General features: G+C 35.2%; 6 protein-coding genes and 2 long non-coding RNA genes across 8 annotated transcripts in view; 5 read left to right on the top strand and 3 right to left on the bottom strand.

Annotated features, from left to right (window-relative positions):
* Positions 1–13,611: 13,611 nt before the first annotated feature.
* On the top strand, positions 13,612–14,306 carry LOC131611798 (cyclin-dependent protein kinase inhibitor SMR3-like). The gene has a single exon (XM_058883667.1). The coding sequence runs from the start codon at positions 13,699–13,701 to the stop codon at positions 14,125–14,127; it is 429 nt and encodes a 142-aa protein (XP_058739650.1). The 5' UTR covers positions 13,612–13,698; the 3' UTR covers positions 14,128–14,306.
* Positions 14,307–19,195: 4,889 nt separating this feature from the next.
* On the top strand, positions 19,196–23,012 carry LOC131609282 (zinc finger BED domain-containing protein RICESLEEPER 2-like). The gene is made up of 4 exons (XM_058880978.1): positions 19,196–19,462; positions 19,571–19,672; positions 19,899–21,886; positions 21,976–23,012. The coding sequence occupies exons 3-4, from the start codon at positions 19,912–19,914 to the stop codon at positions 22,017–22,019; spliced, it is 2,019 nt and encodes a 672-aa protein (XP_058736961.1). The 5' UTR covers positions 19,196–19,462; positions 19,571–19,672; positions 19,899–19,911; the 3' UTR covers positions 22,020–23,012.
* Positions 23,013–36,160: 13,148 nt separating this feature from the next.
* LOC131611799 (uncharacterized) lies at positions 36,161–38,870 on the top strand. Its single transcript, XM_058883668.1, has 5 exons — positions 36,161–36,856; positions 37,874–37,931; positions 38,013–38,130; positions 38,223–38,340; positions 38,581–38,870. Exons 1-5 carry the CDS (start codon positions 36,344–36,346, stop codon positions 38,632–38,634), a joined length of 861 nt encoding a protein of 286 aa, XP_058739651.1. The 5' UTR covers positions 36,161–36,343; the 3' UTR covers positions 38,635–38,870.
* A 1,067-nt stretch (positions 38,871–39,937) lies between these two features.
* Positions 39,938–40,345, bottom strand: LOC131614033 (uncharacterized). Its single transcript, XM_058885663.1, has one exon. It carries the CDS (start codon positions 40,343–40,345, stop codon positions 39,938–39,940), a length of 408 nt encoding a protein of 135 aa, XP_058741646.1.
* Positions 40,346–51,373: 11,028 nt separating this feature from the next.
* LOC131611800 (uncharacterized) lies at positions 51,374–52,374 on the bottom strand. The gene is made up of 3 exons (XR_009287146.1): positions 52,109–52,374; positions 51,854–51,980; positions 51,374–51,780 (listed from the first exon to the last, which is right to left on the bottom strand). It is a non-coding gene; the product is annotated as an uncharacterized LOC131611800 (long non-coding RNA).
* Positions 52,375–52,416: 42 nt separating this feature from the next.
* On the bottom strand, positions 52,417–53,437 carry LOC131611801 (uncharacterized). The gene is made up of 4 exons (XR_009287147.1): positions 53,168–53,437; positions 53,014–53,050; positions 52,843–52,930; positions 52,417–52,692 (listed from the first exon to the last, which is right to left on the bottom strand). It is a non-coding gene; the product is annotated as an uncharacterized LOC131611801 (long non-coding RNA).
* A 7,147-nt stretch (positions 53,438–60,584) lies between these two features.
* LOC131614034 (uncharacterized) lies at positions 60,585–63,437 on the top strand. Its single transcript, XM_058885664.1, has 3 exons — positions 60,585–61,919; positions 62,022–62,708; positions 62,970–63,437. The coding sequence occupies exons 1-3, from the start codon at positions 60,585–60,587 to the stop codon at positions 63,435–63,437; spliced, it is 2,490 nt and encodes an 829-aa protein (XP_058741647.1).
* An 8,518-nt stretch (positions 63,438–71,955) lies between these two features.
* Positions 71,956–72,089, top strand: part of LOC131614035 (uncharacterized) — a 1,629-nt gene continuing 1,495 nt past the window's right edge. Inside the window, exon 1 of the mRNA XM_058885665.1 lies at positions 71,956–72,089. This exon is cut by the window's right edge and continues 1,495 nt beyond it. Within this exon, the coding sequence (XP_058741648.1) occupies positions 71,956–72,089 (134 nt within the window).

Here is a 72,089-nt window from a genome sequence, read left to right on the forward strand (position 1 = left end):
TGTTTGTTTAAACACTCCAATTATGATAGACATTATTTGTTTTAATAATCATCATCAGTGCATTGCATATGTTTGTCTTGAATAAATTATTTCGCTATCACTCTTTTTTAAATTATGTCGTTACTCTGCATATGTTTTGTGATACTCAACTCCTGCTAAGCTGTAAGCCTTTTAAAGGAGGATGACGAAAACGATACCGCAACTTCATACAATATGCTTTTGAATGGACTATGTTGACGATGTACAGGCATTATTTCAATTCCTAAACAGTGGAGAAATAAGGATGTTAATCCCTCGTCAACCCCCTTGAGCCTAAGAAGTAGAAGTTTCTTTTTTTGAACTAAAACCCTTTATCATAACCTGGGGCAGGGTAGTTCTCAGTTAATTTGGCTGTGCATTCTATTTTAAGAGAATCATTCAGTACACCTTTCAACAAAGGTTTCAATCATAAACGTTCAACCGCACACATCAAAGAAGTGTTGGAGACACCAATCAAAAGACAATGACGGTTCATCAATCATCAAACAAGGCAGTCAATAGCTTTCAAAAAAAAAAATGAAAAAACACATATACAAAGAAAAGCCTACTAAGTCAAAAATCAAAAAAGAAGATTTAGGCAAAAATCAAGGCGTCCCGCTGACTGTAAGTTCAAAAATAGACAGTTCAGGCAAAAGTTAGGGATATCAAAAGATGAAAAAAGAGAAGTCAATAAATTCCTGAACAACACAATGTTGTGACAACCAAAAGAAAGAAGCGACTGCCATCTCAAAAGTTCTCTATTGCTTGTGAACCATCATCATTATCAAAGGTGCAAATCCAAAAGTCTCTTGGAACCTGAATGCATAAGTCGAATTAACTGAGCTTAGGACTGAAGATCATCACGAAGAGGGGTGGGTACAATCAAATTTTGAGCTTTTATCCTTTGTTCCTTAAACCGTGAACCAAGCCACATTACAACCCTTGAAAGTCCTAACTGAAGCATGGTTAGTTCAAAAGCATACTGTTACCAAAAGGGTATCCTGACTCCTTAAGGTCTACCACAAATGCCGAGTTGATATCACGTTTTTACAAACATCACATTGTTACAAATATCATGTTTTTACAAATATCACGCTTTTTACATCTCCTGTTTTAAAAATATTTTCAAAAACTCAAGACAGACGTATGCATTGCATCTCATGAATTCATTATTAAACAAATTCTGCTACATAATTTCAAACGTTAGCAACAGAAAGAACTTGCACATGGAACAACTAATGACTGAAAGTTATCCCGACAGACGATATTACTCCAAGAAACCATGTCTCTTACGTATACAAGGGGCATGACACGTTTTGCTCAATCAATCTGGGGCAATCCAGTCAAGTTTCCGAGAATCTCTCAAGGATGCCAAAATAATCAGGGGCACGCATCCAAGAAGATCTGAAGCTACTTCTCAACCAACATAGGACATCATATTGGGCATATGATTACTAGGGGCATGTCTCCTAAAGTGCACATCTTATAAAGTCCTCGCAAGGTGAATCTTTCCAAAGTTCCTGCTAACTGGGGCAAATCTATACAAGTCCCGTTTGACATTTTAAGTGACGTGTCCTAAATCAAGTAGTAGTTACTATAATACTGGGGGCAACTTTCACCCATGTCTCCCCACAAAGCCGGGTTCACAAGATCATATCCCCACAGAGTAATCATTAAGAAGATATCTTCAATCGCTCTCGACAAAGACATGGTTCCCCAACAGAGTTTACATCTTCAACACTGTCGCTTTCCTCCAACACGACTTATCAATATCTTTATCACCAATCAATCAGGGAACATCAAGTCACTGATCATCTCCAAGCAGAAATAATAAATTCCCAGCTGAGCATCTCCAAGACAAGATCAGACAGTACAATTACAAGGACATAAAGATCTACTTTCTTAATCAAAGACAACATAAATCATATTCACATATCATATGTCATAAACGTATTCATACATTGCATACATTACCTCATAATGAACTCATACATAACATGCAAAAGCTCTCATTTATTTTGAGGGATTCATTACATAACCCATGCATCATGACATTGCATAAAGATTAACTTTACCTTTTTCAGAATACAGGTACCGACAAATGAACGAAATCCCCAACTTTCCAAGATCTAATTCAGCTACTACGAACGGTACTGACACGATCAACGCTCGAAGATCTAATTCATTTACCACGAACGGTAATGACACGATCACTTTCAAAGTCTAATTCAGCTACTACGAACAGTACTGACACGACAAAAGATCTAATTCGGTTACTACGAACGGTACTGACACGGTCAACTCTCAGAGATCTAATTCTATCATCACGAACGGTGTAGACACGGTCACTGACCTTCTCAGTCTAATTCAGCTACTACGAACGGTACTGACACGACAGAAGATCTAATTCAGATACTACGAACGGTACTGACACGATCAAATTTCAGAGGTCTAAGTCTATCATCACGAACGGTGTGGACACGATCACTGGCCCTCCCAGTCTAATTCAGTCACTACGAACGGTGCTGACACGACAAGAGAATCTAATTCTATCATCACGAACGATGAAGACACGATTATCTCCTCAGATCTAATTCTATCATCACGAACGATGAAGACACGATCATCTTTCCAAGATCTAATTCAAGTATCACGAACGATACTGACACAATCAATTCCCAAGGATCTAATTCATCTACCACGAACGGTAATGACACGGTCAACGCGCAAACAACATCTTCTCAAAATTCAACTACCAGATGGCATCCACAAGCCCATCTCCGACAAAAGTCCTTACTTCAAATAGGGCAAATTTCTTGGTATTCTTATGTTCAATCATCTTCCACCTTCAGATACCGACTGGCGCGCAAACCACTCTACATCTTCAGGTTTAAGATAATTGAACAGGGGCAGCTGTCATACCCCAAAATTTGCCCATGCTATTTTTCATACACAAAACCAAATCAAAAGACAAAGCTCCAAAACACAGTCTCCCACACAGAAGTTCTAAACTAGGGTTTGAATAATTCAGAGGAAAATCATTGAATCAATGGCTCAAGGTGGTTCCATAGGGTCACTAACATCCCAAAGTATCTCCATATAAAGTTTCAAGTCAAACAGAGCAAATTTAGTCCCTCAAATCCTGATTAGGTCAACAGTCGACTCCCAAGGGCAAAACAGTCATTATACAGTCAAAACTCAAGATATTTGGTCAACAACATTCTCATAACCCTAAAATCATCATTTGATCAAGGGTTGATCATGATGATGCAAGGAAAGATCAGAGAAGTCAAAAGTCAAGAGTTACTATTTTGGGCATGAACTGAAAAAGTCAACCAAACTTTGAAAATTCACCAAATATTCATACTTCATCAGAAAAATTCCCACCAAAGCTCATTTTGAAGAGAATTCATTCCTCTATCCAATGATCCAAGAATCAAAGCTCACAGGTCAATGGTTTAAGAATTATGGCCTCATACATTACAGGTCCTTTTCAAAAGTCAACAAAAGGACATGTTTTTCAAAAGGTCATAAAATGAGAATGGAAAAGAATTTTGATATGGGACCAAAGACATTGGTTAGAAGACTCTCTAAGGTTTCTAAAAAGTCCTAGAACACCTCCATACCTCAAAAATTGAGGGAGATACACCTTGTCAAAGTCGGATTATTTTTGAAAAAAAATGTGAAGAGAAAAGGTTCAAAACTCCAAACATTTTCAAATGGGCCTATAATCTCTCTATCCAATCTCTACCACAAGCCCATGCACGCCCTAAGACTAGGTTTCTTTTTATTTCTAGGGTTTTATTATGTATTTTATGATTTTTATTATTTTAAATCATAAATTAAACATATAAAATCATAAAAATAGTTAGAGATTTTAGTTCGCTTCAATTCCAATCAAATATATCACATTAATGATACAAATTTCGTGATCCATAAAGTTTGATTAAAAAAATATTGGAATTGAACTAATTTAGAAAAAATTGAAAATATATTTCAATCAAATTTTCTCAAAACTCAATCTCAAGATTCAAGGAGATTTCTTTCAATTTTGTTGACCTAATCACCTCTCTATAAGTATCTGAGCAAGGCCAAAGCACAAGGGTTACCAAATTTCGCTCTGAAGAACCCTAAAATCCGAGTGCAAAAGTCAAGCAAATTGCAAGAGAGTTTTTTGAGTTTGAGGGAGATTCGAAGAGTCCTAACCACTGCTGCATGTTCCTGAGATTGTTTTGAAGCCATTCCAGTTCTCAAACACGAGTAACAAGCCCGGAATACGTCCCTAATAGTCACGGTTTGCCCATTCTTTCTTTTCTTCGATTACGACTCATCACGCATCATAAACTGATTTCAATTACATATTTGTGTTGTCTTTGATGTTTATGATCTTTTGGTGGAATTAATTTGATTTTGGATGCGTTTTAAGGGTTTTGCCATGTTAGGGTTCGTGACCTTCAAATTGGGGGTTTTTAGTTTAGTACAAATTAGGACTTAACACCTATACCAGTAGATTCGTCACGTCTGGACGATACTTTCTATGTGATCGCGACACATTTTTGCGTTGGTTTGGTAGGGATAACGTTTTCGCAGGTGTAGTATATAAAGAGTTTTTACAACTTACGCGCAATAAGCGGTGTAAAAGGGTTCTGCAGAATTTTGGTGAGGAAGACGACTACGTGTCGTCACCCGGGTGGCCAATTTCAAATAAAAAAAGGCGCGCAGCTTTTTTGGTGTGTTGCAGGATCCCGTGTGTTGCTTCCCCACGCGTACGATGCATTCCCATGCCATCAGCCGTCAGATGCTTTTTCCCTTTAATCCAACGCTGCCAGTCCTGAGGGCACATCATACACCTCATACGCGTGCCACATGCGATCAAGATAAGTACTTTTTGCAATTTTTTTTACTTTTTATTGCATAGCGCTTTTGTTGTTTTATGATATATATAATATTTGTTTTAAAATTCTTTTTTTCTATTATATAAAAAAACTAGTATCTATTTTTATTTTCAAAAAAAACTTTTTATATAATAAATGTTTATTTATTTATTTTATTTTATATACTCATCTAGTTTATAATATTTGTTTTCTTCATTTATATTTATTTATTAATACATAATATGTATATTTATTATATTATATTTATCTATTTATTCATATGATTAATATTTATATTAATATACTTATTTAAATTTTATTTTAAATTACATTTAATTACTTATATATTCAAAAATTCATATTTATTCTATTATAACCTTGAAAAATTCATAAAAATTATTCTTACATTTGATTTTATTTTCTTATCCTGATCTAATTAATTAGGTCACGAGACCAATAATTAATTAAATCGTATGCATTTTCTTATTTAAACCATGCCCTAATCAGGGTTTATAATGAACATTCCAATACACTGAAAATATTTTCTTTTCTTTTGTGCCTTGCCTTTTCAGGGTTATCGACATGGTTCACTCCGACAACGCGCCTGATCAAAAACCCAGAGCTAAGTATCTTATCTTTAAAGCCTATTTTGTTTTCTTTTAAAATCAGGGGTTTGTCTTGCCTTCACTATTTTTGCCTGTGCCTTTTTCAGGGTTACCCCGAGGCTTTCCGCCAACCATATCAGATCAAATTCGAAGCTAAGTTCCTTTTATTATTATTTTATTTATTAATTATTCTTTTTACTTTCATGGTTGATAAAGTTCGCCTTCGAACCGATAATGCGCTCACTCTCTGTTTTCTGTCTCTTCTTTTTCCTTTTCAGGGTTTGTCAAATGCCAAAGCTACGTCATTGGTAACCCTAAATCTTTTTTTTTCTTTTTTATTTTATTATTACTTATGCCAAACCCTATTAAGGGATCCGCTGGTTACAATTCCCCTCTCCTCCGCTGGTTTCATTTTCCCCCTTCCCTTTATTGCTTTATATACTGCGTGGTTAGTAATCTTAGGGAGTGCAAGCCTTAAACTGAATTAGAATAACTAATTAAAAGATAAATATCTGAATTGAATCACGTGATTGGTGCACACACACACGCTTTTTGGGTAACCCTCTCTGTTGCCTGTTGCCTGTTGCCTTGTTGCCTTGTTGCCTGTTGCTTTTGTGTTTTTTGCAGAATAAGCCACGCCCCTCGAATTCGAGGATACCTCAGCCATGTTGCCTCGATAAAAAGGTCACGACCCTAATGATGCTGCCTTCGATACACAAATGACCTCGACCCTCGGATGTTGCCTACGGAAAAAGGCTGAGGTATCTTCTGGCTGCCTACGAAAAGGCTTATTCTGATCCTTGCCTTAGACTACCTGCCCTTCTATGGCATGGGGCAGTCTTATGGCAAAGGATGCTTCGATGACCCTTCTACCTCCAAACGAAAGGCTTCCTGCCCTCTTATGGCAAGGATAGACCCTTTCATTCTGAAAGGCAAAAAGAGACCTATCATCTGAGTTTAAGGTAATTGCCCCTAATTGCCTTGCAATGCTCAAACCTTTTTATTATATTCTTTCTCATAATTTTTCAAAAGGGCAACGCTTATTCACAAGCTAAAGTCCCTATCTCTTTCATCTACATTTTCTAAACAAACGAGCAAGCAAAGCAATTAAGAGCCCATGGAAAACCATGGATGCAAAGGGTGCCTTACACCTTCCCTTTGCATAAATTACCCCCCGAACTCAGATTTCTTTAAAAGGTTTTTTTTCTGTTTCTTTTTGCCTTTCTGAATTTGTTTGGATAAAATAAAAGTCGGTGGCGACTCTTGCTTACCGCGACATTCCGATCGATTAAAAAGTCAGTTCACCGTATTACAATAGGCAACGTGGAACTTTAACGACTCACACTTGCACTCAACATTCTCCCTCACAAGTGTGAGTCCCCCACATCTTATAATAGGATCCAACACCAGATACATCTCCCGTTCTCCCACCAAACTGAACCACGACTCTAATACCAGTTGTTAGGAAAAATCAATTGTTCCTTAAGAATAATGTGATGACTTTCTCGAAGCTGATAGGGAGAATCGACAGTGAATATTAAGTGTTGCGGATTAAGGATTGTTCGTATTCCAATGTAGCTTGGCTACTCTTCTTATGGTGCTTGTCTCGTGATGGCATTATCTCATATTTATAACTCTTAATTGCCATGGTTCCCTTGTCGCCTGGGAAGTCATAAAGGGTATTGAACTCTATTTGATGAGGATGTCTCTTGCATTGAAAGGCGACTTAATAGAAGGAACAAACAGGGACGAATTGGTAGTAATGGGCGAGATGTTAGTTAATCCTGATTATATACGTCTCGAATGTACAATATCTTTTAAGGGTGGCTTGGCAAGAGGCGAGATGTATGGTTGAGGTGAGATGTATGATTAATCCAGGATGAATGTCCTAGATGTTCACAAACCTTCAAGGCCGGTTCGATTAGGAGACGGGATGTCTAGCTAATCCAGGATGTATGTCCCGGATGTACATAAGCCCTCCAAACGTGAGGCCTGAGAAAGGCGAAGCACCTTAAGTCTCTTGGTGGTTTGTGAATCTACTCCGGGATATACATCCTGGATGTACATAAGCCCCCAAGCATGAAACTTGAGAAGGGCGAAGCACTTTTACGTCGCCTAGTGGTTTGGGGCTCTACTTCGGGATATGCATCCCGAATTTAGCGAACTCTATTTGATGAGGATGTCTCCTGCATTGAAAGGCGACTTAATAGAAGGAACGGACATAGGTGGTTTGGTAATAATGGGCGAGATGTTAGTTGATTCGGGATATATATCCCGGATGTACACTATCCTTTAAGGACGGCTTGGTAGGAGGCGAGATGTATGACTGAGGTGAGATGTACGGTTAATTCAGGATGGACGTCCTAAATATTCACAAAACTTCAAGGTCAGTTCGGTTAGGAGGCGGGATGTCTAGCTAATATAGGATGTATGTCCCTGATGTACATAAGCCGCCCAAGCGTAAGGCCTACGCTTTAAGTCACCTGGTGGTTTGTGAATCCACTCCATAATATGCATCCAGGATATACATAAGCCCCACAAGCGTGAGGCCTGAGAATGGCGAAGCACTTTAAGTCTCCTGGTGGATTGCGAATCTACTCCTGGATATGCATGCTGGATGTACATTGGCAAAGAGAAAATAAAAGAACATAATCACAACACAAGGATATAACGTGGAAACTCTAAAACCGGAGAAAAAACCTTGATCGTTGTCGAATGAAAACCAGAGAATTATATCATGTGAAAGTTAATATAACATATAATATACCCTTAGTTATCCCAGACCTCCAGTACACACACTATAACATCCCGATTTTTATTAATATTTTTATTAATTATATTAGTAATTATATTATTTGGTGTTTTTAATAATTACTTATTTATTTAGTTATTATGTGATATAATAATTATTTAAGTATTTAATTATGTGAGTGTTTGTATTGTTTGACTTAATTGAGTTATTAGAGAGATATAACTAAATGAGCCTAAGTGATAGAAACATAATGGATGGATTGGTGGGTTAAGCTCAATTGACATAAGAGAGATAGTAAGAGTAGAAAGTTAGGGTTTTTGAGTTGGAGTCTCATAACTCATTTTGGGGGAGAAAGAAGAGAGAAGAGAAAGAAGGGAGGAGCACTTGAGAGAAAAAGAAAAATTATGGAGGAAGCCTCAATTTTCACAGCAAGTTTCAGCATAGAGTCACCTTGGCAAAATGGGCGTATCTCTCAATCCAACCGTTGGATCGTTACGGTACTTGGACACATTGTTTCTGACCCTTAGAGGTAAGTTCTGATCGGAACGATTTTGATTTTGAGGGTTTTAAGTTCGTCTGATAAGCTGATTCCCGAACTGGTTTTTAGGTGTGTCTCCAAATGATGTTAGAAAATATTTCTTTTGGAGAAAAGCTTAGAGCTATGGTGAAAGAGTCCATATTTACCAAGGTAAGGATGGGGTTCTTTCATAATAAAGGGGTGTATGATAGTGGGTTATGGTGGGTAGATTCTATACTTGATATCCATGTTCTTCTATGTTGCAATTTTGGGTATTTTGTGGTTTGTTAGAATGTGATGATATAAATGTGATAAGTTGTGTGCAATTGTTAATCTTTATGTATTAGATTGTTGTGTTTGTTGTGGGTAAACCATTGATAGTGAAATAATGGGTTTTATTGTAGAATTAGAAATGGAATAGCAATAGAAGTGAATTGAATTAATATAATATGATTATTAATTGGTTAATTTAATTAATAGTTGAATTAATTTAAATAAGTCTATTTGATTGGAAAATACTTAGAATTGGATAAATTATTCAGTTTATCGATAAACTACGGTATTTTGAGAAATTGACTGTAATAGTGTTTTGGTTCAATATTTACGTTGAGAATAATATATTGATATGCCAATGATGTTGTTTTGATAATTAACATGATATCTAAATTAGTTAAATGTTAGTTGGAAGTTGAATTGGTTTACTTGATATATTGGCATATTGTGATTATTTTGCGAATTGAACCAAAATTGTGGTTTTGGTTTGGATGCCTTTGTTGCGGATGATGTTGTGGTTGCCAATATGATTATGATTGTGCATTGTTATGTGGATAGCCTTATGGTGTGAATCCTAGCGAATCTTGATATTTTATATATATGTTGTTGTGTCATTGATTGAGTTGTGTCGTGAGCCTATGACTAAAGTTGAACGGTGTGATGTTGATATGTTACTGTTGTTGTTGTTGTTATTATGTTGTTGTTTCGTTGTCGATTCGTGGTCGTTGTTTGATGTCGCATAGCATAACATAAAGTTGAATGGTGTGATGTTGATATGTGACCGTGTTGTAAGTTGAAGGCTTTGCCTTATGCCTCGGAATTATGGGTAATTGATAGCGTTGGTAGTTTACTCCAATGGTACCACATGCATATGCACAGTTGAGTCGCATTTGAGTCGTTGTATGTTGTTGTTGGTTGGAGTTGTTGATTATGCATTGCGATCCTTATATGAAGATATAGATTCTTATACGTTGACTTATTGAAAATGCTTATATGTTGATAATGATGCTTAAATGTTGACTTGTTGAAGATAGTTATATGTTGACTTGTTGAAGATGCTTATATGATGATATTAATGATTATATGTTGACTTGTTGAAGATGCTTATATGTTGAGTTGTCTAAAGATGCGTATATGATGACTTGTTGAATATGTTTATATGTTGATATTATGACTATTCATTGATGATGTTATTGGTGTTGATTACGTTAATGTTGTGCAAAGCGGTGATTCATTTATATTCTTTACCAGATATATGATTTATCACAATCCTATTTATATAGTTTGAGTCGCATATTGAGTCGCATTTTGAATTGTTGTGTTTATGAAGTGAATGTTATGATGTGTGAATTCATAGTCTGCGAAGTTGATATCATTTGATATGAATTGTTGATGTGTGTAGATGTGATATATGTGAATGAAACATATATGATGAGAATGCGAATATATATGTATTAATGATATATGTATATATGTGGAATATATGAACCATGTTTTTGCCATTGTTGATAGTTGTATTAATTTTCGTTGTGATTATGAAGTGTATGTTATTATATGCTTGAATGACATACTTGTAAACTTGAATGCATTGTTATAGTCGATAATTAACATTATTGTTGTGATGCAAATTGCTTATATTGAGAAGTGGTGAATTGTGTGTGATCTTACCTTTGCTATATGTATTATCATACTTTCCTTTATAATGTTTGATATCTCACCCTTCTACTAATGTTTCCCCTATCATGGGAAATGGACAGGTACTCAAATATAGCTGTGGAAGTTTGTAGCTTCATCGTGTCCGGTTGGTGTGTCGCTCTGATACGTAGCACTCGGGGGAGTTGTCTATATTGTTGTTTCTATGTTGTTCATGTGTTAGTTGTTGAGTTCCAAATTGGATAATGAGAAGTAATATGATGTTTGAAGTTGTTTCTGATTAAATAAGATGGTTTGTTTATAAAGTCGCATGTTATGATTCCGCTGCATATTAAATAAAAGTTGGTTTGCTTCTTAGAGCTGATATAAGTCGTTTGTGATCCTCTGAGATTGGAGTGCTGCGTATCTGATTATGTGTTGTTTATATGAAGTAAATGTGATATCCCAAATGCTTGTTGATAGTTTTTAAAATACTCTGATTTCTGCATTATAATTTCAGGTAGAATTCGAGGTGTTACACACACACCCTCAAAAACTAATATTTAACTATATCTCACAACACTTTAGTACAAGAGTCTAAAAGAACAAAGAAAGTCAAATACAAACTTATAATGCTTTTGACTGGTGCATTTTGTAAAGAAGAACTTGAATCCTACATATAGCCTTAGACTCTCTCTTCCTTCGCCAAACTAAGCAATGTGAGACTTTGAAGAACTTGAATCCTACATATATAGCCATGGACTCTCTCTTCCTTCACAAAACTAAGCGATGTGTGAACTCTTCAACATGTATATTTTCAACCAACCCTAACAATCTCCACCTTGATTGAAAATAATACATTATCTTTCATTGTCTTTACTGATAATCATCTCCACCATAAAGAGTATAGTCACTTGAAATTACACCACTCCAAGAATTTTTATATTGTCTTCACAGACAATCATAGTTTCAAAAACTATCCTACTCCACCTAAAGAAGATTATACTTCACTTGAAGCTAAACCACTTCAAGAAATTTCCACATGTCAAAAACCATATTGAAACTTTATGGTGCAAATTCCATATTGGTAGGAAGCTCTTTAACCATCGACATAATCTCTTCAACCATCGATGTACACTTGATTGTATCAACATATCTTTAACTTGAACTTTCTACATGTCAAAAACAATTCTTCCATCAATTTTCTCTAGTCTAAACTGCACATTGGAAATTGTAACTTCAACTCAACAACTCTTTCACAATATTACCTTTCTTTTCTGATGTGGAAGAGAAGACAATGTAGCAACTACAGAGCATACTAAGAACACTTGTCCCCAGATCAAACCAAAAACTCTAATACCAGTTGTTAGGAAAAATCGGCAAAGAGAAAATAAAAGAACATAATCACAACACAAGGACATAACATGGAAACTCTAAACCAGAGAAAAAACCAATGTCGTTATCGAATGATAATCAGAGAATAGTACTATGTGAAAATTGATACATCACATAATATATCCTCAACAAGCTCAGACCCCCAGTACACTCACACCCTCTAAAACTAATATTTAACAACACCTCACAACGCTTTAATACAAGAGTATAAGAGAAAAAAAAGTCAAATAGAAGTTTAAAGTGCTTTTGACTGGTGCATCTTGTAACGAAGAACTTGAGTCCTATATATAGTCTCAGACTCTCTCTTCCTTCAACAAACTAAGCGATGTGAAACTTTGATGAACTTAAATTTTATATATATATATATATATATATATATATATATATATATATATATATATATATATATATATATATATATATATATATATAAACTTCCTCTTCTTTTACAAAACTAACCGATATGAAACTTCTTCAACGTGTAATTTTTCAACCAAATTCAACATTTGTTGTGCTGGACTTTTTAATTGTTAGGGTGGGGTTTGAACCAAATTTTTCAACCAAATTCAACATTTAGTAATTTTGATTTTAAAACAAAATTCTCCATAAATTTTGATCATTATTGTTAGAAAAATTTAACATAAGTTGATGTGGCACTTACACATATATATTATTTTAATAAAATAATTTATATTTTTAATTTTAATCATTATAAATATGTTCAATTTTATTTTTACTCCCTCAAATTTTAAATAAGTTTTGCTTCCTCAACAAATTTGCTATAGTCTTCAGTTGTTTTTATACCTTTTTCTTAAAAGAAATTAACACTATTGCGTGCACAGTTGAAATTAAATCTAAAACCTCTAATCAATTAAAAAAAAATATTTATCATCTGGATGTTCTTAGATCAATAGTCTTTATTGTTAATTAAGTCTAACGAAAAATTAAGTTAACACTATCACATGCATTATTTTAAGTTTTTAACAATTTTATATCTTAAATAATAAATGATATGTACTAAATATTAGCAAAATAATTATATTATTTGTGAAAATTCTAATATATTTTTGGATAAATTATTTTAAATTTCTTTTAAAAAATCACTTTTTCTCATTTAAATCTCTCATCCCAACACACTTTAAATAAAAATAACATAAACATTAAATTTTAATATAAAAATAGTATTTTAAATTTTTATACTCTAACTAAAAAAAATTAAAAATATAAAGTATAAAAACAAAAACTATTTTATGTATATGGAGTAACTTTTGGTTGCAACAGTGAAAATAAACACACTACATCATCATTACATGATATGACCCGAAATTATAGGATCCAGTGCATCTTATAATAAAACCCTTTCAACTTCCACTCTTTTGTGAGAATACACTGAAAACAAAGAGAAAGAATCCATCCCCAAAAAGTAAAGCCAAAGAGAAATCATTAAACATTAACAAAGAGTATAACAGATTTTCCTTATTATTATATTCCACTCTAAGATCTCTCTATAAACAAACAACTGTAACATACAATATACTTATAACTCTTTCTTTATCACCTATTCTTTCTTTTTCTATCTCTTTTTCATTGTTTTTAAACCTATATTTGTTCATTGTTTTCTTCTTTAGCTTCATGCATCATTTCTCAAACATGTCATCAAATCCAGAAGAATTCTTACTTATCAAAAATGATAAACAAGAAGAGATCAGTAGGGTAGAAATCGAAGAAACCTCAAAAACTCCGTCATCATTATCACCATCAGAAGAAGAAGAAGAAAAGCTTGAAGAGAAAGATGAAGATTTAGATGAAGATGGTTTCAGAACTCCAACAACATTGGACCACAAGATTACAGTGCTCACATGTCCACCTGCACCAAAGAAAATGAAACAGTCTCTGAAAAGAAGAGCAGAATACAATGATCAGTACTGCAACTGCAGACAGTTACCACTTGATCTGTCAAAAGAGGTTGAATTATTGTTCCAAACAAAGCATATTCCATTTTCTGGATCACACGGCGCCAAGAAAATTCGAAGAGATAATAATCAGGAAACTACCAAATGATGCTACTTTTGTAACTGTACGTATAATTCTTAAAGGGGTACAATTAACTTCTTCCAGATTTTTTGTGAGTATCATTTTTCATATCTTTTTGGTAATTATGCTTTAATGTAGTAAGTATACTTTTTTTTTTCATTAGTGAGATTTTAAATGTTGGTTGGTGAGTATATATTTGAAATAATAAAGAGATCATAGCTTCAACTTCTCTACTAACAACTAATATTTATACATATTAAGATCTAACTTCCATGATTTATATTTTATACATATCTAAGATATAGTAAAGATGTCACAAATTATTGTATCAAAAAAAAAAAGATGTCACAAATTATTTATTTTTTGTTCTCTGAAAAAGTATATACTAGCTGGACAATTGTTTATAAGTATAGTTTAATTGATAGTTATGATAAGAATTAAAGTATCTCAAATGATTTAATTATTATAATTAATTGATAGTGTAAAACATTTTAAATTAATAAAGTATATGAATTATATATATATATATATATATATATATATATATATATATATATATATATATATATATATATATATATATATATTTCAGAAAAATATGAATATTTGAAAAATGTTTCAGTTTTTTATATAAAAATTTGAGTTAAAAGGTAGTGCACAGAGGGTGTAAAATAATTTTACATTGTCATCCAATAGAGAGTCGTCAATCTACCATGTCATTAAAGTTTTTTAAAATAAAAAAAAATATTTTAATTGGATACAGTGGTGGTGATTGATTGAAAGTGTAAAAATATTTTAGTGCATGACCCCTTTTCTCTAAAAACATTCTATAAATTTTGATCATGAAAATATTACTTCCAATTTTATTTCACTATTTTATATATTTACTCAATTTTATTTTCATAATTTTTATCACAATTGTATCTCTTTGTTTATTTGACAATAACTTTCTAGATTAGTCTAAAAATATTATAAATTTTTTTTCATATTAATATTAATTGAAAATACTTACTATTTTAAGTAAAAGAATTAAATATAAACAAAATTGTGAGACTATCTTAAATTCTTAAAAGTACCATTATATGTGCTCAAAGATTAAAACTATGATGGGTAGGTAACGTAATTAATTGTTTGCAATATAAGCAATAACAAAGTAAAAATCACCCATCTCAATATTTTAAATTGTAATTGCAGCATAAATACTTTTTTTTTAATGATTTTAAATTGTATTTGCATTTACCTTACGACTTTTTATATTTGAGAAACCATGATCAAAATTGAGCCTTCAAATCTATGTTTTCTCATCCTCATAGCTGCCAAAAAATTTTAATTGTCAGCTTTATCTATCCATATATAATTTTTTATAATCTTAAAGAAACTGTTATCACACAATTTAAAATCTTATTAATATTTTAGGATCAATTTTTAACGTGTAAAGCTAAAAGTTTTCAACCAAGTAGATATAAACGGTTATATTAAGAGTATAAATATTTTATAACTTTACTGCACCGACCAGTTACTTTAGTACCAGATAACATGTTGGTGCAACACACAGAATAAAGGAAGAGAATTTATTCTGATTGATTTATTCTTAACGTAAACAAACAAAATCAAGATTCATATATTTCAAATGGTTTTCATTTGTCTCCTATATGATTCTTCCTTCCAGTTTACGCTTGAAGATGTTACCTTTGGATTCCATTGAAAGAAAGCATGAACAAGTTCTTATCACTAGGGCCAGCAAATGATAGCATAGTATATTATTTTCTGTAACGTTTATAGTGTGAACTTGAATACTGCAATTTTTCTGCTTTATTTGTACATCTTGTCTAGGATTTATGTGTGTGTTTGTGGTTTGGGAAATGATGTGTATTTGTACAACTTTGTCTAGGAATAATATTTTGTATTTTTGTGTGTTTGTTATTTTTCTATTAGGTGTAACTTAATAATAAGAAATTGAAATTGTGACATTTGATAACCGGATTAATACATATTAAGAAAAAAATTTAAATGCAATAATAGTCTATTATTGTTATTGTTATTTTTGGTTTTGTTAATAAACAGAGATTGTAATAAAACTAGCACAAAGGTACTCAATCTAATTATAATGTAAGAACAAAGACCAACTATAAAAGCGCCTCTATAGGATTTCACATCCAAAACGATTTTAGAAATAAAAAATGGACTAAAAGATTTTGCAACAAGGAAAATATCCTGACTCCGTTCACCCTGTCTTTGAACAAAATGTCATTTTTAATTAATCCAATAATTCTCATAACACGAGTATAAACAATACCTACAAAATGAATAGAAAACTATCAAAAGGTACAAAAATGAATTAAAGCACGAGTATAAACAAACTAAACGTATTTACACACTAAACGGAAGATTATTCAACGGAATTTACATAAAAACACGATAAGTGCCACAAAATTATATATACAAAAGCACTACAAATTAGAACTTATCACATACCTTGTTCTTTCCTTCTTGCATATTTATCTTTATTATCAATAAACTACTTCTTTTAAAAGGGAAAAGCTTTTGGTGTTAAAACCCTATTCAAACCCCCCCCCCCCCCCCCCCCTTTCTAGTGTTTTTCACACCTTCGGTTGACATCAGAGCTCCGGTTCTAAGTTGGTAAAAGGTTTGAATTTTTATCAAGCACTTAACAGTGTTCAGTACCGGTCCAGACTGTGTGAAAAACAATGGCTGAAAAGTTGTTGTTGTTGAAAATAAGGATAGAGATCAGTATAGTGCAAAACCTCCCATGTTTAATGGAGAAAAGTTTGACTATTGGAAGGATAGAATTGAAAAGTACTTCGTGGCTTTTTATTTTGATCTATGGGACCTGGTAGTTGATGGCTATAGTTATCCAATAGATGCTAATGGTGTCAAAATTGCAAGAAGTGCAATGTTAGATGATCAAAAGAAAGCTTACAAGAATCATTGTAAAGCTAGGTCTATTCTACTATCTGCTATTTCCCACGCTAAGTATGAGAAGATCATAGAAAAAGAGACTGCCAAGTCTATCTTTGATTCTCTTCAAATGACTCATGAAGGCAATGCTCAAGTTAAGGAGACAAAGGCTCTAGCCCTAATCCAGAAATATGAAGCATTCAAATGGAAGATGATGAATATGTGGAAGCATTGTTTTCAAGATTCTAGATGCTTGTTGCAGGACTCAAGGTTCTAAACAAAGGATATTCTATGGTAGATCATGTCAAGAAGATTATCAAAAGTCTGCCTAAGAAATGGAGACTAATGGTTACTACTTTGAAGTTATCCAAGGATCTGAACAATACTAGTCTTAAGGAACTGATAAGTTCTTTAAGAAGTCATGAGATTGAGCTTCGGGAAGATGAGTCTCAAAAGAAAGATAAATGTGTGGCTTTGAAGTCTAGGTCTGAAAAGACAAAGGCTTTTCAAGCTGAAGAAGAAGAATCAGAAGGATATGAAGAAGATTCAAGTGAAGATGAACTTTCTCTCAATCTAGAAGAATAAGTCAGATATGGAAGCACAAACAAGCAAGTTCAGAGGACCAAGAAGAACAAAAGGTAGATCTGAATCCACATCTGGTCAGAAGAAAGCTTCTGGAAAAGAAGTTACTTGTTATGAGTGCAAAGAACCTGAACACTACAAGAATGAATATCCTAAGCTCAGAAAGGACAAGAAACCCAAGAAAGTATTCAAGGCGAAGAAGGGTCTCATGGCAACATGGGATGATTTAGAGTCAAAAGAAGAAGATTATAATGAAGAGCATGCAATTGTGGCACTCATGGCTAAAACTGTCACTAGTGAAGTCATCTTAGAATGTGAGCCAACATCAAATGATGAGTCAAACTCTGAAGATGACACAGAGGTATTATCTTCTATCTCACGCAACGAACTTGAATCTTGTTTATCTGAAATGATGAAAAAACATCACCTTCTTCTTGGTAAATACAAAAATTTGAAAAAGAAATTTTTAGCGACCTCTGAGAACTCTACTAAGTCTGATCAAGACAGTCATTTATGTATGCATTGAGGGAATGAAGATGATGAAACAATTTTGTGTATATTTTTGGTTTCAATAATGAGAAATGATGCATGAATGACTATTTATATGTGTGAGTGTGTGAAAGAACAAAACAGATAAAATAGGGTTGCAAAATTACAAAATTGACCATTTTAAACTACGGGAGTCGACTCATTCGAAGTGGGAATCGACTCCTGAAAGCAAGGGAGTCGACCCATATTGTTTGAGAGTCGACTCCAAATGGATAGAAAGGAGTGAACAAAATTTTCAAATATTTTGAAGAAGTTAAGATTAAACATACTTTACAAACAGATAATTAAGTAGCCTAATAAAAAATCCATTATGTTAAAATTGATCAAATAACCTCATTTATGGATAACATTTCTTGAAATACCTAAAAGAAATTATCAGAGAAATTCACATTTTATATCAATTTTTTTTCTTTTTACAAAATCATAAATTCAAAAAGAAAAATACTTTTTTTATAGCCAAAACAATAAATACTTACATAGAACATAATATTTAATTTTCACAAAAATCAATTATAACTTTTTATTTATTAATAAATTAATAAAATATTTCTCCCTCTTTTATTATCTCCACACTCTATAATTTAAATTCAAAATAAATAAATTAAAATTTTTCGCTCATTTTAATTTTTTAAAAATATAAATATAGATAGATGCCTTTCTACGTAAATATTTCTCGTCCAAAACATACTTCTTAAATCTTATTTTTATAGACACATTTCATAAAAAAAAAGTTAAATATGTTTTTTATCCATATAAATATCTCAATTTTGACTTTTAGTCCCTATAAAAAATATATTGATTTTTAGTCTCTATAAAATTATTTTTGCACTCACTTTTGGTCCCTCTACAAAGACTAAAACTGAATGCAAAAATAATTTTATAGAGACTAAAAGTCAATATTTTTTTTACAGGAACTACAAACTATTTTGAATAATTTTAGAGGGACTAAAAATATATTTAACCCAAAAAAAATAAAAATTCAAGCCAATTACATATTAAAAATACGATTGCTAAACCCGGTCCATTGTGAGCAAAATAATACCTACAGTTCAAGTACCCATTTAGCCGGTTTGGACTCTGAATATTGGATAATGGATACCCACTTTCACAACCACACAATCGAAGAACCCTAAACCTAATCCCTAATTCATCTCCGATCCTCTTCCATTTCTCCCTGCATTTCCATCACAAAATCCGATTCATTACTCGTAATTTCACTCGGATCACTCTAACATCAACGATCGCTCTGTTTCGTTTTGTGCGATTTCAAAAATCTCAGGTTTTCGCGATTTTATTCATGCATAATACTAAGGTATTTCGCTCGTTCTGTTTGATTGTCGCTTAAATTTTGGTTTTTTCATATGATTTTGATTTTGGTTTTCATCCATTAGCTTAATTGATTTCATTTTGTTGTTTGAAGTTTGATTTACTCAAGCGAGGTTAAAGACTTCAACAAGGATTTTTTTCAGCTGCTTAGTTTGGTATTTGATTCCACTGACGCTTTTAAAGTCACTGTCTTCAGGTATTCACTCTGTCTCTATTATTTTATTTTTTTGGTTTTTTGCTTCCTTAGAGTATAGTGCTGTTAATATCTGAATGGTTGTGATGGTTTGATCATATAAGATTTAAGAACTTCCTTAACCAAATTAAGAAAAAGTTTATTTTTTAATGGGATAAGAGCATGCCAAATCTATTAGCATTGCGTTTCTTAGCATTGATTTTATGTCCTAATTTCTAATGTAAAACAGAAACACTGTGAATATGGGTGATTGTGATGACATGTTAGCCTCGGAGACAGCAGAACACATGGTTTCTATCCATCCACTTGCTATCTCTCCACCTCTCTCTAAGCCGCGTAGGAATCGATCTGAAGCTTGGAATCACTTTACAATAGAGTCAGAAACAACGAAGAAAGCTAAATGCAATTACTGTGGCTCCTTGATCAAGTATGATAAAGGAACTAGTGCCATGAGGGCTCATTATACGAGATGCAAGGATAAGGATGAACCCAAGAACGATGTTAACAAGAGGCAAAAGTCAGTTTCGTCCTCAACGGAAAATGTGGAGGGAAATATTTGTACTTCTCCTTTGACACCCGTGTTTGACCAAGAGGGAATCCAAAATGTAGTGGTGAAGATGTTCATAGATATGGATATTCCTCTTGAGCGCGTGGAGCATGCAGGTTTTCACAATTTTATGAGCGTTGTGCTACCGAGATTTAAGGTCCCCTCAAGCATTGAATTAGCTCATGATGTTTTGAGACTGTGGGGTACAGAAAAAACAAGGTTGAAGAAGTTTCTTTCTCAACACTGTCAACGAGTCTGCCTCACTGTTGACACATGGACTTCTGCTGAAAGCTTTTGTTACATGTGTTTGACAGCGCATTTCATCGACAATGACTGGAAGATGCACAAGAAGGTTTTAAATTTTTCTCAAGTCACAAGCCACTCACAAGTGGTTATGGCTAAGATAGTGGAGCAGTGCTTGAATGAATGGGAGGTAAATTGTGTGCTTAGTTTAACGAACGACATTGTCTCACTTAATGATGGTGAGACTCCACATCTGAAAGACCAGCTTGTGTCTCAGAATAGTTTAGTTCTGAATGGAGACTACAGTCATATGCATTGTTGTGCATATTTTTTGAATTTGATCGTGAAAGAATGTTTAAAGGAAGTTGATGATTCTATTGTGAGAATTCGTTCTGCCGTGTGGTACATAAGATCTTCTCCTTTGAGATTTTCTAGATTCAAAGCATGTATTGAGCAACAAAACATTGAATATAAAGGTTTCTTTTGTCCAAATTTTGAAACAAGATGGGACTCGACATATTTAATGTTAGATGATGCATTGAAACATCGTAAGACATTTGAAAATCTTGAGGTGAAAGATCTTAAATATGTTGATGAGTTAAAGAAGGAAAAAGGTGTCCCTACAATTGAAGATTGGGAAATTCTACGCTCAATCCTTCCTTTTTTGAAATTGTTTTATGACGCTATTCTACGCATCTCTAGTTCCTCTTGTGTGACTAGCAATCTGTATATGTTTGAGGTCCTTGGTATTGGAATTGCAATTAAGCAAATGTGCAATTCTGAAGATATACATATAAGTTTAATGGCCAAAAACATGAGAAAGAAATACGATAAGTTTTGGGGAAATCCCCGTAGCCTAAACATGTTGTTGCTGGCAGCTCTCGTATTAGACCCTAGACACAAAGTGAAATTTGTAAGTTGGTGTGCCGATAAAAATTATAATGGCGGGGAGGCAACTTATTTGATAGATAAGTTAAAGTCTTCTTTGAATTCCCTTTTTGAAGAGTATAATGGTGGATCAGAGGTGTCTCACACTAACTCTAACGAAGGCGGTTATAATGATCCATATGGCTTCAATAAATTTTACCAGTCAAGTGAGTTCAACAAATCTGAATCCGAGTTAAGTAAGTACTTAGACGAAGCTTTAGAGAGTTGTGGAGATTTGGATGTCCTAAACTGGTGGAAGGTAAACTCAAGCCGATTTCCAATCATTGCAAACATTGCAAGAGAGGTTTTGGCAATACCTGTCTCCACCGTGACCTCTGAATTTGCCTTTAGTCTCGGTGGAAGGGTGCTTGATTCATATCGAAGTTCTCTACCGCCAATAACAATGGAAGCTCTTATTTGCGTCCAAGATTGGCTTACGGCAACTTCTTCACCTTTGCATACAAATGTGGAATTTGAGAATCTTAAAAAGATTGAGCAAGGTAAGAAAACAAGATGTTTTAGATAGTATTCTATTATTTATTGTATTATTTTATGCCTTGATACAAAATGAGATTTCTATCTTTTGTAGAACTGATTTCTTTACATGATGTTGCTGGTCTTGATAATGATTGATGGAGACGAAGCATGTAAAATGTAGACCCTATTTATAATAGGACTGACATGGTAGAATTAACAACATACGGAAAGGGAGAAAAGAAGCGAATGATAGAGATAATTGTTGGAGATGCAAGCATGGCTGCTGTTCCATTTGAGATACGTGCACCCCCAATGTGAAAATGATTTTAATGCCAAGGAAGGAAGGTTTGAAACATTTTGATTCAATTCAAGGGTTAACCTTCCAACTTGGAGGAGAAAGAATGAACTTTATCACTAAGGTGATGAAAATTTTTGTTTCCAGAAAACTAGAGTAGTGTCTGGCTATTTGCTACTGAAGCACATACATACAGATCAATATCACTTTAAGTTTGATTACAATATGAAGCAAAAGTGTTGAGGTATCTGTAACCCAAAAGATAACACACCTTGCTCCCTGCAACCATAAAAAGTACATGTAAAAAATAGTGTTGAACTTGAACATAGGTTGTCTCATAACATGGATAGATATGTTAATTATACTTTTTGGATGCCGTGGCTTGCATCTTGTCCTGTCTTGATCATTTTGGTTTGTACTAATCGAAAGAAAACTTCTTATTTCTGTTGCCAATGAATGAATGCACTCATCTAAACCTATAGTAATTGTGTTGTAGTTTCCAACTGCAAGAACATTTCTTGAATTCATGTAATTCTATAGAAGAGAAGGGATGGGCTACCGAAGTGAAAGTAGTCTTGCTGCAATTAAAAGTTGGGGGTTACTCTTTCCACGTCCTTAGGGGTGCGCCTTCACCACTGTGGAAAGTTACTACTGCTATTAGTGTTTGGATATACATTTTCGGACTATTTTTTTTTACACACCCCTCAGTGTGCAAATTGATTAGACACTCTATTTTGCTAAAATTTAAAGTAGAGATGCATCATGTACACTTCTTTTGTTTCAAATTTCTTTTGCAAATGAAGACGAGAATTTGCACACAATCCTTAACTTCGAGAATTTGTTTCCAATTACATTAATTTTTCAAATAATTTTTTATGTATCATAAAAAAATAGTAAATAAAGTGTTAATTTAAATATTTATTAAATTAATATTATTATTATATCTTGATTATAATGATATATATTTAATAATATATTTTAATTAATATAATTAATTATACTATTAATTGTATTGATTTACTTTAATTTTAATTTTTTAATAACTATTGAATTTTTTTTAGATATGCATATCCGAAATATTTCCGAAATGCATCCCCGAAGACACCCCTCTAAAAAAAAAGGTGAGTTCAGAAATGCATCTCCGAAAACACTTTTCTTTTTGTGTTTTTGAAAGTGCACTTCCAAAATAAAAAAAAAATTTTGGAGATGCATTTTTAAAATATTTTTAGGGACATTTTGATATTTTCGCCCAGGTGTCCAAGAAAGTTTTAGGGACCATTAAAAAATTTCCAACATTAATGACCAATTCACGTCACCTTAGGGTGAAAACATTTTTACTACGAAATTCCCTATTAAAATAAGAAGCCTGATGGAGAACTTTTGGTTATAATAAATGTCATATGAATATCATTTTTTTTTAGTCTAAGTGTAATTTTTTTAGAAAATTTTATAATAAATGTCATATGAAAATCATTTTTACATTTTTTTTACTTAAAAATTAATTCATATCATTCAACAACTGTTATTCAATACAAGGACGTTACGTCTAGTTCAAAAAATTGGCTGTTCTAGCTAATAAGTGAGCAACCAAATTATTTTGGCGCCTAACAAATTTTACCTTATAGTTGAGAAAAAGAAATAGTAAATTCTTAATAAATTTGATAATTAAGCTAAATTTCGAGCTTTCATCTTTACTAGCATGGATAACTTGAACAACAATTTGAGAATCACTCTCAAATTGAACATGGTCCACCTGCATATGTATTTCCGTCTCAACTGCTTTCTTCAACGCCATGGCTTCGGCCTCAACAGTTAAGAAGAAGTTGTAGTCCCGAGTTGTACTTGCACGAACAAAATTACTATAAATGTCTCTAAAGCACCAGCTTCGATTGGTCGTATTCCTTTGAAGATTGAAACCGGCATCCATATTACACTTCAACCACCCATTATTCGAAGGAGTCCAACCCGAGTGGTGTTGGTTTCAACCATTGTCGTTACTATGATCCTCTTGGACCTTAAACCAATCTTGCAAAGTATGAAAAACTTGGATACCTAACTGCACAAAATCATCTCTTTCATCATTCCAAATGAAATTGTTCCTATTATTCCACAACATTAAAATCATAATTGCAAATCTCCCTGCAGCCTGCCTATCTTCCTCGCTAAAAACATCCATGATTATAGATTTAGTGTCATTAAAAATTTGTAGCCTAGGTTCTATAATAGATGGCAACCCAACCACTCTCTAACACTGGTTGATATAGGTATACCTAAAGAACACATGACAATCATCTTCCTCACCATCTTCACATAATTGACAATGCGAAGGACAAGGAACAAAGTGTTGTCGAAGTTTGAATTGAGTTGGAAGGAAACCTCTACATATACACCACAATAAGTGTTTAGCTCCATGACGGGCTTTAACATTCCATAAACTATCCCAATCTCCTTCCACCCTACAATTCGCCTGACTCGATTGAATCCTCCTCATTAATCGGTACCCTAATTTTACGTTATATTCACCGTCCTTATCATCCCTCCACACTATCATATCTTCCACAACATCATCTAATACCAGAACATTAAGAATTTCCTTGGCCACTTCTTGTGAAAACACATGTCTAATTTTCTGCGTGCCCCACCTCAACGCATTATCCACCAAAAGATCCTTAACATACATATCACAAACTTCCTGAATTCAAGGTGCTCCTAGCCAACCCTATCTCTATCTCCCCTAAGCCACGACTCTGTCATCACCTTGATCTTACTTTCATCCCCTATCCTCCACCTACAACCCAAATTCAAGACACTCTTAGCTTTCCATAAACTTCTCCATACAAAACTCAGTTTATTACCAAGAGTAGATTCAACAAAAGAGGTACAAGGATAATACCTGGCTTTGAATATACGTGCTATCAATGATTATGATTTTGTCAACAAACTCCACCCTTATTTCACCACCATAGCCATGTTGAAAGATTTAAAATCTTTAAACTCCAAACCCCCTTCCTTCTTAGTACAAGTTAACCTCTCCCACGCAATCCACCTTATGCCTTTATTATTACTCCCACCCCCATCAAAAAGAGCTCAACATCTTCTTAATATCATTCACAATTGCATCCGGTATAATAAAAACACTCATAATGTATGAAGGGATAGCTTGAAGAAATGATTTAATCTTTCCTACTTTAGATAACGACTTACGCCTCAAATAATTAATCTACTTCCATATCCTATCTATGGTACAAGCAAATGTAGCCTTTTTTACTTCTACCAATCATCAAAGGTAACCCCAAGTAAGTCCCTGTATCTAACACCCGACGAACACCCATTATTCAGACGAGATCTTCCTGAGCTGGACGACTAATATTATGGCTGAAAAACACTTTCGATTTTGTCATATTTATCTCTTGGATCAATGCTTCTTCATAGATGCTAAGTAACTCCATAAGATATTTATACTCTGAGATGTTAGCCCTGCAAAATAAAAAACAATCGTCAGAAAAAAGTAGATGGGACACACTAGGCGCCCCTCTACATATCTGAACTCTGTGAATATCACATATATCCACTCCTTGATTAATGAGAGTTGATAATCCTTCTGCTACAAGAATGAAGAGATAAGGAGAAAAAGGATCTCCTTGTCTCAAACCTCTCCCTCGCTGAATTGGTCCAACTCTAACTGAATTAAACATAACGATATAATTCACCGACGTGACCCACATCATCATCATCCATTTTATATATCTCTTTGCAAAACCCAACCTACTGAGCATCCCTCTCAAGAAACCCTAGTCAACTCTATCACAGGCTTTACTAATAGCAATTTTAAGCGCCAATTCTCCTCTATTATCTCTCGTCTTTCTCTTCAGAGAATGAATAATTTAAATGGCAATCAACGCATTATCAATAATAGATCTCCCTTCCACAAATTCTAACTGCTACTGTGAAACACATTTATCTATGTAGTTTTTTAGCCTATTGGCAAGCAACTTAGAAATTATCTTTTATACCACATTACACAACGAGACTCGTCATAACTCTTTCACGTTGTTAGATTTAGAACATTTTAGAATAAGACAAATGTTTGTATCATTGATGGAGGTAGGAAAGAATCCACGCTCTAATATCTAATAAATTACTTTCGTACAAAAGACAAATATTTTGACAATTATATTTATATTATATTACTTACCTTTTTAGAAAAAAAATCCAAATAACCATGTTTAAAAAAAAATTTACACAAAAAACCAGGTTTTCAGGAAAATTACCTGTATGACCAGGTTTGGGAGGTGGTCTCCACATAGGAGCCACCTCCCATGGCGCCAACACCCAAAATCCCCCTTCATATGCGCCACCTGGGGTGGCGCCATAGTGCAATTTTTTCATTCAAGCCACCTTGGGTGGCGCATACATGTATTTTCTTTTTTTTTGTTTTTTTTCTTGTTTTAACATATTTATTTTATTTGGTTTTTGATTTTTCTTAAATTGTTTTAACATAATTAAAAAAAACTATTAAATAAATAATTAGACAGGTAGTGTTTAATGATATAAATAGGGAAGAAACATTACAAATACGAGAAATTCAGAAAAAACATTACAAGGACGGGAAGTACGGGACAAACATTACAAATACGAAAAAAAGAGAATATTTTTAAAACATGGATATTATGCTATTCATGACCCCTCGGTCCATGACCCCTCAGACCATGACCCCTCCGACCGCCAATTCTGCAATCTGGAATTGTTCGAATCCGATTGGAAGGTTCTCGAAGACCCACTTCTCCACGACCCCCCTATTCCTTGGTTGTTCTTGTTGTGTCTGGGTCGGTGGGCCTCGGATTAGCCCCTCCATGCGCTTGTTGGACATGTAGTCTTGGATCCTGCTGTCAAACAGTCGGGTCCCCATGCCCTCAAAGATTGTTCTTGGCGGTGGAGTTGCGTCATATGGTCGGTAAAACCCAGCGCTTGATTGGCCTTGGAAAAAAGGCATTGATTGTTGGGGTGTGGTGTAGCCATATTGTTGGTGTTGTGATAGTTGGGGTGTGGAGTAGCCATGTTGTTGGTGTTGTGATAGTTGGGGTGTGGAGTAGCCATGTTGTTGGTATTGTAACGATTGAGTGATCATTTGCTCGTTTGGATCGTATTCGTCATCTAGACCCATGTCGGGGCTGGGTTCCCTGTTGGAGTTGGATGGGTCGGCGTCGTCGTGTTGTTGGGTGAAGCCCCATGATTGTTGTTGGATGGGTTGCCTAGTGGAGGTGGAGGGGCCTGCGTCGTAGTGTTGTTGGGTGAAGCCCCATGATTGTTGTTGGATGGGTAGCCTAGTGGAGGGGTCGGCGTCATGGAGTTGTTGGGTGAAGCCCCATGATTGTTGTTGGATGGGTTGACTTTGGTAGGGCGTTGGTGTTGTTTGATATTCTTCATGGTAAGGTTGTTCGGAGGCTTGATATATGTCAAGAAATCTTGCCTCTAGTTGACAAAGATCCATCGTTAAAGGTGAAAACGATAATCTCTCATATCGTTGCAACTTACAATTACACTCCGTCTTATAGAAAGGCGTGGCTGGCGAAGACCAAAACGATCGAACTTGTGTATGGAAATTGGGAGGATTCGTACAAACGACTCCCACGTTTCTTATATGCGCTTCAAATTTATGCTCCTGGAACCGTTACTATTTTAGAGACCCTTCCGACGCAATCTCCAGACGGAACGTGCCTTGAAGGAAATGTGATATTCCACAGGCTTTTCTGGGCTTTCCGCCCATGTGTTCAAGGATTTACGTATTGCAAACCAATTCTTCAAATAGATGAGACTTGGTTGTACGGAAAATATAAAGGGACCTTGTTGATGGTTGTGGCACAAGACGGAAATAGTAACATTTTTCCTGTTGCGTTCGCTCTTGTGGAAGGAGAAACTGCTGGAGGTTGGGGTTTCTTTCTCAGAAATCTTCGGACACACGTTGCCCCCCAACCTGGACTCTGTTTGATTTCAGACAGACATGCTTCCATCGAGAGTGCGTACAACAATCCAGCAAACGGGTGGCAAAACCCACCTTCAACACATGTTTACTGTATTCGACACATTGCACAAAATTTCATGCGAGAGATAAAGGACAGGGCTCTTCGGAAGACTCTTGTCAATGCCGGATATGCATTGACTCAACCGACGTTCCAATATTATCGAAATGAAATTGTAGCTGCAAATCCAGATGCAGGCAGATGGGTGGACAATCTTGCTAGAGAGAAATGGACCAGATCATACGACAACGGGAAGCGATGGGGGCACATGACTACAAATCTTGTGGAGTCTATGAACGGAGTGTTTAAGGGCATCAGACACCTTCCGATTACTGCCTTGGTGCAAGCAACATACTATAGGATGGCTTCTCTTTTCGCACGAAGAGGTGGGCGTTGGAGTGCAGTTCTAGAATCCGGGCAAGTATTCAGCGAAACCTGCGTCAAATTCATGAAAGAGCAATCTGCCAAGGCCAACAGCCACATTGTGACATCTTTCGACCGATTCAACCGGACCTTTAGTGTTAAAGAAACAATTGACCATAACGAGGGCCTTCCGAGACAACAATACAGGGTTCTTACAGACGAAGGGTGGTGCAATTGCGGAAAATTTCAAGCCTTTCGCATGCCATGCTCTCATGTAATTGCAGCATGTTCTTATGCGCATCAAGATCCGTTAGCACTTTTATCTCCCATTTACAAGGCGGATACCTTGCTCGGAGTGTACAACAATGCATTTCAAGTGATGGCAAAGGAGGATTATTGGCCTGCGTATGAAGGGGACGTGGTTTGGCATAATGACAACATGCGGAGAAAGAAAAGAGGTCGACCAAACAGCACCCGGATCAGAATCGAGATGGATCATGAGAAAATGGTACGAAAGTGTGGCATATGTCGTGAAGTCGGGCACAATAAAAATACCTGTCCTAACCTTGGATCAGCCTCCACCAACAATTAGTTGTATGTCATTTGTATTTTGTATTTGTATTTGTACTTCTTAAGTATTTGTATTTGTATTTGTATTTGTACCGCTTATGTATTTGTATTATCTCTTATTAAATCAACTAGTTATGTATTTGTCTTGTAGTGAAATTGTCTTCATGACCCATACTTTCAGTCTGTATTTTGGACAGTCAAATACGCATGCTTTCGTCTAGTCCCATCAAGCCATGCATTGATCAGTGTGCCTTCATTTATCATACAAGTTAGGCGTGCTTGTAAACAGTACGTAACAGTACTCCTTTTCTACCCACTACTATTATAAATTAGGGGTTCCTAGGGTTGAGTTTACACACAGAAACACAAACTCCAAACACCAAACAATTACACAAACACAACAATGTCTCGCATTCGGCCAGATGGATGTCACCGGACAACAGAGCCGCCGCCCCGGAGATCAACATGGCGTTTCGAACCAGAACCGGAGTATCGCAGAAGGAACGGACATGTCATATTCTCTCCAATCAAACCTCCCATGCCGGTTATGTTTTGGAATATCTCTTCCGTGGAGCAACTCAAGAGGACTCTCATGACTTTTTTAGATGGGGAGTATGAATCAGGCGAACAAATAAGAAGCATCAAGAGGCTTAAAACAAGGGTCGATGCTGTGACTGGAGCAACGATAAGTTTCTGGGATAACGTGGAATACGACATTGATTGCATTCAAATGATGCATGGACCCAATGACATTGTTTTAACCGTAGTAATTTCTTAGATGTTTTAGTTTTTTTTTGTTGGTTATTTTCAATGTACCTTTTAATTAATGAATGAATTAATGTTTTCCATGAACGCTCGTGTTAGCTGATTCACTGATCTTATCTGCGCTAATTTAACATATATATATATATTTTTTAAATATGTTAAAATAAAAACAATTTTAAAAATAAAAAAAATAAACAAAACATATGTTAAAACAAGAAAAAAAAGCATGCATGTATGCGCCACCCCAGGTGGCTTGTTGGTTGGAAAAGCACTATGGCGCCACCCCAGGTGGCGCATATGAAGAGGAGTTTTGCATGTTGGCGCCACGGGAGGTGGCTCCTACATGGAGACCACCTCCCAAACCTGGTCATACAGGTAATTTTTCTGAAAACCTGGTTTTTGGTGTAAATTTTTTTTTTAAACATGGTTATTTGGATTTTTTTCACCTTTTTAATCTGACATTTTTAATTTGGCGGTTGTTATGATTATTGATTTTTTTTTATTAAAAATTGAAGTAGTATTTGGTTGGAATGTTATTCCTTACTTGTTGTGGTGAAGACTTTTAAGAATACATAATTTATTCTAAATGAAAGATAATAATAAATATATGCTCTAATTCTTTGAAATAGAATATGTTGTTTTTTATATTAATTTTCTTTGATAATCGAATTTGCATTTGATACTTATGATTGTTGGTGATTTTAGTATCATCAATGTATTTTGGTAATAATGTGATTTACTTTAGGCCAATGCAATTATGCGTTAAGTTTGAAACGAGTTAGGGTAGTGCGGAGTGCATGCTCGTCGAGCCAAACGTGTAATTGAATATGAATAATAGAAACCGGGTTCCAAGGGGCGTAGCCCCTGGCGGGGTGCGGGGCAGCGCCCCGTTCGAAAAATTCGTTTGAATAGTTGCACCCTTTCCCAACGGACATAACAATTCGTTTGAATAGTTGCACCCGTTCCCAACGGACATAACAATTCGTTTGAATAGTTGCACCCGTTCCCAACGGACATAACAATTCGTTTGAATAGTTACACCCGTTCCCAACAGACATAACTGTTTTCCGAAAAGGTGTGTCTGTTCGTTTCTATTATTGGTCTCCTATATAAGGAGTCTTTTGATCTCGATTTGGTACACAAAAAAACATACTTCCTCTACATTCTGATCTGTTCTCCATTGTCAGAAACAGATTGTTCTTCGAGAATTATCCCCGCAAAGATTTCGTGAACCCAGACAAGAATAAGGTCGAAATACTTTGTTCGAAAAGTGAACGAACACGATTCTTAAAGATATCCAGGATTATCATACCTATATCTAACAAACGAACAAAGTATCATATTCTGATAATCATGGCTGGAGGAGGAAGCACCGTGAAGGAGATGACTAAAAATTTCGGAAAATTGGACAAGTTTCAAGGACAATTTACATATGGTGAACACATGAAAAATTTACATCATAAACCGGGTACATTTTATTGTTTTTCATAGAAATTAGAGTATTTGTCAATTTTATAATATCAAGATTTAAATTGAAAATTTTCTAACAAATGATATTGAAACTGAGTTACTGAAATTATGATTATTGGTAATGATTATTTTCATAATCAATATGATATTCAAAATATATATTTTGTTTCACTTTTAGCATGAATTTGTCTATTCTGCATGCGAAATAATTTGAAAACTGTGTGCAATGTTAAAATTTTACTGTGTGCATTCTTTATGTTAGAAAATGATATTAAGTTACATGACTTGTATTGGAAGATCTTAGGATGCGTTTGATTTGCTAAAAAACAAGGTATTGGACAAGACAATTTTTTTTATACCCTGTTTGATGCAAAAACTAACCATAGTACTGGACAAAAAATATGGTAAGGTACTGGACAAAACTATAATTTCTTGTCCTTCACTAAACCATGGGACAACTTTTTGTTCCAAGCACTAATTATAAAAAAATATCAAAACATTATTTTTTTTACTCTCTTTCTTATTTATTTAATATTTTAATTCATAAATATAATATTAATATTTTATAAATCAAAAAATGTTATAATAAAAATTATACTGTTTTTACTCGGTTTATTGACATATCAAATAAAGTAGAGAAAAAAAATCTCAATTTATTATTTTTCTTCTCTTCTCATTATTTAATATTTTGATTCAAAAATATTAATAAAAACTATTATAAAAGAAATTATATTATTTTGTCTGTTACATAAACATATTAAACAAAGTAGAGTAAAAAAACTATTTTTTCATTTTTTCCCTCGTTATTTAATATTTTGATTCATAAATATTATATTTTATATATCAATAAATAATATTATATTAGAAATTATATTATTTTGTCTGGTGCATAGACATATCAAGCAAAATCGAGAAAACAATTGTCCAGTCCAGTAACCATCAAACACAGTACAATACAAAAAGTTGTCTTGTACTGTTCTGTACTGTCTAGTACTGTTCTGTCCAGTACTTCATATTTTGCAAATCAAACGCACCCTTAAGGTCATATGCATGAAGATGTTGGAATGCGTTAGCATAATATAATGCATAGTTGATTGTTTTTATTTTTTTTTATTTTTTAAAAACGCATATATGTATTTAGTCATAGTGTTTCACTTTGATTAGCATTGTTTCATTTTGATTAACGGACATGTGCGAAAAGGTGCATACGCTATTGTGATAAGAACCGTGACACTTTATTAAGACAGAATTGGTGTCACTGGATCGTTGCTTTTATTCATTTTTAATTTGAACGGAAAACTATATACTTTATTTTTACACAACCTTTGGTTTGAAAAGTTACTTTTCTACCAACTGAACCACGACATTTGTTAATAGTGAAAAGGTATGCAATATATATATTGCGCAATCAGTGACATTTAATTTATGAAATGAAAGTGTGTTAATCATCAAAGTGATTAAATTTATTAAAGTATATGATTTCATATCATACAATTAAAATTTGATTTGGATTCTATGAGAATAACATGTTTTATGTTTCATGAAATATATTATAAATTCAGAAATATAAAGATGATCATTTAAAGATGATTCATGATGAGATGTGGAATTTTGAGAATCATATCGCGGAGGATAAGGATTCGAGGTTCCCATAAATAAAGAACTTCACGAGGAAAGTTCTCTGCGGATTGTTGAAACACAAACCGAAAGTTCGTCAATAATTGTTGAAAAACAAATCGAACTTAGAATAAGCAGAAAGTCTAAAAGGCTAAGGATCTAGGACCGAATAAAATCGATTGTCGGCATATTTTCTTGTGTCCAGTAAAAGAAAAATGGGAGAATTTTGTTCGTAATATTCATATTATCCTTCGAGTGGAAGTTGATCCTAAAAAGTTACAATGAAGATGTAATTTCAAGGAACTTCTCAAGTGGATGTTTAGAAGGAAGTATTATAGTGATGATACACTAAACATCTACAAGAATTGATTAGTAACCAAAGGCTTCAGACAAAAAGAAGGGATTGATTATTTCGATACCTATGCTCCAGTTGCCTGTATCACTACTATTAGATTGTTGATTGCCTTGGCGGCTATTCATAATCTAGTGATTCATCAAATGGATGTCAAAACAGCATTTTTGAATGGTGATTTGGAAGAAGAAGTGTATATGAAGCAACCTGAAGGTTTTGTAATGCCTGGTAATGAGCATAAAGTGTGTAAGCTAGTTAAGCCGTTGTATGGGCTAAAACAAGCTCCGAAGCAGTGGCATCAAAAGTTTGATGAGGTTGTTTTGTCTAGTGGTTACATTCTAAACCAAGCTGACAAATGTGTATATAGAAAATTTGATACATCCGGTAAAGGAGTTTTCATTTGTCTATATGTTGATGACATGTTGATCTTTGGCACCGACCAAAATCAAGTTGATAAAACAAAGAATTTCTTGCCGTCAAAGTTCTCCATGAAAGATATGGGAGAAGCAGACGTTATTCTTGGTATTAAGATTAAACGGGAGAATAAGGGGATTGTAATTACGCAATCTCATTACATTGAGAAAATACTCAAGTTCAATTATGAAAATTGTTCTCCAGTAAGTACTCCCATGGATCCAGGAGAAAAGCTTATGCCAAATACAGGTAAACCTGTGGATCAACTCGAATACTCAAGAGCTATAGGCTCTTTGATGTATGCTATGATTAGCACTAGACCGGATATTGCTTATGCGGTTGGAAAGTTGAGCAGATTTACTAGTAATCCTAGTAGACATCATTGGCATGCGATAACTAGGGTATTCAAGTACTTAAAGGGTACTATGAATTATGGATTGTCATATATGGGATTTCCTTCGGTGTTAGAAGGTTATTCGGATGCTAGTTGGATAAATATTGTTGAAGATTCATCCTCTACAAGTGGATGGATGTTCTTGCTTGGGGGAGGTGTCATCTCATGGGCTTCCAAGAAGCAAACATGTATAACTAGTTCCACAATGGAATCTGAGTTTGTAGCATTAGCTGCTGCTGGTAAAGAAGCAGAATGGCTAAGGAACTTGGTATATGATATTCCGATATGGCCTAAACCGATATCACCAATTTCTATCCGTTGTGATAGTAGTGCCACATTGGCTAAAGCATATAGTCAAATATACAATGGAAAGTCTAGACATTTGGGTATTAGACATAGTATGATTAGGGAATTAATCATGAATGGGGTGATATCTATTGAGTTTGTTCGGTCGCAACAAAACTTAGCTGACCACTTGACGAAGGGGTTAGCAAGAGACTTAGTGAAGAAGTCGGTAATTGGGATGGGATTAAAGTCCATTTAAATCTATTAGTTATGGTATACCCAATTCCCTTCTAATACAACGTTAGAAGCAGAATTCAATGTGGAAAGATCATAGTTAAAGATTGGAGCAATTGTGTTTATCTTCCCAAGGTATGTGCTCAGACCTGCAAGTGATGGCTAGGTTGAAGTATATGTTCTTAATGGTTCTTTTGAAAAATTGCTAATGCAGGTGCAAGATTAAAAGGATCACCTATGTGAGCATGAAGTTTTGCCGCTTCAAGAAGCTTGGACTTAGCTTCCTATATGCTTATTAATGGATAAAGACACATGGCTTGTAAAGTGTCAAGTATGAATAGTAGAGTATTGTAAGAAACATATGTGTACTATATCTTTAGATATTCAAATGGATTGACGGGTTCAATCATTATGACACCCCGATTTTCGAATATTTGAAATGTGTATTTGTACTAAGATGAAAATTCAATCGTAAGACATTTTCTTCTATGCAATTGTTTGATCGTTATACCTGTAAGTAAATCAAGGATTATACTAAAATGGGGGGGAGTTTGTTGGTGATTTTAGTATCATCAATGTATTTTGGTAGTAATGTGATTTACTTTAGGCCAATGCAATTATGCGTTAAGTTTGAAACGAGTTAGGGTAGTGTGGAGTGCACGCTCGTCGAGCCAAACGTGTAATTGAATATGAATAATAGAAACCGGGTTCCAAGGGGCGTAGCCCCTGGCGGGGTGCGGGGCAGCGCCCCGTTCGAAAAATTCGTTTGAATAGTTGCACCCTTTCCCAACGGACATAACAATTCGTTTGAATAGTTGCACCTGTTCCCAACGGACATAACAATTCGTTTGAATAGTTGCACCCGTTCCCAACAGACATAACTGTTTTCCGAAAAGGTGTGTCTGTTCGTTTCTATTATTGGTCTCCTATATAAGGAGTCTTTTGGTCTCGATTTGGTACACGAAAAAATATACTTCCTCTACATTCTGATCTGTTCTCCATTGTCAGAAACAGATTGTTCTTAGAGAATTATCCCCGCAAAGATTTCGTGAACCCAGACAAGAATAGGGTCGAAATACTTTGTTCGGAAAGTGAACGAACACGATTCTTGAAGATATCCAGGATTATCATACCTATATCTAACAATGATCTTATACTATAAATAACTTATATAGTTGTTAAACATTTCTAAATAAATTTATAAATTATAAATTATAACTTATATAGTTGTTAAACATGTCTAAATAAATTTATAAATTATAAATTATAAGTTCAAAAATATATTTAATATATTTTTGAACTTATAATTTATATAATTTATAAATTCAAAAAATATATTTAATACATTATTAAATATATTTTTGAACTTATAATTTATAATTTATAATTTATAAATTTATTTAGACGTGTTTAACAAATAACAACTATATAAGTTACTTATAGTATAAGATCATAAGTATCAAATAGTATATATTTATGGGAGAGCATTAAATAGAAAATATTTATGGTAAGAATTAAACCACACGACGTCGTTTATCGTTGCTCATATCAAACTTAAATTCAAATTTCCCTACCCGCGTTCACCATTCACACTTCAAATTCACATTGCCTCAACAAATGAAGATTCATCTTCTTCCCGATTCAAACTCCTCATCAAAACCCTAACAAAATTTCCCAATTCCAAACCCTAAATCTCCTCAAATGTCATCACCAATCACATATCCAGTAATCACCGACGACAAAGATCTCGACGACGCCGCATTATGGGCGATGATCGACTCCGCCTCCGCCTCACATTCTTCCTCCAAGCACAAACCACTCGCAATCAAATACCATCACAACCGCCAATCACCTTCTCCAATCACAAATCACTCACCACCGCCTCCACCGTCAAAGTTTCCGAAATACTCTAATAATATCACTGACAGTGGCGAAGTTGTTCAAGATCCTTGGCCTTATGGACCGCCGAGGAAGATCGCAAGAATCTGCAGTTCGAGCTCCTGTGAAACTAGTCCTTTAGCTATAGTTCAAACTGCACAGAAGACGCCGACGGCAATGGTTTATTCGTCACCGGAGATCAGAAAAGTTAACGAGGTATCGCCGCGGTGCTTTGGGAGGAATGATGAAGAGAGAGATAATGGGATGCGGCATAGCTTGTCTGGAATGTTTCCTACGGTTTCTTTGTTTAAGGAGTATCAAAATGCAGCTATGGCGGTAAATACTCTCATTCATTTGCTTTGCAGTAGACTCCAATTATTTGCAGTAAACATGATATTTAATTTTCATATCATATAACAGATTTATTTTCCTTCTCACAATTAGTTAGGATATGGAATTAATCTTTATGTTAATCTTAAACTATGATAAATGTTTTAAATAACAGCCGCAATTTCGGTGTACATGTGTTACGATACTGATTGATTGCGGTCGTCGCTATGTGAATTAACCACCATTTGTTTTAAATATAGAAACAGTGAATAATGGTATCTACATACCGATACCGTTTTTGAGGTAGCGGACCGGTTTCTAAAATCTATTAAACACATCGAATTACTATAATGAAATGAATAGTGCTAACTATAATGATAAATTGACAATTACTTTCACAAATTTCAATTAAGCAGTTAAAATTTTTTTTTTTCTGGAAAACTGCTTGCTGAGTACTGCTCATTGTTACTAATGACATTTTGTTAAACCAACACAACCATTGTGCTACATAACCTTATTACCAATTGATTGTATAACATAATGAATTGATGATAACTTATTCAGTGATAGTGGTAATAAACTGATGGTAGCTTATTCACAGTGATACCCTGTATGGTATTAAACTCATCAATTAATCTCTTAAAAAAGGAAGAGAAACTGCTGTCACATTCTCATTAACTGGTCATAACATATACTTAATAAATTTTGCCGGTATTACTTAGAAATTTTCTAAGGAATATAAACTGTATTCCTTAGGATTAGAAAATTTTGCCTGCAAAAGATTAAAAAAGACATAACTTGTTGATGTGGTTACAATACTGACTATACCACCATGTTTTAAGAAAATAGTTAGCTTCAAAATCATTTTGACACGTAACCTTGATAAATTAACTCATGATATAAGCTTTGTCTATATTACATATCCTAGCTAGCTGAAATCATGTTTTCCTGATTTCCATAACTTACTGGGACTGGCCCTTCTCTGGATAAATTCAAGATCTTTATTGTGTGTTCAATGGACAGATTTTGGAGAAAAGTGATTACACTTTGATTTCGGGGAATCCTTACATTAAAAAGACAGGTAAAGTACAGAGTTTGTCTTCATTCTTAACTGTTAAAACAAGAAAGTAGACATTACTTGGCGCACATGTTTCTTTTATAGGTTGGAGAAAGATTTCTTGTTATTTCAATATTTCTTACGAAATTAGAGACAAGAATATTGAGTTCGACGGGGATCGCAATGTTCAGCGAGCTGAGTTTGTCATTCGTGCACACATGCAGTATGTTTCGTTTTTGTTAATTTTTCATCCAAATGATCACTATTCTAACCTCTAGATAATCTACTGTCGCTATTGATTTTTTGCTACACTAGGGGTGGCAGGTTCTCAGATGGATGGGGCTCTTGTGATCGACGTGAAAAGAGATTTCAGAAACCAAATCATGATGTACCAAGCACAGCCGAAACGAGAGCCAAAAATAAAGCTTGTCAAGTATGTCATATTATCTATCATGTTATGCTATTTTTGAATTTATTTCAACCATTTGGTTTGTCCTTCAATAGGCTCTAGTTTCTTCTTTCTCATATATAAATTGAGTAATTGCAATTAAAAATTGTATGCTAAGTTGGATCATTGTAACATGTTGAAAAATTATGCTATAACTAATCATGCAAAGTTATGAATTATTTTGTATACTAAGAAAGATCATTGTAAATGTTGATACTTTTACAGGACCTACTAGGAATTGGGGAATATCGACCAGGTGCAGCAAGTCAGTTTCGGTGACATGATTATTGAAGATTTTTGTTACGATTTAACATGACCTAATATTTGTTGAGGTATAAAGTTAACAGAAAATAAGTTGTATAAGAAATGAATTTTTCTTATTTCTTTGAATGCATGATGAATAGTTATAAATCCTAATAAAACTGTCATTTAGCATGTATTTTGATGGAACTCCAAAATCCATTCTAAGAAATTAAGTAAAGAAAATATATCAATGTAAAGGATTCAATAGATGAATAAAGAGAACAACATAAAAAAGAATGAATTTCAATTTACTCCTTTGCAAAATTCCTTTGTGGAGATGACTCCCTCTGTCTAACCATAATGATACATTTAATATTCTAACATAATGGATACAAATGGTTAACATCACTATTTATACTAATAAGATATATTTAAACTCCTAACTAGCTATCCTAATTCACTATTTATTTACTATATATGCTATATGATTTCTACTTGTTTTCTATCATATTTAGGGTATTCGGAGATCTTTAACATGTCGAATTAATACTTTTATAAAACCTTAAAGAGACTGCAATGGATATGAAAAATGTTCTTATGGTTTTACAGAAATTACAACTTTAACAGATTAAGTCAACAATTACTTAGTAGCCTGTTTTGTCTTGCTGAAGCGACAATAAAAATTACAACAATTTCTTGAAAAAGCATATTTTGTTGATTTAGAAAATTAATGGCGGAACAACACTTTATAAGAACATTTGGATGTTTATGCTATTCTTCAAATGCTCAACCTCAAAGGACAAAATTTGATCCAAGAACCTATAAAGCTGTTTTTCTTGGATTCAACCAAGGCATGAAGGGATACATTACCTTCAACTTCCACAAAAAATCCATCTCTGTGTTTAGGAAAGTACAGTTCTATGATCTTGAATTCCCTTATGTAGATTCCGGCCTTACCAAAATTACTAAACTAAATGACTACAAAGAGAAAATTATACCCCGTACCCCTACATTTATTCCAATACCCCTACAATTTTAAAAAAATCCCAATTTTGTCCTTATTAAATTTTTAACTTTTCTTTTTTATTTTTTTTTCCAATTTTACTGAACCGGATATCCCAGGGATGGGTGTTCGGTTCCTTTTTTTTTTCAATTTTACTGAACCGGATAACCCAGAGGTGGGTGTTCCGGTTCCTTTGTTTGTGATACATTAAGTTTGTTGTTGCTTATTATATGATGGCCATGGTTTGTTTGTTGGGGATCCATCAACAAAGTGTGAGAATTTGTTTTGAGAAAGATTAACGTGAAGCTGAAAGTAGGGTAGCGAGATTAGCGTATGTCAATATTTTGGTACAATGTTAATTAAGAATTCCTGTCTGGTTTCAGTTACAATCTGAGTTTTTTTTTTCTTTTCCTTTTTCAAGTTAACACATGAAACTTCTTTTTTCAAATAAGCAAAACCATAAGACACCAGAAAACCGAAACATTTCAAGGCGTCCGGCAACGTAGAACCATCGTTCGACGGCGGAGGAAGAGAATAGGATTGAGGAAACAAAAACTTGCAGTCTTGGCAATACAAGAGATTGTCCTTCCCAGGCCATCGCCAAACGGGAACGAAAAAGAGCTTCAAAACTTTGTCGTATTCAACAAGATCAGCGCGTGAACTGTAGTTGATGCACTTTCCGACACCGGATTTCACTACCTGTCGGACTTGTTGTTCTAACCCTCCTGCGAAAAAGAAAAACATCGTTAACGTTAATAAAATTGAAAAAAAAAAGGAACCGGAACACCCACCCCTAAAAGTTAAAAATTTAATAAGGACAAAATTGGGATTTTTTTAAAATTGTAGGGGTATTGGAATAAATGTAGGGGTACGGGGTATAATTTTCCTACAAAGAACCTATACCTATAAACACACCACCATTTGACCACCTGAAATTGACACGGATGAGACACTCACCAATGAACAACCCTTAAACCGCATATAACCTGAAAATGATGATGATATCATTGACAATATCATTTCTTATGATAATTCCAGAGCCACTAGACAATCCACAAGAACCATTTCTAAACCTGCATACATGAGTGAATTTGTTTGTCATTCCACTGCCAATCCTGTGTATCCCATTACAACCCACATAAACTACTCAAAGCTCCCACCCTCACACTTGACCTATACCTTGGCTGTCAACACTGAGAGTGAACCTCCTTTATATGCCATTGCTAACCAGGGTCCTAAATGGATTGAAGCTTTGCATGTAGAGATTGATGCCCTTCATGCCAATAACACTTGGGAATACACTGATCTTCCTCAAGGAGTTACTTCTGTAAGAGGAAAATGAATATTTAAAATTAAAAGACATGCTGATGGCACTGTCGAAATATACAAAGAAAGGATTGTGGAACAAGGGTTTACTAAAACTAAGGGCCTTGACAATTTTGAGACCTTTTCTCATGTTGCAAAAATGACAGCTGTGAGAGTTCTTCTAGCATTAACATCCAATAAATGCTGGCATGTTCGTCAACTTGATGTCAACAATGTTTTCCTTCATGAAGATCTAAAGGAGACAGTTTACATGAAAGCTCTACAAGGGGTTCAACCTCCCAATGGCATCTAAGTTCTAAGAAATTTGTACATGGCATTCCAAAGATTGTGAAGTCTGAGAAGTCATGTGAGGTATGCATGAAAGGCAAGCAACCCAGATTGCCATTTGTATCAGAAGTTGCTCCAAGAGAAAAGCATGCTCTGGGAGTAGTGCACTCTGATATGTGTGGACCATATCCAGAACCTTCACTTGGAGGAAATAGGTAATTTGTGTCTTTTGTGGATGAGTTCACAAGAATGAGATGGGTAACACTTATCAAGTTTAAGACTGAGGTGTTCACAGAATTCCAGAAGTTCAAGGTGAAGGCTAAGAAGCATAGTGGTCAGAAGATAAAGATTCTCAGAACGGATGGTGGAGGTGAGTATAACTCTACAAAATTCCAGAAGTTCTGTGATGATAATGGAATTGAGCATGAGGTTACTTCTCCTTATACTCCTCAACACAATGGCCTTGCTGAACGTAGAAACCGTACTTTGCTTGATATGAAGAGAAGTATGCTAAAAGAGAAGAAGCTTCCTCATAATCTATGGGGAGAAGCTGTTGCTACTGCAGCATATGTGCTCAATAGGTGTCCAACGAAGAGACTGAAGGAAATTGTTCCTTTAGAGAAATGGACTAATGAGAAGCAAAGTGTTAGTCATCTGAAGGTTTTTGGTTCTGTGTGCTACAAACACGTTCCAGAAGTTAGAAGAAAGAAGCTGGATGATAGAAGCAAAGTGATGGTATTGGTGGGGTACCACAGTACAGGTGCATACAAGCTCTATTGTCCAGAAACTAATAGAGTTGAAGTCAGCAAAGACGTCATTGTGAAAGAATCAGAAGTTTGGGATTGGAGAGAGTCTCAACCAACTTCTTATGTAGAGATAACTTTTGAAGAAAAGTTAGAGTCAGAAGATGAAGAATCTTCTGAAGATTTGTAGATTTTGACATGTTGCAAGACACAGAAGTTGACTCAGAAGGAGATGTCATTCAGTGTGCCATGTTAGTAGATTCTGAACCAGTGAGTATTGAAGAAGCGCTCAAGAAGAAGGTTTGACTGAATGCCATGAAAGAAGAACTTGAGGCTATAGAAAGAAACAAGACTTGGAAGCTGACAGAACTTCCAAAGAAGAAGAAAGCCATCAGCGTCATATGGGTTTTCAAGGTAAAGCTGAAACCAGATGGATCAGTTGGTAAACACAAAGCGAGGCTAGTGGCTAGAGGTTTTCTTCTGAAACCTGGACTAGATTACTTTGAGGTGTTTGCTCCTGTAGCTAGACATGAAACAATCAGATTGGTGATTGCGTTAGCTGCAAACAGAGGTTGGTCCTTGATGCATCTGGATGTAAAGTGTAACACCCCAAATCTACCCGACGAATATTTAATAAAATCAGAGTGCGGAAATTCAACATACAATTGGGATGTCACATTCAACGTAAAACAACAAACAACTTAATCACATATATCTTAGATACATAGCACATAACTCGGATGAACCGATAAAACCTGTTTACTCTTTTAAAAAATAAAACAACTTTTATTAATAATAATAATATCAATTATTCAACTTCACTTCGCATAATATTTTTATTAAACTAAAACAACTTCACCAACATCATATTACTTCATAAATTCCACTTAAAAGTTAACAACTTATAGTTATAACAACAATAAAAAGACAATCGTTCATCCCCCGAGTGCTACGTATCAGAGCAAGACCAACTCGAACTAACAGTAACTAAAGACTTCATAAAGTTACTTCACTTCCACAGCTATTCTTGAGTACCTGCTCAATTACCCATAATAGGTAACATCATTACAGAAGGGGTGAGATATCCAACAATATAAGCAAGCGTATGATAAATAATATATTAAGATTAGATCATACAATATCACCACTTCATACTTATTCAAACAACAGTTATAATAACAAATAGTAACAACGGTTATAATAATTATTTACCAACAATAATTATGATAACAATATTCAATTACAAGTATAACAACAATTAGTAACAACAATTAGCAACAACAACTATAACAATAGTTATAATAATTATTTCACAATTTAAATCATCATAACTTAATAACAACAACCACTTATAACAACAACAACTTACAATAACGACAACTTATATCAACAACAACAACGTAATAACAACAACAACGAAACAACAACAACAACTTCAAATGCGACTCAACTGTGCAAATGCATGTGGTACCATTTGGAGTAAAACTCCCAACTTAAACATATGCCAGGTTATCGAGGCATTTCAACAAGGCGTAAGCCTTCAACGTGGTGCCATTAAGGCCAAGGCATAAGCCTTCAACTTTTCAACGTGGTGCCATCAAGGCCAACTTAAACAATGCAAATGTATGCATGCAACAACAACCACAACGTCACAACACAACAATGCAACAACTGCAAACAACTTAATCAACCTTGGTCATAAGACCTGCAACTTAATCAACGCATCATCAATAACTTAAACAACATTGGTCATAAGACCTGCAACTTAATAAACGTATCAACAACAACAACCAGAACAACAAAAACGAAAACAACAACTTAAACATGCATCAATTGCATCAACTTAATCATTACAAAACAACCCCTAAACATCTAGGTACTAATTCTTCAATTCTACTATTCGTTAATTCTATTATTAAATCCAATTATGCTACTAATTCAGCCTGCTACATATATCATCGTTATTACTACTGCTATTTCTTCTTCACGCCAATTCCATCTTTATACAACTTAATCCATTAACTACATATCTCATCACTAAGAATCATCACTATAGTTTCTACTAATTAAATTAATCAATTCCAACGGTATAATATTCTAATTAATTTAAACCAATTTCTTCACTAATAATAATAATTATAATTCTTCTCAAGTTAATCCTACTAAGGCTTGATCCTAACAACCAACATAAAACATCAACAGCCAGAAATCAAAACATATTTCTAAAACTCGTATAGCACGCACCGCGAACCTCTCTTTGCGTCGCGAACACCACATAAACCTTCAGTTCGCGCCGCGTCCAAACCTTGGCGCTTACCTGCGCTGACAGCATCTTCCAACAAAATTAAAACTCAATTTTCTTCCTTCGATTCCAGTACAATTCAATTTCGACCATCACAGAAACATAGCAATATTATAGTTATACTCCACCAACATCTATCAATTTTCTACAACTAATTCCTCAATAATAATAATTATAAACCCTAGGTTAATTTCCCACAACCATTGATTGGACTTTTATAACCTTATTCACAGACATCAATCAATTTCAACATTCAACAATACAATCACAACACACAAAACAGAGGCAATCATACAACCATAACCCCCACATATCATTCATCATAATCCCGTTTATAGAGCTAGAACCCCACCCTTACCTTGGATATGAGATTGCTCTACTCTCCCGGTTGCCATAGCTTATGCCGCCGCTTCCAACTTTTCTCCGAAAATCTTTTCTAACAACGTGTAGAGACGCACCAAAAACCTGTTCGGAAATCGCTTTGTCAGACGAACTTAAAATCATCAAAAAGAAAATCGCTCCGGTCAGAAGTTACCTCTACGAGTCTGGAACGTTGTGTCCAAGAACCGCGACGATCCAACGGTTGGATTGGGAGAAACGTCTGTTTTACTAAGGTGTCTCACTGCAGAAACTTGCTGCGAAAATTGGACTTCCTCTAGCTTTTCTCTTCCGCCATGGCTCTCTTCTGCACCTCTCCTCTTTCTCCAACTTTTCTTCTTTCTCCACATCTACTGAGACCTAACTTCTCTTCTTATTTATTTTATTTTATTATAATTATTATTATAATTATAATCTTCATTTGGGCTTACTAATTAACACCCCCATGATTACTATCACCAACGCAACGTCTAAGCCCACTTAAATAAAACACTCTCATAATCCATAATATTAATTCTATTATTATTTCTCTCCACCAAATTGACTAACTACCGACTATAAAATAAATCGTCCGAACCACCAACTCAACATATTCAATATCATTCTCTACGGCTTAAATCAACTTAAATTAATAATAGTCCATTATAGTAATATTATCTCTAATATTATTCTCCGATTAAACCGACTAATTTCTCGATCATTAATTTATCCGCCCAACACAACGTATAATTCCAATTACGCCTCTTATAATAATGTCAATAATTCTAACTTCGACTAATTCCAACAAATAATTTCTATATACAATTTAATTAAATAAATAATTAAGCTCAAGTGGTAGCAGGAATTGCTATGAATATGTACTTAACCCCTAGGTACATGGTTCGATTCCTGTGGGAGGCAAAAACAATATTTCCTAGGCAGCCGATAAGCGGACCTAGGGGGGATTATTGATTAAGCTGGTGACATGCTTGGTAGGCCGGAAGCCCTGCGGGGTAAGCGGAAATCCAGGGTGTTACATTAAAAAAGGCGCCTTTTTAATGTAACACCCCGATATCCGCTGCACGCATCAACCGTGTCGGCCAACCGAGCATGTTACCGGCTTAATCAATAATCCCCCCTAGGTCCGCTTATCGGCTGCCTAGGAAATATTGTTTTTGCCTCCCGCAGGAATCGAACCATGTACCTAGGGGTTAAGTACATATTCATAGCAATTCCTGCTACCAATTGAGCTACTAGCTCAAGTGGTAGCAGGAATTGCTATGAATATGTACTTAACCCCTAGGTACATGGTTCGATTCCTGCGGGAGGCAAAAACAATATTTCCTAGGCAGCCGATAAGCGGACCTAGGGGGGATTATTGATTAAGCCGGTAACATGCTCGGTTGGCCGACACGGTTGATGCGTGCAGCGGATATCGGGGTGTTACATTAAAAAACAATTCTGAACGGTCCATTACAAGAGGAGGTATATGTGTCACAACCCCCTGGCTTTGTGAAAAAGAATAAGGAAGGGATGGTGTACAAATTACACAAAGCTCTGTATGGATTGAAGCAAGCACCCAGAGCTTGGAATTTGAAGATTGATTCATTTTTCAAGAAGCAAGGGTTTCAGAAGTGTGAGATGGAATATGGAGTTTATATGCAACATTCTGGAAGAAATATGATTCTGTTGTGCCTTTATGTTGATGACATATTGCTTACAGGGAGCTGTCCAGAAGATCTGATGAAGTTCAAGAAGGTGCTGATGAATGAGTTTGAGATTACAGACCTTGGGAAAATGTCATATTTTCTAGGGATGGAGATTCTGTACTCAGAAGATGGTATCATTCTGCATCAGCTGAAGTGTGAGTTAGAACTTCTGAAGAAATGCAAGCTGGAGAATTGCAAAGCTGCTGTTACACCGTCAGAAACGAATCAGAAGTTGGACTCTGATTCTGAAGGTGAAGATGTTGATGCTACGGTATTCAAACAGCTGGTTGGTTCTCTCAGGTATTTGTGTAATAACAGGCCGGATATATGCTATGCAGTTGGATTGGTTAGTAGGTTCGTGAGTAAACCTAAGTGGTCCCATTATCAAGCTGCTGTCAGAATCTTGAGGTATATCAAGGGAACTCTGAAGTATGGCATATTGTTTCCTTCTGGGAGAAAGGAAGAATCAGAGTTATTGAGTTATTCTGATTCTGATTCGTGTGGAGACAGAGTTGATAGAAGGAGTACTTCTGGATATTTGTTCATGTTTCTAGGAGGTCCTATTTCTTGGAGTTCTAAGAAGCAACCTGTTGTTGCTCTATCAACCTGTGAAGCTGAGTACATCACAGGCGCTGTAGCTGCATGTCAAGCTGTGTGGCTTCTGAACTTATTAGAAGATCTGAAGATTAAAGTGAAGAAGCCTCTGAAGCTGATGATTGATAACAAGTCTGCAATCAATCTTGCCAAGAATCCGGTGTTACACGGAAGAAGCAAGCATATTGAGACTAAGTATCATTTCTTGAGAAGCCAAGTCCATAATGGAACATTAGAAGTTATGCACTGTAGCACTCAGAAGCAGATGGCAGATGTTCTGACGAAGGCGATCAAGATGGATCAATTTCTGCTCTTAAGGGATGGAATTGGCATTGTCAGCTTTGATTGAAGAATATGAATTAAGGGATGGTATTGAAGAGTAATTCAATATTCAGAAGATGAACATCAGAAGTTCTGATGTGGACTGATCTTCTGATGGTTACTCAGAAGATAGTATTGACCAGAAGAAGTTATCTGGGTCCCATTAGCTTAGTTGTTTAGTAGTAAGGGTACTTTAGTATTTTGTAGTACTGTACTGTTTGTACCTTATACTTGTTCACTAAGTTTACTGTTTTAGGGCTTATGTGGCAAGATTTTCTTTTCCTATAAATAGCCTTGTAATAGCTATCATTAATAGTAGAATACAACATTTATTCTCTCATCTCTTTTCGCCGTTATTCTTTTATTCTCTTTGTCATCATCTTTATTCATTGTGCACCAACACATTTGACCACCTGAAATTGACACAGATGAGACACTCACCAATGAACAACCCTTAAACCGCATATAACCTGAAAATGATGATGAAATCATTGACAATATCATTTCTTATGATAATTCCAGAGCCATTAGACAATCCACAAGAACCATTTCTAAACCTGCATACTTGAGTGAATTTGTTTGTCATTCCACTGCCAATCCTGTGTATCCCATTACAAACCATATAAACTACTCAAAGCTCTCACCCTCACACTTGGCCTATACCTTGGCTGTCAACACTGAGAGTGAACCTCCTTTATATGCCATTGTTAGCCAGGGTCCTAAGTGGATTGAAGCTTTGCATGCAGAGATTGATGCCCTTCATGCCAATAACACTTGGGAATATCTCCGCAAGGAGTTATTTCTGTAAGAGGAAAAATGAATATTTCAAATTAAAAGACATATTGATGGCACTATCGAAAGATAAAAAGCAAGGCCTTTGGAACAAGGTTTACTCAAACTAAGGGCCCTGACTATTTTGAGACCTGTTCTCGTGTTCCAAAAATGACAATTGTGAGAGTTCTTCTAGCATTGACATTCATTAAATGTTGGCATGTTCATCAACTTGATGTCAACAATGCTTTCCTTCATGAAGATTTAAAGGAGACAATTTACATGAAAGCTCTACAAGGGGTTGAACCTCCCAGCCAGGCCAAGTTTGCAGACTCACCAAGTCCTTTTATGACTTGAAACAGACCAACAGACAATGGTTTGACAAACTGACTTGCTTCCTTTTGAACTATGGTTTCATCCAAGGATAGGCAGATCAAACACTCTTCATCGAGTCCACAATTGATTATTTCTTAGCCCTTATAGTATATGTTGATGACATAATACTGGTTGGGCCTATCATGCCAGAATTTGATTCACTCAAGCAAGCACTGAATTCAAAGTTCTGCATTAAAAACCTAGGAGAAATGAAATTCTTTTTAGGATTGATAGTGGCTCACTCTACAAAAGGCTTTTCTATCTGTCAGAGAAAGTACTGCCTCGAGTTGCTTGAAACTTTAGGCACAAACAACTGTAAACCAGCAAGCACCCTACTTGATCCTGATATCAAATTAAACAATGGTGCCAATATTCCAATGGAAGATGTTGGATCATTTAGATGGCTTATTGGTCAACTCATAGATTTGACTACTACAAGGCCTAACACTGCTCATGCTACTTAACAATTAAGTGAGTACATATCTTCACCTAATGTCAATCATCATAAAGAAGCCTTGAGGGTTTTGAGGTATTTAAAAAATCACCTGGTTGTGGTCTTCTTTTTCCTCGAAACTAACTCCTTCAAGTTCAAGGATCTAGTGATGCTGACTCATGTTTGGTAGTTGTTTTCTGTTGTAACTACCTACCTTATTTATATTGTAACACTTGAAGGCTATTAGGACAACATTAATAGGGACTTTGTAACGGATCCTATAAGTGTTGGCAGCGGTTTTATGACTATTAAGTCAGCCCTTTGTATCCGCTGCTCCGAGTTATAGTCCCGGCTACCAAACCTTATCTTCCTTAGTAGCAGTTCGGCACATCCGCCTTGAATACCCGACTCAGAGAATTATGGTATAAATATATAGTGTATGTTTATTGCTGCGAATGTTGTATAATTTTATGTTTGATTATCTACAACAGTATCATCCTACAACTTCATACGGTCCAAACACATTTCATTGTGCAAACATCAAATTTATGTTTAATTATCTTTAACAAAACCATACTGCAATTTTGATGTTTGATTATCTAAAACAAAACCATACTACAACTTCAGACGATCTAAACATATTTCTGTATATATATATATATATATATATATATATATATATATATATATATATATATATATATATAGGGCATATCATATGAGAATGCCTTTTTTATATGAGAATGTGAGAATGAATCTGAACCATTAGATTTTAAAATAAATAGTGGAGATTACATGTAGATCTTTTTTTCTCTCACCTACATCTTTTATTTTAATAATTGAGAAGAGATAAAAAAAGATCCTCACATAATCTCCACCATTTATTTTAAAATCTAATGGTTCAGATTCATTCTCACATTCTCATATAAAAAAGACATTCTCAAATGATATGCCCTCATATATATATATATATATATATATATATATATATATATATATATATATATATATATATATATATATATATATATATATATATATATATATATATATATATATATATATATATATATATATATATATATATATATATAAGGGACGACTCAAGTGAGAATACTTGGTTATTATGAGAAATGAGAACAATGAATCACGACCATTAAATTTTGATTTTGTTGATTTTAATGGACTGTATTGGTCTCTCTTTCTGATTTTGTTGATTTTAATGGACATGATTGGTTTCTCTTTCTATGATATATATATATATATATATATATATATATATATATATATATATATATATATATATATATATATATATATATATATCATCTTAAAAATAATTTCAAATTAAAAATATTAAGTACATAAATAAATAAAAAATAACACTTTTTTTGAGTTTGAATTCATACATTATCTTCAATATATTTAATTTTATTTTTTTAAATTGTAGAAAAATCTAATAATTTGGATATTCATACAGATTTTGACATGGTTAATCGTGCGTTCACATGATACTGGTGTGTTACTCGTACAGCCACAAGGATTTTGGTCTGGTTACCCGTGCGTTAATACGGTACTGGTTGATTACCCGTGTGATCACATGAGTTTTGACCTCGTTACCCGTGCGTTCACACGGTACTGATTTACTACCCGTGCGTCCGCATAAATACTGGCGGTGTATGCTACCCCACGCTTTTGTTTTCAAAAAGTAATAAAATAATAAGAAAAATATAACATTTATACAAAAGATTGATAACAACTATCAAATATAGATTAGCATTGGTTAGAATAAATTGTGTGAGGTTAGTATTGGTTATTTATTATAAACTGAATTGAATAATTATAATAAATTGAATATTTAAACTCAAGACTCATGATATATGCTTATACTTTTTGCTTATATTTGCTTACATTTAATGCTTCAAGTTTATCTTATTAAATTCACTGCTTAGATAAGCTACAACTTGATATAAAGCTTATTAAATTATATCTAGAACTTTTTGGTGAACAACCCTTCACTTCTCATTATATCTGGAAAGCTTTGATTTAAAGTGGCTGTATGACATGAGCCAACTATGAACTTTACAGTTAGTCATGAAATCATTAATTTTTTAAAACTCTTTCCCTAAAGTACACTGCTTTCTTGTACTGTTACTACTATAAAACTGTTTCTCTGTGGTAATAATGTTTGAACACACAATATATATAAGTAAATGGCTCTAAGTTAAAACAAAAGTCTTCTAATAACATCAAATATTTCAGCATAGTTTAGCAGAGTGTCACCACACACAAATTCTACCATGAACCGGCAGATCATACCAACATGACAAATAAAATAGAAAAAATAAATAGAGTACCAATTGACTGAATCATTCCTACATAGTTGGTTATAAGAAAATAAAAAAGATAAATTGTTGCTGAAATAGAAAAGCTAATTGATAGAAACTAACGTTATCACTAGGAATTAGAGAACCTAGTCTCTTCCAACCAATTCAAACATATACAACTGAATATACAGCAAATGAATGTTGGCATTATATAAACCTTTAAAACACACGATAATGTATTTCCCAATCCAATTAAACATAATCTTATAAAAATATGTGGTTTATCAGTACATCAAAATCTTATGTCCCCAAGTACTTGACAAATTTCTTTATGAAATTATAACTAATACAAACCAAAGTTTATTTCAAATACCCAACCAAGTGATAATGCTTTTGAAATACACATCATCATAATCAGTTCCACAAGCATAATCCGCATATATAGGTTCAACAGGGAAACTTTCAATATCCCTCCAAACATTATCACCCAAGCTTAAAATTTTCACATTGCTTCTTAGTTGATGACGAAAGTAACAGGATACCATTACCTTATAAGTGCCAGTAGAATTATCACAGCCAAAGCTGAATCTGTAACAACCTGTAGATGTGGGGCAACCAGGACTATTGCGATATAAGTGGAACAATCAACTCAACCTGAAATATAGAAATCAAAAGTTAACCCAGCATACCATAAATAACTGTTTGTGGACAATAGAATGGAATGAACCTGTGGGTCATTTACGACAACACGAACTGGTGAAGCAATATAAAAGACACCATCACATCCTTCAACAGCAGAGTCAAACGAACCTTGTTCCAAAAGATGTGCCTTAAATAGTTGCAACCTCTCCTTTCTAAAAGATCATTATTAGTCTCATAAAACTCTAAACTTTGAACATATCTAAATAAAATAGAAGAATACAAAACTTGAAAGCCAGTAGACTAAAAAACCAAATACAAACATAAAGACCCCATTCCCTACCTTAGTTGTAGAGCTGTGAGCCTGCTTAAAATACAGAAGCAGAATAGTATGCATCAAAAAGCACTAAGTTGTTGTTATGCATAAACAAACCATGTCAATATTAGCACTCCAAACCACAAACACTCCAAAATAGAATTCCATCAACATTATGAACCAAGTGACAGTAAGCTATTGTAAGCTATTGTCATTCACATCTCAATTACTTTCATTCCCATCATTTTTGCCTTTAGAGGCCAATCAAAGGATTAAATGTAGCTAGCAAGTATAATTTCCTGAACTTCAGTATAAAATTGTTTTGTGTCTGCAATGATTCAAATACACCTGAGAAAACAAATATGTAAAGATAAGTGATGGATAAAAAATATATACCTCTCACAATGCTAATGAATAAAAAATTGCAAATATGTTAGAGGAATCATAGCAAAAGTGTGAATATATAGCTTTCTTCTACGACTTTCAAGACATATGGATAATAGTCAATTAAAAACGGATGTGAACTTCATCATGTGAGCATCTTTGCGTAGGTCGTCCTTGGTTTTGCATAGGAATAAGCGCTCAAGACCGTTACTTTGTTGTAGAATGATCTGAAATACAAAGGATTAGCTTGACAAATTTTAACAGTAAGATTCAAAATCCAAGATTCAAAAAGCATGATTATACATCGAAACCCATAAAATCAAATCCAATAACAAAACCAGTCAAAACCCTAACTATTAAACAACTCAACAACTTACTAACTGTGGCAGAATCACATATGCAACTTCCGATCAGAGAACCCCATACGAAGCGGCGTCGTCGAAGAAGGAGTTTTGAAACGAAAATCTGATAAAGTAAAAGGCGGAGCAAGAGACAGAGTGAGAAGACAGGAAGCTTGAAACACAAAATATCAAAACCTAAATATAAACCTGAATCGCACATCGATAAGCATTTTCATCTCCAAATCTGTAGTAAATCAATGAATATAATTAGTACAATCAAATGTAACCTAAAATAACAAATAGTAAATCAGAAGAAATTAGAGTGAGAAAAATTGAAGAAGGATGAGAAAGAGAGAAGAACCTTCATGAGAGAGGAAGATAGAAAGGATGTAAAAATTTGTGGTTATGGACAGGTCTGAACTTTAGGATGGAGTTTGTGGAATACAAAATCTAAAAATTAGGGTTTGTTGCAGAAAGAGAAGAGAGGAAACGTGGAAATATGAAAGGGAGTGGAAGAGGTGTATGGATGAAGCTTGCAATGACAGAGAACAGTAGAAGACGGCGAAGCAGGTGGATTGTGAGGCTGAAAAGACAAAAAGGAAGAATAGAAGGGGAAAGTCTGCAGGTTGTGTTTCCAAGGTAAGATATTAAAAATATTGTATTTTCCAATAAACCAAACCATGAATCAAAACGTGTATAGATGGTAAAAGCAGCAGAATAGTGGAAGATGCTTAAGGTGTCCACGTGGCACAATGTAGAAGCAAAGGGGCAGAATGGTATTTTCTAGACCATCTTATTTTCTTATATTGTAGATGTCTTTACTTAAATCATGCATTTGTGTGGATATAAATGAAAAAAATTATGTAGCATAAAAGTATAAGGGATAATATTGACCTTATCTTTAGGAGTTTAGTCAATAACTTTCTCCGTAAAACCCTCCCTCCTTCAAATACACCATGGTTTTTTCGATCAGACTTAATCCTCTAACGTCATAGATTTTAATCCAAAACTCAACTTAAAAAATATTAAAATATATTTATTTAAACAAAAATAAATTTATTAAAAAATTAATCAATTCAAAGCCAATCCAAATTTTTAATAAGAAAATCACAAAGTTTTTAATTCAATTAAAAGATAATAAACATAAAAACTCAAAATATGTTGCGATCAATTTATTACTACATCATATTCTTATTATTTTTGTTTGAAAAACTCTTCTTTTTCACGATTACACAACAGGCAACAAATCAATCAATCTAAAATTTGGTTGTAAAAATCACTTTGCATTAATCATATCTATATAATAAAAATTAAATTGAGAGTTAAAAATTAAAAAAATATAAATATATTATATAATAGTATTCCCCAAAATTATCAATAACGGAAGTTTAATCTATATAATAGTTAATTCAAGATTAACAACAATAACGTCTGTAAAGTGCTATATGCAAAATATGCATGTCTTCAAAATTATATGAGCAGAGGATATAGTCACAAATCACTAAGATAACACACATAAATTTTACCTACCCCTAGGGCAACTGCAAGATAAGTATGTCATGGCATGCATAATGAAAATAAAAACCTAGCTAATTCTGCCACTTAGGCAACCACACAGTAAAATTTATTTTGTTTCGGTCTTATAAAATTTAAGCCACGATAATAATAGATATACCCCTACATTTACATGTCCCATTAAATAAATAAGATATGCTTTCACATACTGCACGTACACTAGTACAAAAATGACGCCTACGTTACCATGGCCAAAGGATCAAATATGATAGAATATAGTCAATTAGATGTTTTATTTATTTATTTTCATTTTAAGCCAATTTTCACCACAATTTGACGTTTCAACCGTTATAAAAGGTGGCGCATGGTCATGAGTTTGAAACTTGTTGTGGTTGTTGTTGTTCTACTATTGCATTTTTTATATTTTATTAAAAGACACATACAACAACGCTTGTTTAATACAACTGTTGTTGTATGTAGCGCGCTATCCACTTTACTATTACGGTTGAAAATTCCAACCGTCGTGAAAAGTCATCCGGGGTCATGGGTTCAAATCCTAGCACCTACAATTTTATTTATTTATTTATTTATTTTTAAGCCACTTTTCACAACAGTTGGAACTTCCAACCATGGTGAAAAGTCACTCAGGGTCATGGAGAAATATAAGCGTGTTTATTGAGTTTCTTCAACACCCTTAAAAAGTATTTATTCATTTAGTGAGAATCAACGCTCAAGACACTGCCACTAGTGATCCGCATGAAACCTAAAACTTATAAGAATTTCCAACTGAGACGAACTGTACTACCTTCAAACGCTATCTTTCATTTACGATACTTTATTTCTCCTAAAACCAAGCTCGAAAATATCATTTCTCCAATAAACAAAACTAGAAAACATCATTTCTTTCATTAACAAATTTTAGAACTCCATCATCTCTTCTCCAACTTGAATGAGATAATGAAAATATGGATTCAAGTTAGCAATGTTAGTTATTGTTCTTGTTCTTGTTGTTCTTTTTTTGTCATCGTTGTTTTTTTTTCTTATTTTTCTTGTTGTTATTATTGTTGTTCTTGTTGTTGTTATTAATGTTGTTGTTGTTGTTGTTATTGTTGTTGTTGTTGTTGTTGTTGTTCTTCTTCTTCTCCTTCTTGTTTTTGTTCTTCTTGTTGTTCTTGCTTCTATTGTTGTTCTAATGTTGCATTTCTTTAGTTTTACCAAAAGACATACAATAAAGGTTATTTAATACAACAATGGTTGTATGTAGCGTGCTATCCAGTTTACTACCACGAAAAATAGACTATGATTGTAAATAACCCACCTACAACCATACCTTACGTAACAAAGGTTGTTAAACCGTCATTATAGGTATTTCACAACCATTGTTATATTTATTATTCATAGTAGTGGTATTAATTAGTCATAAGTCATTTATAAAAAATCATCATATTTAATAACTCAACGTTTCTTTTGAACTTGCATAATGTTTTTCATGTGTCTAAGTTGAGGAGGTATATTTCCAATCCATCTCATGTGATTCAAGTGAATGATGTATAAGTGAGAGAGAACTTGACTGTTGAGGTATCACCCTTGAAGGTAGAAGATCGAGAAGTGAAACACTTGAATGGTAAGAAGATCGCTTTAGTAAAGGTAGTGTGGGGAGGACCTACTGGAGAGAGCATGACATGGGAGTTGGAGAATCGGATGAGAGAGTCTTATCTGAAACTGTTTCTTTTAGGTAATTTTTAAGGACGGAAATTCTAAAAGTGGGGGAGTTATAACACTTGAATTTCAATTATTTATTTTATAAATTGAATTAAAAATTCTTTTTATATTTTTTTTTGGAGTGTTTATGTAATTTTTTGGGATTTGTTATGATTTATTTGTATTGGAATTTTTATTTAATTTCAATGACAATCAACGCATTATCAATAATAGATCTCCCCTCCACAAATGCCAATTGCTCATGTGAAACACATTTATCTAGATACTTCTTTATCCTATTGGCAAGCAACTTAGAAATTATCTTTTATACCACATTACACAACGAGACTGGTCGTAACTCTTTCATGTTGTTAGGTTTAGAACACTTTGGAATAAGACAAATATTTGTATCATTGATGGAATAAGACAAATATTTGTATCATTTGAGGCGAATTCCAATAACAACCCTGTAAAAAAAAATTCAGATTTCATTCCTGCCATTTGTAGATTCATTTGTTTTGTCTCTCATTGGATTTGGTCAACAAAAATAATGATGTGGTTCTGTTTATTTAAATTATTTATTTATTTAATTTTGATGCGAAATGCTGATATGCTGACATGAAATTTAATTTTTTATTTTGAATTCTTTTTAATACCACGTAATAACTCTTTATTTTTTTTATTTTAATTTTATTTATTTATTTAGTTATTATTATTATTTCAAGTGAGACTTGAATCCAAGACCTCCCACACATTTCTACAACACCCTTGCCAACTGAGCTATTTAATTTCTTAATCTATAAATAAATATAATTTTCAAATATATTATATTTAAACGTTATTAAACAAACAATATTTTAATATTTACTAATTAAAAACTGAAAATAATAAAATAATAATAAATTAAAAATAATTGAAATATAATTCTATTTTATCAATTGAAAGTAAATTGAAAAATTAAAAACAATTAAAATTTTAAAAGAAAATAAAAGTTATTTAACGTTATTTTGAAAAACAATTAAAAAATTAATTTGTTTAATTCCAAAAATTAAAACGTTATTTAAAATTTAGAAAATATATATAAACAGAAAATATTTATAAAATGAAAATATAAATTAAAACCAAAAGTTAATTTGTATTGAAAGTAATAAAATAATAATAAACTGAAAATATAAATAAATTTAGAATAATAATAAATGTGTGTTTAAATGAATGTATGTTATTTAAAATATCTTAAGAAATAATTTCAAATTTATAAAATATTTTTAAATTATAAAGAATAAAGAACATTATTTATAATTCATGTGTTAAACAAATATATTTATTCAAAATGAATTTTAATGTTATTAAAAATTAATTTAAATTATAATTTATATATATAAAAATATATAACATTTCAGTTTTCATATATAATATATTCATGTTAAAACATATAAATTATAATTTAAATTAATTTTTAATAACATTAAAATTCATATAATTTACTGTTGACATTTTTTGTTTGTTTTATATACAATACATAGTAACAATAATTATCATAATGATAATAATAATAAAAAAAATATAATATTCAGACACCACTATTTATAACAATATAAATAATATAATATTTAGATGATAAAAATTATAAAAGAAAATAATTATAGTATAATATCCAGCTACCATTATTATAAAAATTATAATTATTTATATAAATTCTCATTTTAATTATAAATTTAAATTAGAATAAATCTGAAAAAACTTAATATTCATAAAACATTATTAATAATTCTAATATAAATAACAATTAATAATATATTATTTACTTAAAACTTAAAATTATATATATATATATATATATATATATATATATATATATATATATATATATATTATTAAATTGACACTATTGTAATATTCTAATTTTTTATTAAGAGATTAAATGATAGGAATTTCATTTAGTTGAGATGGAACCAAGTGGCATTGTGGTAAATAAAGTCTAGTTAGGGGATACTCTAGTCTTTGCACTCTATCTAAGTCATAAGGATTGTTTGGTTTCGGGACATTTCTGATTTTTAGAAGCCAAAAACAGAATTTAGGAGAAGAAGAAGAAAACATGAGAAGAAGAAGAAGGAAGGAGAAGACCATTCAACTTTCAGCCTTGCATGCACCTTTGATCCATCAATCTTCATCATCCACTTCTGATTTTCGGAGCTTCTTCCTCGGATTAATCAGGTGACTCTCAAAAATAGAGACCTTGGGGTATTCTATGGGGTTTATGCCAACTTTGGGGATTAAGGGTTTGTGAGTAAATGCTTTTGATCCTCATTTTATGCATGTGTTAGACTCTATTGGTAGTAATAATTCGTTTACATATTGTTCCTATATCTCATTATTCGATAAAAGGGGATTGCATGTAGAAATTTGGGGCTTGGGGACCCCAAATGCGTTTCTGCATTTTGCTGATTTTGCAGAGTTCGCTGCAGCGAACTTTCATTCGCTGTAGCGAATGATTCGCTGTAGCGAATGATTTGCTGTAGCGAACTGTGTAGCGAATAAACCTGGGAGTTGAATTGATTTATTCGTTGTAGCAAACTTTCCTTCGCTGTAGCGAATCGGGGCTTCGTTGGAGTTCGCTGTAGCGAACTGACCTGGATTTGAAGAAGTTTAGCTTCTGTTTGAGTTCGCTGTAGCGAACAGAAGTTCGCTGTAGCGAACTAGTCTGGTACAGAATTGATAATTCTCCCCATATGAGTGCAGTTTCGTTTCGTATCGGAATCGAAGGCCTCCTACGACTTGTATGATATGCTAGTACATGTTTTAAGTGTATGAGACTATGATATGATCACCATCTTACTTGTATGCATGGATATTTGAGAGATGCAATTGTTGATTGTGTTATGATGTGATCATTGTTATTCTCGTTCGTTTCGGTTGAACGTTCGAAGACGCTCTGCCTGTGTGGCTTGATTGTGTGGTGGTATGCTTGAATCGGAGTGGGCCTAGGCTATTAGGGGGTAAACCGCATAGAACACTTGATACCGTTGCGATGTGCTTGTGTGGGCCGTAAGGGGGCACTTCCACACTTGCAGTACACATCAGCGTTCTCGGTATGTTCTACACACCTGAGCTACTATTGTGATGTGCATGTGGAGGTCTTATAGGGCGTTTCTCCACTAGCGGTTACACATCGGCGTGCTTGGTATGGTGGAGAAGTAATGCCATGTAGGCAACATTACTTTCGATTCGCCTCTAGTGATGCCACATAGGCAAGATCACTAGGCTTTCGCCCGGTGGTCTCGTGTTGTCAAGATGGCGTTTTGTACTGAGCTGGCTGGGTCCCTCACACGTGCGTTTTGATGGTTGATGAGGCTGTGACGCCAAATAGGCAAGGTCACCGCGGTAACTCGTCACGAACGGTGTGCCACTTAGGACTCGTTTGTTCCATCTTTCCGTTTACCGGTACAAGTCTCTTGATGCGATGCACGGGTGTAACTCACCGAGGGTATGGATTGCGTAGCCTAATGAGCGGGCTGTAACTTACTCCTAGATTCCTCGTACATGGGTACGGGTTTGCATACGGTGGTTTTGACTGTGTGATTATCCTTGTGGCCATATTGGATAGTTATGGGACTTCCAATGGTGGTGTACCTTGTTTGTACTTATACCTAGTCGTGAGGTAACCCGGATTCTCGGTGAATCTGTTGATTGCATGTTCCCTGTAGAACTGAGTGAACCCGTAAGATAGGGAGACTCACTCAGATTTAGTAATCTCACCCCATTACAGTTATTCTTTTTACAGGTGGTTCGAGGCAGGATCGAGGCAAGGGTAAGATGACTTAGCTTCGAGCTGATGTTTCTTGGCGATGCTTTCCGTTGTAGTCTATGATATTTTGTATCTCCATCTTTTGTACTATGGATATGTATTTGTACAAGTTGGAACTCTTGTATTTTGGCCATGACAGTTTGGGCTTTTGTACTTGTACTTATACATTATCTATTCTGCTGCTTATGTTTATGATTTTCGAGTACCATTTTAATGCCGTATACGTATATCCTAGGCAATGTATGTATGGGGTGTTACAGTTGGTATCAGAGCAGGTCGATTCTCGGCTTTGCCACGAAACATCATAAGTCAGCATAATTCTGCCTCATATGTGTAGTTTCGGCATGATTCCTTATGTCTTACTTATGGCATTAAGCCTGATCAACTTGATTCAGTGTGTAGGACTAACAGGAAGATGGTTGAACAACGCAGAGGTCCCGGAAGGCCCAGGACGAGAAATGTGGAGACTGAGCCTGAAACTGAGAATGCGGGTGTGCCTTGGGTGCAGATAATGCAACAGATGCAGCAGCAGAATCAAATGATGCAAGGCATGCAAGGGCAACAACCAACCGCTCCTGCTCCTACTCCTCAGGCTACAGCAGAGCCTAATTTTCGTGCCTTCTTTCGGATGGATCCGCCAGAGTTCTTGGGTGGCTTAGATCCTGTGATTGCTCATGATTGGTTGTATGGCATGGAGATGATATTTCAGGCCATTCCGTGCACAGAGGAAGAGAAGGTAATATTTGCTGCCTAGAAGATGAAGGGACCGGCAGGTAGATGGTGGAATACGGAATCCACGTACTTCACTAACCAAGGTATTCCTAAGGATTGGCAACATTTCAAGACAGCTTTCTTGGAGAAGTACTACCCCAACAGTGTGCGTGCTTTAAAGGAGCGTGAGTTTCAGTCCTTCAAACAAGGCAACATGTCGGTGTCTGAATATGCTGAGAAGTTTGAGGACATGGCTGCCTATTCCAGACAAGCAGCTTATGCACCAGATGAGTTGTGGAAGATTGATCAGTTCCTCATGGGGCTGAATGCTGATATTGTACACAGTGTGTCTCAAAGGGAGTTTACCACTTATGCTGAATGTCTGAGACAATGCTATGTTGCTGAGAACACATTGAAGAGGGTCCAAGAGGAAAGAGAGCAGAACATGTCGGTTCGTAGGGATCACGAAAGGTCGGGGCAGCATTTGAAACCCCGTACTCCTCCAGCGGCGAAGAAACAGACCCATGGTGGTAGCTTAACTCAACCTCCTTGGTGTGGCAAGTGCAACAAGAAGCATCATGGGAATTGTAGACCGAATTTTGGAAATTGTTACAGGTGCCATCAACCAGGGCATTATGCAAGGGATTGTACTGCCCCAGATGTTCCTGAGAAGACTAAAGGTCGTGTTTACACCTTGGACGCTAGGAAGGCCCAAGGAAACACTAATCATGTTGCTGGTACGTGTTATGTTAATGATCAGCCCTTGTTTGTGCTAGTTGATTGTGGAGCAACACATTCTTTTATTTCTTATCCTTGTGTGCGGAGGCTTGGCTTTGAAACGAGTCTTCTTCCTAATCCTATGATTATCTCGTCGGCTACGGACGATGTGGTAGAAGCTCGGGAAATATGCAAGGAGTGTTCTATTACCTTCAATGGTCGTAGATTCGTGATTGATCTCGTTTGTCTACCTCTTAAGAAGATCGATGTAGTACTTGGTATGGACTGGTTGTCAGCTAACTCGGTGTACATCGGTTGTAAAGAGAAGGCTATCTTCATTCCTGCTGAGGAGACTACATCAACCGATGCCATTGAACATTTTCTTGAAGGTACGATTAACATAGTCAACTACCTTTTTGCTCAAGAGAAGCCTTTCCTTTTGGTTCTTACGTCGGACTCCAAGGACAAGAAAAGTGTATTGGAGATTCCGGTTGTGTGTGAATTTTCCAATGTATTTCCTAAGGATGTTACTTCTCTTCCGCCGAAAAGGGAAGTTGAATTCTCTATTGATCTTATTCCGGGTACCGCTCCAGTTTCTATTGCCCCTTATCGAATGTCTCCTGTAAAGCTAAGAGAGTTGAAGAGTCAGCTAGAAGAGTTGTTGGTGAAACACTTCATTCGTCCTAGTGTTTCTCCATGGGGAGCTTCAGTCTTGTTAGTGAAGAAGAAGGATGGTAGTATGCGTTTGTGCATCGACTATCGTCAGCTGAACAAGGTAACCATAAAGAACAAGTACCCTGTACCGCGGATTGATGACCTTCTAGATCAATTGAAAGGAGCCTGTGTGTTCTCAAAGATTGACCTAAGGTCGGGATATCATCAGATTCGGGTTAAGAGTTCGGATGCATCTAAGACTGCTTTTAGGACGAGATACGGTCATTATGAGTTCTTGGTCATGGCATTCGGGGTAACCAATGCTCCTGCTGTCTTTATGGATTACATGAATCGGGTGTTTCAACCATATTTGGATCAGTTCGTGGTAATCTTTATAGACGACATATTGATATACTCTCGGACTATCGAAGAGCACATGGAGAATTTGAGGATTGTGTTGTCGGTTCTCAGAGAAAAGCAGTTATTTGCAAAGTTTAGTAAGTGTGAGTTCTGGATGTCCGAAGTTAAGTTTCTTGGACATGTCATATCTGGCGGCGGCGTAGCTGTAGACCCTTCAAAGGTAGAAGCAGTGATAAATTGGGAACGATCCAAGAATGCAACCGAGGTCCGTAGTTTCCTAGGCTTGGCAGGTTACTATCGGAGGTTCATTACGGGCTTTTCCAAATTGGCATTACCTTTGACCAGGCTTACAAGGAAGGAAGTTTCATTCGAATGGAATTCAAAATGTGAGAAGAGTTTTCAGAAACTCAAGGAGAAACTGACTACTGCTCCAGTGTTGGTGATCCCAGATCCAAACCGATCTTACAAAGTGTTCTGTGATGCTTCTAAGAAAGGCTTGGGTGGAGTGTTGATGCAAGATGGACAGGTTGTAGCTTATGCATCTAGACAGTTGAGATCTCATGAAGAGAATTATCCTACTCATGACCTCGAACTCGCTGCAATTATGTTCGCGCTCAAGGTGTGGCGACATTATTTGTATGGAGTTCACTTTGAGATGTTTAGTGATCACAAGAGTTTGAAGTATCTCTTTGATCAAAAGGAACTTAACATGCGTCAAAGGAGATGGATGGAGTACTTGAAGGACTTTGACTTTGAGTTGAAGTACCATCCCGGTAAAGCTAATAAGGTAGCGGATGCCTTAAGTAGAAAAGAGATAAAAGTTGCAGAGCTGATGATGTTGGAGTTTGGCCTTATGGAGAAGTTCAGAAATTTGGACTTACAATTTGAGTGGGCACCAACGGGTGTGTTGATGAGTAACTTGCGTATTGAGAATGAGTTGTGGGAAAGGATCCGTCAAGCACAGTGGAATGATGTAGAATTGCAGGCTAAAGCAAACCTTCCAGATTTTGTTCGTACATCTGATGGACTCATTCTTTTTGGACGGAGGATGTGTGTGCCAAATGACACGGAGTTAAGGAGGTTAATTCTGGACGAGGCTCACAAGAGCAAATTCACCATCCATCCCGGATCGACCAAGATGTATCAAGACTTGAAAGGGAATTTTTAGTGGCCTGGTATGAAGAGAGATGTGGCTGATTATGTAGAGCAGTGCGTGATTTGCCAACAAGTGAAGATAGAGCACCAAAGGCCCGGTGGTATGTTGCAACCATTGGATATTCCTGTTTGGAAATGGGACGGTATATCCATGGACTTCATTGTGGGACTACCACGGGTATTAGGTGGGCATGACTCGATATGGGTAATAGTGGACCGTTTAACTAAGTCCGCACATTTCTTACCGGTTAAGACAACTCGCAAGGTTTCTCACCTTGCGAGGCTTTTTGTAGTAGAGATTGTAAGATTGCATGGTGTACCTTCTAGCATTGTGTCGGATAGAGATCCGAAGTTCACTTCCCGATTTTGGAAAGCTTTTCATCAAGAGATGGGTACAGATCTGAATTTGAGCACTTCTAACCACCCTCAGACAGATGGACAAACAGAAAGGACTATTCAGACCATTGAGGATATGCTGAGGGCATGTATCTTGGAAATTGGTGGAAATTGGAAAGATAACTTACCTTTGATAGAATTCGCGTATAACAACAGTTATCATACGAGTATCGGGATGGCACCGTATGAAGCCTTGTACGGACAGAAATGTCGATCACCTTTATGTTGGTCTGAAGTTGGTGAGAAGGGAATTCTTGGACCGGAGATAATTCAAGAAACCACAGAGAAGGTTAAGATGATCCGAGATAAGATGAAACAAGCTCAAGATCGACAAAAGAGTTATGCGGACAAACGAAGGAGACCGTTGGAATTTGATGTAGGAGATCATGTGTTCTTGAAGGTGACTCCGAGGTTGAGGTTGAAAGGACCGTTTAAGACGCGCAAGCTTAGCCCGAGATACGTAGGACCTTATCAGATCATGAGACGGATAGGTGAAGTCGCATACCAGTTAGCGTTGCCTCCTTCACTATCCGGGCTGCATAACGTTTTCCATGTGTCTCAGTTGCGGAAGTTTGTTCCGGATTCATTTCATCCTATCCTACCAGATGCGATTGAAGTAGAGCTAGATCTTTCTTTCCAACCGAAACCTTGTCGTATCTTGGAGTATGCTAGCAATTCGTTGAGAAGCAAAGAGATACCTCTTGTGAAGGTGTTGTGGGAAGAGTCGCGTCCTGACGAAGCAACTTGGGAGCTCGAATCAGAGATGCGGGAGTTGTATCCTCACTTATTCTGCTAAGTTTTCGAATTCGAGGACGAATTATATTTAAGGGGGGAGAATGTAATATTCTAATTTTTCATTAAGAGATTAAATGATAGGAATTTCATTTAGTTGAGATGGAACCAAGTGGCATTGTGGTAAATAAAGTCTAGTTGGGAGATACTTTAGTCTTTGCACTCTATCTAAGTCATAAGGATTGTTTGGTTTTGGGACATTTCTGATTTTTAGAAGCCAAAAACAGAATTTAGGAGAAGAAGAAGAAGAAAACGTGAGAAGAAGAAGAAGGAAGGAGAAGACCATTCAACTTTCAGCCTTGCATGCACCTTTGATCCATCAATCTTCATCATCCACTTCTGATTTTCGGAGCTTCTTCCTCAGATTAATCAGGTGAGTCTCATAGATAGAGACCTTGGGGTATTCTATGGGGTTTATGCCAACTTTGGGGATTAAGGGTTTGTGAGTAAATGCTTTTGATCCTCATTTTATGCATGTGTTAGACTCTATTGGTAGTAATAATTTGTTTACATATTGTTCCTATATCTCATTATTCGATAAAAGGGGATTGCATGTAGAAGTTTGGGGCTTGGGGACCCCAAATGCGTTTCTGCATTTTGCTGATTTTGCAGAGTTCGCTGCAGCGAACTTTCATTCGCTGTAGCGAATGATTCGCTGTAGCGAACTGTGTAGCGAATAAACCTGGGAGTTGAATTGATTTATTCACTGTAGCGAACTTTCCTTCGCTGTAGCGAATCGGGGCTTCGCTGGAGTTCGCTGTAGCGAACTGACCTGGATTTGAAGAAGTTTAGCTTCTGTTTGAGTTCGCTGTAGCGAACAGAAGTTCGCTGTAGCGAACTAGTCTGGTACAGAATTGATAATTCTCCCCATATGAGTGCAGTTTCGTTTCGTATCGGAATCGAAGGCCTCCTACGACTTGTATGATATGCTAGTACATGTTTTAAGTGTATGAGACTATGATATGATCACCATCTTACTTGTATGCATGGATATTTGAGAGATGCAATTGTTGATTGTGTTATGATGTGATCATTGTTATTCTCGTTCGTTCCGGTTGAACGTTCGGAGACGCTCTGCCTGTGTGGCTTGATTGTGTGGTGGTATGCTTGAATCGGAGTGGGCCTAGGCTATTAGGGGGTAAACCGCATAGAACACTTGATACCGTTGCGATGTGCTTGTGTGGGCCGTAAGGGGGCACTTCCACACTTGCAGTACACATCAGCGTTCTCGGTATGTTCTACACACCTGAGCTACTATTGTGATGTGCATGTGGAGGTCTTATAGGGCGTTTCTCCACTAGCGGTTACACATCGGCGTGCTTGGTATGGTGGAGAAGTAATGCCATGTAGGCAACATTACTTTCGATTCGCCTCTAGTGATGCCACATAGGCAAGATCACTAGGCTTTCGCCCGGTGGTCTCGTGTTGTCAAGATGGCGTTTTGTACTGAGCTGGCTGGGTCCCTCACACGTGCGTTTTGATGGTTGATGAGGCTGTGACGCCAAATAGGCAAGGTCACCGCGGTAACTCGTCACGAACGGTGTGCCACTTAGGACTCGTTTGTTCCATCTTTCCGTTTACCGGTACAAGTCTCTTGATGCGATGCACGGGTGTAACTCACCGAGGGTATGGATTGCGTAGCCTAATGAGCGGGCTGTAACTTACTCCTAGATTCCTCGTACATGGGTACGGGTTTGCATACGGTGGTTTTGACTGTGTGATTATCCTTGTGGCCATATTGGATAGTTATGGGACTTCCAATGGTGGTGTACCTTGTTTGTACTTATACCTAGTCGTGAGGTAACCCGGATTCTCGGTGAATATGTTGATTGCATGTTCCCTGTAGAACTGAGTGAACCCGTAAGATAGGGAGACTCACTCAGATTTAGTAATCTCACCCCATTACAGTTATTCTTTTTACAGGTGGTTCGAGGCAGGATCGAGGCAAGGGTAAGATGACTTAGCTTCGAGCTGATGTTTCTTGGCGATGCTTTCCGTTGTAGTCTATGATATTTTGTATCTCCATCTTTTGTACTATGGATATGTATTTGTACCAGTTGGAACTCTTGTATTTTGGCCATGACAGTTTGGGCTCTTGTACTTGTACTTATACATTATCTATTCCGCTGCTTATGTTTATGATTTTCCAGTACCATTTTAATGCCATATACGTATATCCTAGGCAATGTATGTATGAGGTGTTACAACTATACTAATAATTATTAGATATATATGTAGAACAAATGTAACAATTATCTATCAATATAATAAAAAATATATATTGAAGAATTGAAATAGTAAAAATATTATAAAAATAATAATTTAAAAATAGAACTAAAGATTAATTCATATGACAGTGTAAAGTTTATAAGCATTTTTTATTAATATAATAATAAGAAATATAAGGATTAAATATATTTTTAGTCCCTATAAAATGACCTAAAATGGGTTTTAGTCCCTATAAAAAATATATTGACTTTTAGTCCCTATAAAATTACTTTTGCACTCACTTTTAGTTCCTATAGAAGGACAAAAAGTGAGTGCAAAAGTAATTTTATAGGGACTAAAAGTCAATATATTTTTTACCGGAACTATAAACCAAAAATAAAATATTTATAGGGATCAAAAACATATTTAACCCTAAACATAATAATAATTGAAATATAATATTTTGATTTCTAAAAAATTAAAATTTTGATAACAATTACATAATAATATTTTCTTATATTAAAAAAATATAAATATTTACAATTTTTTGTTATTTTGAAAATAGAATTATTTTAATGTATATTTTGACTATTTTTTCATTATGTTTAAAATTATTACTATTTATGTGAAATATATTATTCAAAAATATTAAACTACACTTATATTTAGGGGTCAACTTTAAAAACTTCCATAAATTTATAAAACACAACAATAAATAAATCGCTCTCCTTACATAATAAATATATTAAAGTGCATACTAATAAAATTATAAAACACAATACGTTTTTATTGTATTTCAACTATAATTTACACCAATAGTGTATATTATTGTAAAAGTAACATTCTAAACTCTAGAATTATATGTCCTAACTTTATGTTGAAGAATTTACTCTTCCATCTTTATTTCAGCTCATACAAGATATTAAATGTCTGTTTTAAACATGAAAATAAAAATTTTAATATATAAAAATCAAAATTGTCATGATGGAAATTGATAAGAGCAGCAATTCAAGGCCCACTAGAGTGAAGAAAAGGTCCATTTTACTTAAGAACTTCTACACTTATTAAAAGGTGTATTTAGTAATATTTTAGTTGCTGCACTAGTTGCCTTTTATGTAGGCCCATTGCCCTTTTATTCATTAGAAAAACCCTAGCTATATATTGTAATGAGCTGGTGTGTATTGAATTAAGAAAAATCAGATTGTTGTTTTTATGTATTTATCTCTTATGCAACCATAGATCTAAAGTTAGCTTGAGCATATTCTATTATTGGTGCTTTCATCTCTTTGAACTCATGGCACCTCCAAAACCCCCTAATCCTTCTTCTAGAGAAATCATAGAGGAAGCTGTTAACCTAGCCCAACTTCAACTTAACAATGCTATTCAAGAGACTCAAATACAAATGGATGAAAGGTTTCATTTGGCTGCTACTGAACTTGCACGGCAAGTAGGGGAGCTGCAAACCCGATTTGACAATGAAAAGGCCGCTTCCGATTCAAGACATGAGGCTGTCATGTCAAATCTGCACAAACTGTTGTTGGCTGGGAAGGAAAAACATCACTCGGGCACTGTTCACGTCGGGACTGTTCATAGCGGACCCAGCATTGTTCATAGAGGACCTGGTACTGTTCACAGCAGATCCGGTACTGTTCATGGTGGTTCATCTCACACAGCAGGTATTCCTCTTAATTTTTCACACCCTAACACGGTTTCTACCCCACAAAACACCCCACAAAACACCCCTCTAAGACACACCCCTCTTTTCTCACATTCTCCTTCAATCCCTACTGTTACCCCTATGCTAGGGAACCCAGCAACTCAACCTCAATCTGCTTTTACACCTTACTTCCCACCTCCACCACACTGTCCTCCTAACACTACAATACCAGTTTTCCCTCCACACCCTTTTCCCCAATATGCCAACGTTCCTCCTTTACCTCCCTTACGAACACCTAAGTTAGAACTCGCCATGTTTGATGGTTCTAATCCTCTTGAATGGTTGTTCCAAGCGGAACAATTTTTTAGTTTTTATAATATGCCCCATGAAAACAGATTATCTTTAATATTCTTTTACATGAAAGATGATGCTCTAGGGTGGTTTAAATGGATGCACCAAAACTCATTGCTGTCTGATTGAGTTTCTTTTACTAAAGCCCTAGAATTACAATTTGGTCCCTCATCTTATGAGAATCATCAAGCAGAATTATTCAAGTTAAAACAAGAAGGTTCTGTAGTGGAATATCAAACTAAGTTTGAGAAACTAGGAAACCAAGTGCATGGTCTACCACCGGATGCAATTTTAAATTGCTTCATTTCTGGCCTTAACCTTGACATTCAGCATGAGATGGCCATTCATAAACCCACATCTATTTCCCAAGCTATTGGATTAGCCAAACTTATTGAGTCAAAATTAAAGGAATCAAAAAAAGGCTTTTCGAAACCCAACCACAATCTATACAGCCGCCCAACCCACACCATTCCATCCCAACCAGCAAAATTCGGAAACCCAAATACAGCCCAAATAACCCAACAGCCCAAACCCACTAACTCTAGCTTTTCAGCAAAATTTCCCATCAAAAGATTAACTCAGGCCCAAATGCAAGACCGACGGGCCCAGGGACTTTGTTACAATTGTGACGAAAAGTTTTTTATTGGTCACAAATGTGCTACTGCCAAGTTTCTTTTATTAATGGAAGAAGAGGATTCAGTCGAGTTGGCAACAGCTGTCCATGACAGCACTGAAACAGAACTCCTTGAGGAACAGGCCAATGACACCTATTTTCAATTATGTACTCAAGCCTTAACTGGTCATTTTTCGCCCCAAACCCTCAAATTCAAAGGTATCATTAGTGGCCTACCAGTCATGGTTTTGGTTGATATAGGCAGCACACACAATATATTGCAGCCACGAATTGCCCAACACTTAAACCTACCCACAAACCCACTTCCCAATTTTTCAGTCATGGTGGGAAACGGTTCTCACATCCAATGTCAAGGAATTTGTAACAATGTTAAAATTATTCTGCAAGACAAACCTTTTAACTTGCCATTCTACTTATTGCCCATTGAAGGGGCTGATGTAGTTTTGGGGATGGCATGGTTAAAAACACTTGGTCCAATTCAAGCAGATTTTTCAATCCCATCCATCACATTTACCCACCAAAATACTTCACTTACCCTTCAAGCAGAATCTTCCTCCAAACCACTCCCCACTACTTTTCACCAACTCAAACAAATGGTCCATACAAATTCCATATCATCTTTCCACCTAATGATTTTCAATCAGTTTGACAATTCTAACACACTTGACAATTCAACCTCACCTACAACCACCACACCCACAAACCTTCATCCAGCCATTTCTTCTCTCATTCAGACTTACCCAACCATTTTTCAAACACCCAAAGGCCTTCCTCCTTCTAGACACCACGACCACCACATACCTTTACTCCCTAACTCACCTCCTATAAACGTCAAACCCTACCGTTACCCTCACTCTCAAAAAGAAGCTATGACAACTATTATCCATGACATGTTGAAAGAAGGTACCATTATTCCTAGCACTAGCCCTTTCTCCTCACCCGTTTTACTTGTAAAAAAAAGGACGGAACTTGGCGTTTCTGTGTTGATTACAGAGCACTAAACGCAGTAACAATTAAAGACAGATTTCCAATCCCTACAATTGATGAACTACTAGACGAACTGGGTTCAGCGACGATTTTCACCAAGATAGATTTATGCTCTGGCTACCACCAGATCTGTGTTGCATCAGAAGATACACATAAGACAGCATTTTGCACGTTCGACGGACACTATGAGTTTCTAGTGATGCCCTTTGGGCTAACTAACGCTCCTTCTACCTTTCAGTCCGCAATGAACGATCTTTTGAGACCTTACTTAAGAAAATTTGTTTTAGTTTTTTTTGATGACATTCTCATTTATAGCCCTACGTTTCATGAACACCTAACTCATTTACAGATTGTTTTTGACTTATTAAAATCTAACTCTTTTTATGCAAAGATGTCTAAATGTGTGTTTGCAGTGGATAAAGTTAATTACCTGGGTCACGTTATTTCTGTTGGTGGTGTTGAACCAGATCCTGAAAAGGTGAAGGCTATTTTGGAATGGCCTCCACCCCGATCACTCACGACGCTTCGCGGATTCTTAGGCCTCACCGGATTCTACAGGCACTTTGTGCGCAACTACGCCACTCTCTCCGCTCCGCTCACCGATTTATTACGTTCAAACAAATTTACATGGAGTACAGAGGCATCCTTGGCCTTTACAGAATTAAAGAGACAAATGACCGACATGCCGGTACTAGTTTTGCCTGATTTCAAAAAGACCTTCATTGTGGAAACAGACGCTTCTGGTGTTGCCATTGGTGCAGTGCTCTCCCAGGAGGGTCACCCTATTGCCTTCTTCAGCAAGAAAATGTGTCCAAGACTTCAAGCATCTTCAGTATATGTGAGGGAAATGTATGCTGTCACAGAAGCAATCAAGAAGTGGCGTCAATATCTTTTAGGTCAGCAGTTTCATATTTACACAGACCAAAAGAGTTTAAGAAACTTGTTATTGCAAAAGATACAAACTCCAGAACAACAAAAGTGGACTTCTAAACTGCAAGGGTTTAATTTCGAGATCTTTTACAAACCTGGTAAAACAAATCTTGTTGCTGATGCTTTAATTCGGAAACTTTGTGAAGATCCATCCATCTTGCTGGCAGTTTCTTCCCCGATTCCTGATCTTGTCACCAAACTTCAACATTTTTACGCTCATGATGCCCAGGGACGGAATTTGTTGACAGAGTTTTCACAAACCGGAAAGAGATAAGACGAATTTAGAGTGGTAAAAGGAATGCTTTATTACAAAGAAAAAATTTATATACCTGACTTTGTAGATCTGCGAACATCATTAATGGAGGAATTCCACAACACTCCTTCTGCAGGACACTCTGGAGTTAAGGCGACAATGGCTAGACTTTCTGCATCCTTTTCGTGGCCAGGACTCTACAAACAAGTAAAAAAATTCATTCAACATTGCACTACCTGTCAACAGAATAAATATTTGACACAGAAAAAAAAGGTCTCCTTCAACCGTTACCGATTCCAGCTCAAGTATGGGAGGAACTTACTATGGACTTCATCACCAATCTTCCAAACTCATTCGGTTTTACGGTGATTTGGGTAATCTGTGACCGCTTGACCAAGTACATCCACCTCATTGCCCTACCCACCAAGTTCACATCTCAGGACTTGGCGCATCGTTT

Source organism: Vicia villosa, linkage group LG6 (assembly GCF_029867415.1).
Source record: "Vicia villosa cultivar HV-30 ecotype Madison, WI linkage group LG6, Vvil1.0, whole genome shotgun sequence".
In the NCBI taxonomy this organism is placed as follows: Eukaryota; Viridiplantae; Streptophyta; class Magnoliopsida; order Fabales; family Fabaceae; genus Vicia; species Vicia villosa.

What these genes read in the sequence shown, in the direction of transcription:
- LOC131614034 (XM_058885664.1), top strand. Translation starts at nt 60,585, where the DNA reads ATGAAGGGACCGGCAGGTAGATGGTGGAATACGGAATCCACGTACTTC. An exon ending in GTCAGCTAGAAGAGTTGTTG is followed by an intron (nt 61,920 to 62,021) that starts GTGAAACACTTC and finishes GACTATCGTCAG; the next exon opens with CTGAACAAGGTAACCATAAA. An exon ending in TGACTACTGCTCCAGTGTTG is followed by an intron (nt 62,709 to 62,969) that starts GTGATCCCAGAT and finishes TTTGATCAAAAG; the next exon opens with GAACTTAACATGCGTCAAAG.
- LOC131611798 (XM_058883667.1), top strand. Translation starts at nt 13,699, where the DNA reads ATGCATCATTTCTCAAACATGTCATCAAATCCAGAAGAATTCTTACTT.
- LOC131611799 (XM_058883668.1), top strand. Translation starts at nt 36,344, where the DNA reads ATGTCATCACCAATCACATATCCAGTAATCACCGACGACAAAGATCTC. An exon ending in ATCAAAATGCAGCTATGGCG is followed by an intron (nt 36,857 to 37,873) that starts GTAAATACTCTC and finishes TTCAATGGACAG; the next exon opens with ATTTTGGAGAAAAGTGATTA. An exon ending in TCCTTACATTAAAAAGACAG is followed by an intron (nt 37,932 to 38,012) that starts GTAAAGTACAGA and finishes TTTCTTTTATAG; the next exon opens with GTTGGAGAAAGATTTCTTGT.
- LOC131614033 (XM_058885663.1), bottom strand. Translation starts at nt 40,345, where the DNA reads ATGTTTTTCTTTTTCGCAGGAGGGTTAGAACAACAAGTCCGACAGGTA.
- LOC131609282 (XM_058880978.1), top strand. Translation starts at nt 19,912, where the DNA reads ATGGGTGATTGTGATGACATGTTAGCCTCGGAGACAGCAGAACACATG. An exon ending in TCTTAAAAAGATTGAGCAAG is followed by an intron (nt 21,887 to 21,975) that starts GTAAGAAAACAA and finishes TATCTTTTGTAG; the next exon opens with AACTGATTTCTTTACATGAT.